The sequence below is a fragment of the Zingiber officinale genome, chromosome 3B, assembly GCF_018446385.1.
Source record: "Zingiber officinale cultivar Zhangliang chromosome 3B, Zo_v1.1, whole genome shotgun sequence".
Lineage (NCBI taxonomy): Eukaryota > Viridiplantae > Streptophyta > Magnoliopsida > Zingiberales > Zingiberaceae > Zingiber > Zingiber officinale.
In genome coordinates this window covers 124595064-124665622 of record NC_055991.1, presented here as the reverse complement: position 1 = coordinate 124665622, position 70559 = coordinate 124595064, and the positions used below count along the sequence as shown (strand labels likewise).

General features: G+C 38.3%; 7 protein-coding genes, 1 long non-coding RNA gene and 1 pseudogene across 9 annotated transcripts in view; 3 read left to right on the top strand and 6 right to left on the bottom strand.

Annotated features, from left to right (window-relative positions):
* Positions 1-1308, top strand: part of LOC122055192 — a 2815-nt pseudogene extending 1507 nt beyond the window's left edge.
* Positions 1309-6229: 4921 nt separating this feature from the next.
* LOC121967582 (ubiquitin-fold modifier-conjugating enzyme 1-like) lies at positions 6230-7291 on the bottom strand. Its single transcript, XM_042517892.1, has 2 exons — positions 6640-7291; positions 6230-6479 (listed from the first exon to the last, which is right to left on the bottom strand). The coding sequence occupies exons 1-2, from the start codon at positions 7032-7034 to the stop codon at positions 6350-6352; spliced, it is 525 nt and encodes a 174-aa protein (XP_042373826.1). The 5' UTR covers positions 7035-7291; the 3' UTR covers positions 6230-6349.
* Positions 7292-7564: 273 nt separating this feature from the next.
* On the bottom strand, positions 7565-9467 carry LOC121967581 (ferredoxin C 2, chloroplastic-like). Its single transcript, XM_042517891.1, has 6 exons — positions 9120-9467; positions 8981-9044; positions 8544-8632; positions 8244-8312; positions 8092-8136; positions 7565-7842 (listed from the first exon to the last, which is right to left on the bottom strand). The coding sequence occupies exons 1-6, from the start codon at positions 9390-9392 to the stop codon at positions 7798-7800; spliced, it is 585 nt and encodes a 194-aa protein (XP_042373825.1). The 5' UTR covers positions 9393-9467; the 3' UTR covers positions 7565-7797.
* Positions 9468-20263: 10796 nt separating this feature from the next.
* LOC121967580 (rhomboid-like protein 14, mitochondrial) lies at positions 20264-24287 on the bottom strand. Its single transcript, XM_042517890.1, has 2 exons — positions 23856-24287; positions 20264-21249 (listed from the first exon to the last, which is right to left on the bottom strand). The coding sequence occupies exons 1-2, from the start codon at positions 24102-24104 to the stop codon at positions 20470-20472; spliced, it is 1029 nt and encodes a 342-aa protein (XP_042373824.1). The 5' UTR covers positions 24105-24287; the 3' UTR covers positions 20264-20469.
* Positions 24288-25267: 980 nt separating this feature from the next.
* On the top strand, positions 25268-40143 carry LOC121967579 (charged multivesicular body protein 7-like). Its single transcript, XM_042517889.1, has 8 exons — positions 25268-25630; positions 26126-26185; positions 36471-36641; positions 36734-36916; positions 37075-37205; positions 38112-38280; positions 38388-38517; positions 39744-40143. Exons 1-8 carry the CDS (start codon positions 25424-25426, stop codon positions 39944-39946), a joined length of 1254 nt encoding a protein of 417 aa, XP_042373823.1. The 5' UTR covers positions 25268-25423; the 3' UTR covers positions 39947-40143.
* A 1032-nt stretch (positions 40144-41175) lies between these two features.
* On the bottom strand, positions 41176-44428 carry LOC121967578 (glutamyl-tRNA reductase 2-like). Of its 2 annotated transcripts, XM_042517887.1 has the most exons (4): positions 44272-44424; positions 43917-44152; positions 42865-43106; positions 41176-42757 (listed from the first exon to the last, which is right to left on the bottom strand). In XM_042517887.1, the coding sequence occupies exons 2-4, from the start codon at positions 44011-44013 to the stop codon at positions 41624-41626; spliced, it is 1473 nt and encodes a 490-aa protein (XP_042373821.1). In that variant the 5' UTR covers positions 44014-44152; positions 44272-44424; the 3' UTR covers positions 41176-41623. The 2 variants fall into 2 exon arrangements, with proteins under 2 accessions (XP_042373821.1, XP_042373820.1); XM_042517886.1 differs by having other exon boundaries at positions 43917-44428.
* A 716-nt stretch (positions 44429-45144) lies between these two features.
* On the bottom strand, positions 45145-45666 carry LOC122055190 (proline-rich receptor-like protein kinase PERK8). Its single transcript, XM_042616570.1, has one exon. It carries the CDS (start codon positions 45664-45666, stop codon positions 45145-45147), a length of 522 nt encoding a protein of 173 aa, XP_042472504.1.
* Positions 45667-53705: 8039 nt separating this feature from the next.
* On the top strand, positions 53706-54428 carry LOC121968583. The gene is made up of 3 exons (XR_006108224.1): positions 53706-53811; positions 53895-53983; positions 54330-54428. It is a non-coding gene; the product is annotated as an uncharacterized LOC121968583 (long non-coding RNA).
* A 14951-nt stretch (positions 54429-69379) lies between these two features.
* Positions 69380-70559, bottom strand: part of LOC121967577 (protein disulfide isomerase-like 1-4) — a 4989-nt gene continuing 3809 nt past the window's right edge. Inside the window, exons 8-12 of the mRNA XM_042517885.1 lie at positions 70524-70559; positions 70355-70435; positions 70146-70280; positions 69908-69964; positions 69380-69799 (exon numbers count right to left, since the gene is read on the bottom strand). The exon at positions 70524-70559 is cut by the window's right edge and continues 33 nt beyond it. Coding sequence (XP_042373819.1) covers positions 69611-69799; positions 69908-69964; positions 70146-70280; positions 70355-70435; positions 70524-70559 — 498 coding nt within the window. The 3' untranslated portion in view covers positions 69380-69610. The remainder of the gene's footprint in view (positions 69800-69907; positions 69965-70145; positions 70281-70354; positions 70436-70523) is intronic.

The window sequence follows — 70559 nt, the reverse complement described above, 5'->3', positions numbered from 1 at the left end:
AAACTTGTGAAGCACCCTGGACCTGGAACTGGTTTCCCTTTTAGAAATAGGCTTAATCTCATTAAACAACCTGCTAATGCAAGTTAACAGGTGGTGTTTGATGCCACAGACCAGGAGAGCTTCAACAATGTGAAGCAGTGCGAGTGATAGTGTAAACAAGCTTCTAGTAGGGAACAAGAGTGATCTTACTGCAAATAAAATTGTATCTTATGAGACAGCCAAGGTAATTTGTCACATGATTGCATCTTAAGCAACAATTAACACAGGGAGCTGGCCCGCTTGACCGTGCCAATTTCTGCTGTAGTCACATTTGCTGATGAAAACAATGTCACTTTAGTTGATAAAAAAATAAGTTACTTGGTGTTGTGTGGTACAGGCTTTTGCCGATGAATTGGTATTCCTTTCATGGAAACTAGTGCGAAAAATGCCACCAATGTGGAGCAGGCGTTCATGGCTATTGACAGATGCCATCAAGAACAGGTATCTCTTTCTGCTACGTCTCCAGTTTTCCATTTTCTGATACTTTAGTAAGTTATGGTACTGACAAGAATATTTGATGTAGGATGGCCAGCCAACCAGCAGCCAACAATGCCAGACCACCTACAGAACAAATCCATGGACAACCCGTTACTCGGAAGAGCACCTGCTGCTCTTCCTGAGCATCTCGACGATTCCATGTCTTCTGATCTTGTCCTGCAGTCTGCATAAATTGGACATAATCAGTTGAATTTGTTCTGATGCATACTTATATTGGCATCATCAATGGAACAGAGCACTCATTACTAATCAAATGTTTTATTTTTGTAGTTGTGTGAGAATTGGAGAATTTAGGTTCATCTATTATACCATGCTGGCCTTTGGGACTTTACACTTTTCATCTACGGTTAGATTTATATCTTATTATGTGAGCGTGAATAATCCTGTGAATAATCCTGTCCGAAAGTTGAAGAGATGGAAAATCAGGAATGTGGCACTCCCGTTGACTGTCCGTTGACTCCTGTTGAATAATCCTGTCCGAAAGTCTATCATAATTATGATTTTCAAGTGGTTATAGCTACTTTGAGGGGTTATGATGATTCAGGGGAATAGACTGTTTGCTTATGTAACATATTTTTCCTCATCTCTACTGTTTTGATCTTAGTCTATCTATTGAGAATCCTAACATAGTTTTCTTCTTTGCGCAAGTGTTGATATTCAAAGCGACACTAGAATGTTACTAGAGTCTTTGCTATTAATGTGCTTAGGCAAGACATACCTTCATGTGACTGAGAAAAATTGGCGGTAGTGATTTGCAGATAGGGGATGTTACTAGAGTCTTCTTCTCAAGGTGAACAATTTTTTTTCCATAATTAATTATTTTATTCACTCCATCTATCACGTCTTCATTACTGTCAATTTAACCACTTCAATTTCTCTTGGCGTCTAGGGGTTCGCCAAACTTGGGGATGGATGAAGATACCTTCCCGGTTAACAAGGAGAGAGTTTTAGACTATCTGAATTGTCTTGATAAGTTATAGGAATCCATGTTTTTTTTATATTGACTAATCTGTCCTCTCGGATGGATCTAGTGGCTAGCGCATGAGGTGTTGTCATCATAAAGCCTGAGGTTCGAATCTCGATAAAGTCGGGGTAAATACCTCCCTTATGTATTAGTCACTATTCCAAAGGCTAGTAGCCGTCCGTGATTTATTTCCTCCGTGTTGGCCATAGGACGGATTGACGGGTATACTAGGGACGAACGTATTCACCTTTTTGCCACCTTGATATTGGCTAATCTATGAATAGATTTTGCAGTACTTGTCCCATTTGAATCATCTATCTTGATCTTTATGTTAAGAAACCACAATGTCTGGAGTGTTTGATTACAGGTTTTTGTGAATGGATCAATTCCTCAACTGGGATCCTGAACATAGGATCAAAGTCAGGATTGTTTCCGCAAGAGCCTACCATTCCCTGTTGATGCATAATATGTCAGTATGAACACCACAAACTGTAATCACAGAGATGTAATTTGAGTATAAAACCTGTGCATAAGCATGCCTTTATGGTTGCAGATGCATTCGTCCTACACAGGAGGAACTAGAAGAACTAGGCACCCCCACAGACTTCACAATATATAATGCAGGGCAGTTCCCATGCAACCGAACTACATGACCTCCACCAGTATCGACCTCAATCCCGCGAGGAAGGAAATGGTAATCCTTGGCACTCTGATACGCCGGTGAGATGAAAAAAGGGTTTATTTAGCGTAATGCACTATTGGATGCCTAAGAAGCAAATTCTCTCCTTGCATTCTGGTTGCAACATGGGCAAAGAAGGGGGCGTCGCACTCTTCTTTGGTTTGTCAGGTAAGGTCACTGATTTACGACCAAAGATCTTTCTGCCAAACAAGTTGAGGTGATTTTAGCCTTGTTTGCATGTATCTATTTTAGGCACAGGAAAAACAACTTTGTCGACTGATCATAACAGATTACTAATTGGAGATGACGAACATTGTTCTGTGTTGAATCAATCCCATAACAATAGTATCAGTACTTGGTTTTGCAGAGAACACTCGGCCGCTTAAAAAAAAAAACCCAATCGAGCTCATTCCAAATGCGAAGATCCGCACCCTATGAATGTTTTTCCCAATGAAAACACAGATCTTTGGTCTGGAGATTCCGAGTGAGATTGAAGGTGTGCCATCGGAGATCCTAGCCCCCGTAAACCTCCTTACATCTGCGTCAGCTATCATACCGAAATGGTTATGGTGTGACAAGTACTCTTATTTGACAAGCAGTGGAAGGACAAGACAGCCCACAAGGAGACTCTGCTGAAGCTGGTTGGTCTTTTTCCGGAAGAACTTCGAAGTGTTTGCACATTACAAGATTGGCAGGGATGGCAAGCTGACTAAGGAGATTCTTGTAGCTGGCCCCAATTTCCGAGAGGGGCTTGTAAAATTTGCTAAATAAACCGTGATATGCAGAGAATCTAGAGTTGTGATTACCAACTTGCACTCCTATTTCGTCATAGTTTGTCGAACTGGAAGGCCAACTAATATGAGCTGATATAAAGCTACTTTATGCCCTACAATGAATAGAGCTTTCGTTTATTCGAGATCTTCATGATGCTTGCTTTGCTTCCCATTTCAAAAATACTTATTCAGATAGAATAAGTTATATTCAACAGCTATTAGTACATGAGTGATAACTATTTCAAAATAATATTGTAAATGAAACTCTTAAAGTCAGTTTCTTGCCTAGTGTAAGGTTTTCCTTCCTCAATCCCCTAACTTGAAGGCCCCTATTATTTTTTGATGTAGCCTCCCTTCCTTTTAACCATTATTTCCCAGTCAGTGGTTCTTCATTCAGACTTTTTGTCTTGTTTCCAAGGGTAAGTAAAAGGAAGGTAACTTTTACCCATGTTTGGGAAGGAGGTGAGGGGTAGGGTTGGGGAATCTTTATCCTCCCTTACTCCTCAAATGACCTATTTCCTTATACTCCAATTTGGGATGCAAGGAAGTTACCCTCTCTTTCCTTTCCTTCCCCTCTCTTCCCTTTTCATTAATGAACCTCCCCTCACCCCCATCCAAATAGAGACTTAAAATAAATCCTAGTTTTCTTTCTATCCTCTCCATAGCATGCCCTTGTCATATGAAGGTGCAATCCTTTCTTCTCGCCTAAGCTGAGATAAAATTTCGACATGCAACCCACCTATCGTTGTTATGTCACTCATGCATGAACTCGTCATTGTCTTACTTCTCATTGTCATGCCACCTGCAACATTCAACTATGGTAGCAAAACAAAACCTTTTCCCTCAGCCCTCAAGCAAAAACCAATAACCTCTTAGGTTGTCAAGCATCAAAAGTCAAATGGATATAAGAGATTTTAGGGTGATGGACACCCTAGTTGCTTCATAATCGAGCATTCCTTATCAAAGGGTGCCTCAATTGCTTCCTCAAGAGGTTGTGAACCCTCTGCCCTCTATTTCCTCCTCTCTAATATAAAAACAGCGCTATCAACATGGTAGTCACATGAAGCACACAACTTATTTGACATGATTTCCAGATGCGAAGGATTTTTATAAAAAAAGGACCCATTTAAACATTTAAGAAAAGGACAATTTTTATATATTTTTAAAAAGATGCTAGAATTAGAAAAAAGGATGGATGGGAAAAGTCTTTCAAAAAAAAAAGGCCCACTTAAAACAAAATAGAGAGGGAAGCATTCAAAAAAATTTCTTCTCCCACCCTTTTTTGTCTCAAAAACAATTACTTTCTATCTCGTCCTTTTCTTCTTGTGTCCATGATTTAAGATAAGTTATAGTCTATAATTTCAAGTACCCATCCCCCTCTTGAAGTAAAATCTTCAACAATTAAATAACATACTAATGTTTCTCCCCTCTAAGCCAATGATTATAACTTTAATCACATTTATTTTTATAATACATTTTCTATGTTAGTAAGTTAGTTACAACTTCAAACAGATAAGATTGGTCTTTTTTCCTCTTCCTCTTTTTTTTTAAAGCAAATGCCTTGTGTGTCTCATCTCTTGGAGTAAGATGGGCCTTCACTTAGTCTCTCACCCACTCTAAATTTCAAGAGTCGATGTTGGAATTTTAATCTATCATTTCACCCTCCAACCTCTCAACAATTCTCATTCTTCCTCATAAACTTGTGAGGTGTCTTTAATCAAAGGGAGAGTGAAAGCAGATTATATGAAGTCCTATGAAGATCTTCACTAGCTTCACTTTTTTGGATGCAAGCCAGCTAAAGCCCTTCAATAATTTTAGTTTTGGAAGATCTATCTTAATAACCACAACCAACCAATAATTCTCAAATCAATCCAGAGCCTCATGTTGTCATCCTACTGCCTAAGTACTGTCTTGATTTTTACTGTTGTTAAGTGTATTAGTCATTTTTTTTTGTGGGATTCTTTCCCAATCCATATAAGTTCGACATAATTGATAGATAGTAATTAGGCTCTAACAAGAGGAGGATCATTAAATAAAAATATTAGATATAGCCTAGTCTAAGGAATACCTTTTTATGGCAAAATGTTAGATAGAATTTGTAATTAGATACATGAGTTGTGTTTAAGGAGTATAGAAAACATAACTCTAATTCAAAACTATACTATCTAAATACAAAATTTTCATCCCTCTCAAATATATTTATTTTCCCCCTACTAATCGCATCCATCAATGCTACTCCTTTCCCTAAAAGTATTCCCACATTCCAAGTTGCTAAACTAAACCTACAATCATAAGTAGTTTCTTTTCTTGCAGTGGCCCATAGCCACAACAACTCTTTTCAATTTTTCATTACATATGGTGATAGTAATTATGCTGATGTGGTGGGTTACTTCTAGGTGAACTTATAAATCACTTTTTGCAAATCGAGCTATTCAAAAGGTAAAGATTCCTCGAGTTAACATCTATGTTGAGCGTGACAACCTAACCTCAACAAATAACAAATACAGTTAGCATCTATGTTAAAAGGTTTAAACACTTAACTTTGGTTGTAAAGGCTAGATGTGCATCTCAATTTTTCTTGTTCATCTAGGCATGGGATGAGCATTGGAAGTTTTTGCAAGTGAATAACAAAAATCTGAAGAAAAAGGTGTAACAAATTATTCATGAATTACTGCAAGATGTAGCCCAAAATGGTACTAATCAATGTGGCTGCAACTTAGGGAATCATGCACATAAACAAGCATGTGATAGCTAACTAAGATTTATTTACAATTTTATTTCAATCCAACAATCAGGTAGAGCTCAGTATATTACTACTGTAGAAGGCAAATACGAGGCTGTTACCTGTGGACTGGTTTATACAATTTATGCTGGCCTGGGCAGTAAAATGAAGATGAGTGAATTCACATGTAAGTTAAGGCTTATGTTTGCTAATCACTGAAATGACAGGACGGTTCAATATGAGTCTTGATCAAATTCTGCTTATTTGTAAATGAAATGACTTACTGGAATAGCTTGGCATAAATACAGAGATTGGCTCCCCTCCAAATTCTACTGAAATAGAATCAACAACTTTGCAACATAAATAGCCCATCAATGAAACTGTTGTTGTAGTCCAAATTTACATTTAGCAGACTGTTTGTCTATGATCAACCTCACTTAGCATAAGACTCAATCATTGCATTGACAACATAAAAACATGTCGTGAAAAAACTTGAACAAAATGAAAGATTTAAGTTTTATTAGTTTCATCAAAAGGACGGTACACACATAATCTGGAACAACACAGCTATTGAAATTCAATTGTTACTGTAACATTAAGCAAACTTATAAATCAGTTTAAGAAATTTATACTTGCTCTAACGCTTAGCTTTAATGGCCATGAGAGACAAACCATCAGGATTCCGATGAGGAAGGCTCGTCATCTTTGTGTTTGACTACGCCAGAGTCGACAAGAATTGGCACCTCAGCAGCGAGCCAAGGCGCGAGGCCCAGGCAAAGGGCGTGAGCAATTCCAAACCTAGGGCTGTAAATTGACAATAAAATGATCAAATTAAGCGTGAAAAGAAATCTTATACAAGAAACAAAACAAGAGAAATATTTTCAGATAACCAAATTAAGGAGGACAACGAAACAGAGAGAGAGAGAGAGAGAAAGGATCCTTCTTTACTGTAGGGATGAAATACCAGTTCTTGGCCCAGAGTGGCTTGAAGTGGACGGTGAGGCAGATCTTGCCACCTCGGTACATCTTGTGGGTCTTTCCGTCGAGCTGCGGTAGCTCCAGCTCTGGGGCGGTGGCGGGATAAGTGACGGGGATGTCGAACTGCAGTTGAAACTCGTAGCGTCGGAGGTTGTGGACGTACCAACAGGTGCCAGTCCAACGCGTGCCCTCGGGATTGGCGGCGGAGATACGGAACCAGTCATTGTCCCGGGACTTGTTCATGGTGGTATAGGCGATCAGTGCGCGATACTCCTCCTTCAGCCGCTGCGTCCAGGCCGCGCCGTCTCGAGGTCCCGCCCTCGTCGAGAGGAGAGGGATCTGCGTCAGCGCCGACTTCGTGCTCGAATCCCACCCCTCCATGGAACCTCCTCCGCTCTTCGATTCGATTTCACGCAGCCTGTCGTGCTCTAAAAGAGGAGATCTCTACCCTTGCGGCTCTTTTGCCCCTCTTCGGCTTCCGCGGGCGTTACTATTACGCAGCATAGCGGATCAAGGTGTGATCCGACCCGCTTGATACATCACGCATCCAAACAATTAGTGACATATTTTATTCTTTATTGATGATGCTATTATTACTTTAATTTACTCTGAATTAAGGTATAAGTTTTAATGTTATATTAAATTTTCAATATTATAAGATTGTGATCATCCCTTCAAATCTACAATATGTAAATACAGGCATTTCATGCCTAAGCTATTTATAATAAAAACCTAAATTTAAAACCTAATTATTATATAAAATTCATAAATATAAAAACCTAAATTAACTTTTACAAGTTAATAAATATTCAGATAATCGACTTAATAAATATTTCTGAGTCTGACACCATCAGAACTCACCTCAATCTGCTACAGGAAGCCGTAAGATTTGAATATAATGTAGCAGCTAGTAGAAAACATATATAACCATCATAACTTTGATATTGAAGGGAATTGTAAGATCTGCAAACAGCTACAAATTATAGATTTCCTAAACGCAATTTTTTTGGGCAAACAAGCGAAGATTGATATTTAATATGAGGATCGAGTAAAGGTACGTGTAATACACACTAGATCAAACACACAACCAGGAAAGAAAAGCTCAGCAGATTATGAGCAATAGTTGATCTTTCCAATTGTCCATTCATTCATCGCCCATAGCCAGCTCCAAGGCATAGTCATCTCTTTCCTGCAGTTTATGAAATAGCAGATTAGAAAGGAAGACTACACTGCTCTGATAAAATGTCACCAGGAAAAAAAAAGAAACAAGGAGGTGAACGACCTCAATCCGCATATATCAATGAAAGGAAGACCCACTAGAATATCAACTTCAAGTTATATTACATAGGCATCAAACCATTTTATTTTTCAGTCTCTAAAGCAAGAAGATAACTAGTGGACAGACTTTGAAGTATCGAGTCAGTGTTCGGAAACTTACAACTGGGCCTCGCGCAAAATACCGCCCGAATTGGAGCCAGTACACCTAAAAAAGAATGAAATTATTACAGAGCAGATGTATTTAAGTTTCCATTACGTGCTCAAGCTATTACATGAGGAGAAAGCTCAATGCAAGATGTTATCTTGTAGTACCTCATCTTCATCTTGAGTTTCAACTTCAATATCAGAAGATGGAAAACCCACACAGAGCAATGCGTAACCCTGAAAAAACAACAATAGAACTACAGCAGTTGAATGCCTACCAGAAAGAAAGAAAGAAAGAAAAGAAAATCTCAACTCTAATCTCCTAATTTTGCAGTGTGGCAATTCACCAGAAGCAAATGAAGCTGATGCCACACTGTCAATGTGCTTCCAAAAGCACTATTATACCAAATCGGAATATGTTCAAGTCACTCTAATTGGCAATAGGAAAATCTCAAAAACATATCCGACCTTATCTTTCAATTCTGCAGATATTCCAAGAGCTTCTGGTTGTCTAATTTGACCGGATTTTACTCGAACAGCACAGCTAGTACAGCAACCTGAACAATACCAAAATAATTTGGAGGATTACCTCCTAAAACATTTTGACAACAAATACATAGCCGATTCAAAGTATGGATTATGTAATCACAATCACTAATATACCCTGTTTGTGTGAAATTTCTAGGATTCAGAAAACAGTAAATGATATTGATCATGCTTGATTAATCTATAGCTTCCAACGTTTAGATTCGAGTAGTTCCAACCTTGAATGCATGGTGAGTAGTTTAAATGTAAGAAATATCCTACACGTAGTTTAATCATTTGGTCGAACAACTTAAAGGCGAGGATGGCATTCACTGAGAGCCAAAATAATTAGGGGTGCGGAAAGGCCACAAGTTGATTACCGTGCCTGCAAGCAAAGGGGAGGGATATGTTCTGCGCCTCCGCCGTGTGCAGTATGTATTGATCCTGATCTCAAAAACAGATGCAATGGCTAATTGGCAGAGGGGAATGGGCGAGAGCAAAGCCAGAGATGAGGGTTACCTCCGGCACAAGGAATTCGTGGACCGCGCCGCGCTGACGGTCGTGAACAGTGACCCGATGAGTCCTTATAGAAGTCGAAGCTGTCGTCGCCGTTGAGGTCTCCGAGGTTTGCAGCTCTCCGCGCGCGGATCTCAATGGCCTCCTAATCTGACGAAAGCAGGGGCGAAAGAGAGGATTTTGAAGTCGTGCTTGGCCCTGGCGGAGGCAGATTGAGGAGGCGGCCGGAGCGAATGGGTGGACCATCGCCGCGACCGGCGTCGCCACCGTGTTCATTCCTCAACGAGGCGGCTTTCGCTTTTCCTACGCCGCCGCTGCCGCTGTCATTAGTACCTTCTTTCTGGCGCTCGGTTGCAGAATGTGGATAAGGGGCCGCATCAATGGCGAATAACAAGGGGCCACATCAGCATCAGTCACGGGACGATCAGGCCACTTGGATTGAATAATGACGGCAAGTAAAATAAAAAAAGAGGCTTAAATACCTTAAACCCCCTTTATTCTCTCTCAAGTAGCATTTAACCCCACTTATTAAAAAAAAAATGACATTTAACACCTTTTTTTAAAAGTCAAATATTAAAAAAAAATTAATAGACAATTCTGCCCTTCTCTTTTGTGATATGATAATTTTAAGAGAAAAAATATATTAAATTGACCATTATGTCCTTGGTAAAAAAAATTAACATATTAAATTGACCGGATGTGAGAAAATTTATAAAAAAGCTTTGACGAGGTATAAAAGAAAATTAACACATTAAATTGACTCGATATGTGAAAATTTGTAAAAGAACGAAAACTGAAACAAATGCATCTAAATAGAAAAAGTTCATATTTGGAACTTTAGTACTATTTTACCCATATTATGTTAGTTGTACCTCACAAAAGAAGACAAACTGCTACAAGTATTTACCTTGATACGAAAAGACAAACCAAAAGTTAATGTATTGAATCTAATATCTAGAAGGTACAACCTTCACAAAAGTATAATCCATAAGCACACATACTACTATTCAAAATTATGAAACTTGCATGTAAAATAACTCAAAGAAACAATAGATTATATATTTTCTCCACTTTCTGGACCAACATCCTTGACAAAATGCATTCCACTTGATGATTATTGAGTGGACAAGAAGTATTCACCACGTGTAGACATATGTGCTTGAAGCTACAAAAATTAAAGTGTATAAACTGTGAACAGATATGATGCTCATAGATCCAAAAAACTATATAACCAAATTGCTAAGTAAATGTGAATAAGAAACATACTCGAGGATTTTCATTAGTCCCTACTAGTTAATTGCTAGTCAAAGCTGATTTCTTTTCAAAATTATTAAAAATATATATTATAAAAAGATAAGGGTATAATTGTCTTTTTATAAATTTTTTAATGTTTGATTTTGATTAAGGGGGTTAAATGTTATTTTTTAAATATAGGGGGACAAAACGCTACTTAATTAAAAATACAGGGAGGTTAAAAGTATTTAAGTCTAAAAAAACGATAAACTGTGTAGATATCGATATTCTTATTTTACATATTAATTCAAATTCCATTTTTATAAATATGTTATTAAAAAATTTAAAATTTGTAAAAGACCCTAAAATGCCTTTTATTTTCTGGAATAGAAATAAATTAGTATAATTGATTATATCACTTCTAAATGTTAAATGTATATGTGTCTTCTAACAATAACATTTATTAATAATTTAATCAATTTTAACTACATTATATTTGTATAACGTTTCAAAATAATATTTATATATTTGGTTAGTGTTTAATTATGATGTTTTAATATTTGATAATATATTTAAGGTAAAAGACAATTTGGATTAATAGTATTACCTTGTTTGTTTAATCATTTTAAAGTAAATACCATTCAAAACTTATTGTATTTTGTTTTTGAATTTGTTTAGGATAATATATTAGTAAAGATAAAAGTTTCAAATTGACTTTCATTGGGAATGTTTCATTTTAGAACTTAATCAAACATAATATTGAGTGGAAAATGGACCTAGAGGATTTATATAGCTTGATCACATATGGCAAATATTTGGGATGATCTGGGCCTTTATTAGGTCAACTTAGACTTTTGAAGGCAAGTCAACCTAGACCTTATAGATTGACCTAAAAATATCTTTTGAAACATAGATTTATCATGACTCCACCTAAGATTGCAATTTTGATGAGCTAACTTGCAAAAATATAACTTGGTTGATCTAGTATTTTAGTAGGTTGAGCTAAATTATCTAAGGTAATCCAAAATTATTACACGTTAAACTAGATTTAAACGTTGGCATTCAACGGTCATAGCTTGAACTGAATTGAGCTTTTATTAGATAGACCTAAGTGAATGTGATGATTGGAAACATAATTTCAAAAGTTTTTTTTTTTTTTTTTTACTTTTGACATCAAATCTCACACAAAAATACTCAATCTGGCATGGAAAGCTCTCTTGACTAATATCTTCTCATCTAGGATTTGATCTTTACTGATAATCTAGATGATATTTATAAGAGAAATCATATTTATTGTTTAGGAAATAGAGTGATTGTTTCTAGAGGGTATTCGAAATTAATTTTATTAACATAGTCAATGGTAAATTGATCTAGTTCGCACCTCGAAAAATCTTACATAGTCAATCCTAATTGACATTTTAAGAGAACGTCTCTTCCAAATGTCGAACTTAAAATTGTTTTGGTGTGGGTTGTTAGGAGACAACAGATATTACTAATTTGACAAATTTAGTGGAGATCAGCACAAGTAGAAGTGTTTTAAAGTTGGCCATTCTAGATTAACTTTAGGGGTGTATTCAATTCAGAGTTTTAACAATTTTTATTGATTTTTTTGTTGATCCCCGGATAGCTTCTGGAGTATGTAAACTGATCGTCGAGGCTAGTGTTCGACACTATCTCCGTAAACGATATTGCTCCGCTACGGTGCTTAACGGATTGTTGCAATTCGTTCCCAAGATACAACGACGAACGTCTCAGAATCGTAGCACTCCGACTTCCGAGACCAGCGAACCTTTTAGTAGACTTCTTGGACTCTTGTATGCACAAGATGAGATGAATGCTTGAGGAAGAGAAGAGAGGATTGAGTGAGTATTCCATCATCTGGAGGGTTCTATTTATACTGAAAGAAGAGGTTAAGTGTCCTTTGGGTGAGTGAATGTGTTCCTTGGGCTGGATCGATCTAGATCATCTATTCTGAAGGGTTGTAACCCTTCACCAAGCACACTTCAATCTCATCCATCAGATCTGAGGAGTTGTGACCCTCAGATCCGCCTATTGTCATCGGCCATCGGATCTGGATCCATTGATTCGATGCTTCAGATCAAGTCTCATCCCAGGCCGTCAGATCGTTACTCTTTGCGATCTAACGCTCTAGATCGCATCACAAGCGATCCATCATACCTATTTGATCAACGTTGATCAACGGTAGCCATCCATTCCCTAAGTCAACTGTCCAGTCATCTCCCTTTGCCCACGAGGATGCCGCGTAGGTATTGCCACGTCAGGTACGAAGCGCCCATTGCGCACGTGCGCACGTGGCGGGTGGCAGGCTCACAGGTGCGAGCACCTGCTCGCCCTGGGCTAAGGGGTCACCTGTCCTTCTATTTTTGTGTTAACTCCATTAACACATCTTCATTAATAAGTAGAGAATACACATCGAGAATTTCCGATGTGGGACTATTCTCCCATGCAATTTATTAATGAATAATAAATGTTATTTTGGGCTGACTTTAAACATTAATTTCTCATTCACCCTTAATCGGTTTTGAGCAAATTAATAGTCTAAATCTATCTACGCGAATCGTAGATTTCAATTTTGAAGTCAATTACGACTTTCAACAATTGATGGCTTCCTTCCTCTAAATCGTTTTGGTCCATTTAAGGCCCCAATATCCAACAATCCCCCACATGAATGGAAATTAATACAATGCGTGTATGCATGCTGACATTTTACAAGAGTCTAATCGATAAGTCACTGCATCGGGAGAGGTAGCTTGTGGCTTTGAACCTTCCGTAGTGAAATGCTATCGAGTATACTAGGCTGCGCAGTGAACGTAATGTCTTGAACTGCTCAGCTGTTGGTGTATACTTAGACAATAACACCCACACAGAGATCTATCTCACCTACTTTAGATTCTCATGGTTGGTTCCGTTTCGGCCATGGATACTATCTTGGATTCATGAGTATTTCATTGAAGCGGCCTGTCTTCACACTCACATAGGTGACACTTCTATCAAGAGTATCCTACCATACTCCACCTTATCAGGTATAGAAGTCACTAAAAGCATAAGCTTAACCTCACTACATGATGTAGGACAGCACAAATTCATCCTAAGATTGGGATAGAGATAAACTATCTAATGTGCTGGACCACAACTTCTGTAACTTCGTTGTCCCATTGAACCAAGATCTTGGGATCTCCAGTCAACAAGGTTGGGTTACCGCTACAGTTGTTTTAGTTGTAGATTTTTAATCACATTCCTCTTGATGAGCAGTATACTTGATCTCGACTCAACCCCTTCGTTAGAGGATCTGCCAAATTATCTTTGGACTTAACATAGTCGATTGCAATCACTCCATTCGAGATCAACTGCCTAATTGTATTATGTCTACGACGTATATGTCGTGACTTCCCATTATACATATTACTCTGCGCCCTTCCAATCGCCGATTGACTATCACAGTGGATTAGTACGGCAGACACAGGTTTCACTCAGCTAGGAATATCTTCCAAGAAATTCCGCAGTCATTCAGCTTCCTCAGCTACTTTGTCTAGTGCTATAAACTCGGATTCCATAGTTGACCGAGCAATGCAAGTCTGCTTAGTGGATTTCCAAGATACTGCTCCCCCACCGATCATGAATACATATCCACTAGTGGATTTGGAGTCTTTTGTATCTGATATCCAATTAGTATCACAATATCCTTCCAACACAGCGGGATATTTTCGATAATGTAATCCATAGTTCATAGTATATTTCAAATATCTGAAAACTCGCATCAATGCTTTCCAATGGGTGTCGTTTGGATTACTCGTAAAACGACTCAGTTTGTTGACCGTACAGGTAATATCCGGACGTGTGCAGTTTATGAGATACATCAAACTGCCTATTATCCGAGAATATTCCAACTGTGATATGGTCTCACCATGGTTTTTCGCTAAGTGTTGACTTAGATCCATAGGTGTTTTCACTGAAGAGAGATCGTACGCATTGAATTTTTCAATACAGATTCTACATAATGGGATTGTGTTAAAACTATCCCTTCTGATGTCCTGAGAATTTTAATTCCCAATATAACATCTGCTTGACCCATATCTTTCATATCAAAATTTCTGGTCAACATTTTCTTTGTAGTCATGATTACATCATGATTACTGCCCATTATTAGCATGTCGTCTACGTATAGACAGACAATTACATAACCTTCAGGTGTGTTTTTGACATAAATACATTTGTCACATTCATTTATTCTGAATTCGTTTGACAGCATTACTTTGTCAAATTTTTTGTGCCATTGTTTAGGCGCTTGCTTAAGTCCGTACAACGACTTAACAAGTTGACACACCTTTTTCTCATTTCCAGGAGCCATGAACCCTTCGGGTTGCTCCATATAAATTTTTTCTTCCAACTCACCATTTAAGAACGCAGTCTTAACATCCATTTGATGTATTTCAAGGTCATACAGTGCTGCAATGGCTATTAGCACTCGTATGGACGTAATTCTTGTCACCAGTGAGTATGTATCGAAGTAATTAAGGCCTTCCTCTTGCTTGTACCCCTTGGCTACAAGTCTGGCCTTATACTTGTCAATTGATCCATCAGTTTTATACTTACGTTTTAGTATCCACTTACAACCTAATGGTTTATTACCAGAAGGAAGGTCTACTAATTCCCAAGTATGATTATTCATGATAGACTCAATTTCACTATTGACAGCTTCTTTCCACATTGGAGCATCGGGTCTAGAGAGAGCTTCACTTAATGTTCTTGGTTCCATTTCTGACATGAAAGTCATGAAATCTGGCCCGAACGATTTCTCAACTCTAGCCCGTTTGCTACGACGTGGCTCTTCACTTTGATTGTCAATAGTCCTTTTATAACAGCTAAGTTCGGTAACGTCATTTTTGTTTGAACTTCCGTTGTTATCACTTTCAGCATTTCCCTTTTTATTTGGGAATACGTTTTCAAAGAATATCGCATTCCGAGATTCTATGGTTGTTCCCACATGTATATAAGGAATGTCTGATTTGTGAACTAGGAAACGATATGCACTACTATTATGGGCATATCCGACAAATATCGCATCGAACGTTTTAGGTCCGATCTTTACTTGCTTTGGTTTAGGTACTTCGACCTTTGCCAAGCACCCCCACACTTTCAGGTATTTGTACGATGGCTCGCGGCCTTTCCATAGTTCATATGGAGTTTTATCATTTTTCTTATGAGGGATTCTGTTGAGAATGTGATTTGCCGATAATATTGCTTCCCCCCACAAGTTTTGAGCTAAGCCTGAATTTATCAACAAGGCATTCATCATTTCTTTTAGTGTCCGATTTTTATGTTCGGCAACACCGTTTGATTGAGGTGAGTAAGACGCCGTTGTTTGATGGATAATGCCAGATTCTGTACAAAATTCATCAAACGGTGCACCATATTCTCCACCTCTATCGCTTCGAATTATTTTAATTCGTTTGTCAAGTTAGTTTTCAACTTCTGTTTTATAGGTTCTGAACGCCTCTAGGGCTTCGTATTTACTTCTTAATAGAAAGACATAACAGAACTTTGTGCAGTCATCGATAAAAGTAATAAAATATTTTTTGCCTCCTCTAGTTTGCACAAATTTCAAGTCACATAGATCACTATGTATTAACTCTAGAGGAGTTGTTGTCCTTTCCACCAAATTAAAAGGTAGTTTCGTCATTTTCGCTTCCACGCACACTTCACATTTGTGTGTTCCGTCAACATTGACGTTTGGTAATAAATTTAATTTGACGAGACGTTTGAGAGTATTATTATTCACATGTCCGAGTCGATCATGCCATAAATTAAAACACTCAACAACATAGCTGAAAGCATTTATTTTATTACCATCAAAATTTCGGAGTACAGGCATTACAACCATTTTGAATAGACCCTTTTCTAGGTACCCCTTTCCTACGAAGACACCATTCTTCGTAAGTACAAAGTTGTCTGACTGGAACACTAGCCTAAATCCGGCCTTGACCAATGCCGCTCCAGAAACTAGGTTCTTACTGATGTCGGGAACATGTAGTACATCAATGAGTGTTAGCTCCTTTCCGGACGTCATCTTCGGAACAATTTTTCCGAGTCCAACAATTGGCGACGTCGTGGAATTACCCATATAGAGCTTCCTGCCATTTATCGGAGTATACTTGGAGAACATCGCTTTATCGGAACAGATATGACGAGTTGCTCTAGTATCAATGAACCACTGCTTCGGGTTGGTATCCACCAAGTTGGCTTCAAATACAACCGCAGTGAGATCCAAGTCCTCAAGAGAGGTTGCGACATGATTCGCAACATCCTTTGGCCCCTTGGTTGGCTTCTTTGGGCGTCTGCAGTCCTTGGATAGGTGTCCTGCCTTTCCACAGTTGTAGCAGGAGCCTTTGAACTTCTTTGCTTGAGCCTTCTTTTTGAACTGCTTCGGCTTTTTAGCGTTCGGCTCGACCAGGTTGGACATTTCGTCTATAGTCCGCTTGGTTCCTCTGGAGTCGGATAACTTTCGATTATCCTCCTCTATTCGTAGCCTCAGGATCAGGTCTTGCAGCCCTATCTCCTTTTGCTTGTGCTTTAGGTAATTCTTGAAATCCTTCCATGACGGAGGGAGCTTCTCAATTACCGCAGCAACTGCGAATGTCTCGTTCAGCTTCATGCCTTCGGCGTCCAGATCATGCAGTATTAATTGCATATCTTGGACTTGAGATGAGACGCTTTTTGAGTCCACCATCTTGAAATCCAGAAATCGACCGACGATGAATTTCTTCAATCCAGCATTTTCGGTCTTGTATTTCTTCTCAAGGGATTCCCACAAGGATTTTGCCGTCTCCAGAGAACAATATACGTTATATAACGTGTTGTCCAAGGCGTTGAGTATATAATTGCGGCACAGAAAATCTCCATGAGACCATGCATCGCTAGCAGCCTTACTACCTTCCGTAGCGGTTGGCGTGTCTTCGTGCAAAAACCGTACAAGGTTTAGCGTTGTTAGATAAAACAACATCTTCTGCTGCCATCTTTTGAAGTCGGTTCCGGTGAATTTCTCCGGCTTTTCTCCGTGCGGAATGGTTGTCGGAATGGCGGTCGGAACGACGGTCGGAATGTCATTGGTAGCCATATCAGTTTGCAGGAATATCATTTACAAAGCGCCCATTGCGCACGTGCGCACGTGGCGGGCTCACAGGTGCGAGCACCTGCTCGCCCTGGGTTAAGGGGTCACCTGTCCTTTTATTTTTGTGTTAACTCCATTAACACATCTTCATTAATAAGTAGAGAATACACATCGAGAATTTTCGATGTGGGACTATTCTCCCATGCAATTTATTAATGAATAATAAATGTTATTTTGGGCTGACTTTAAACATTAATTTCTCATTCACCCTTAATCGGTTTTGATCAAATTAATAGTCTAAATCTATCTACGCGAATCGTAGATTTCAATTTTGAAGTCAATTACGACTTTCAACAATTGATGGCTTCCTTCCTCTAAATCGTTTTGGTCCATTTAAGACCCCAATATCCAACATTTTTTAGTGATAGATTTTTGTAAAGTTATAGATTTTTATTAAATTTTATAGAATTACACAGAATTATGAAAAGAATTTTACGGACTTTAGCTTTTTTTTGTAAGATTTTTATTAAATTTTTTCATGAAAACTTATGAATTTCATAATTTAATAATATCTTATAAGTCATTATTTAACACTTCAGTCAAATATGATTACCAAGAAGAAAAAAATTATTTTCATTTTTTTTTAATTTAAAAATTATAAAAAAATACTTGGAAAAAAGATGAAAGTAGAATTTTTTTATTATTATTTTTATCCTTTTCTTTTTTATTTCACACATTTTAATACTCTTTTAGTCGCATAAACAAATACAAATGAGTCATATTCAATTTATGGAAATCAAATTTTCAATTAAACATAAATAATTAATTAATCAATACATTTTTAATGATACACAATATCAATATCAAATATCCAGATAATAAAAAAATACTGAGCATTTATGATATGTTTTCAATAGTCTTTTACAAAAAAAAATAATATAAGGTTCATTATTGCCAATACGATAATATCCCTGCACATTTGATTCATTATTGTGTCTCTTTCTGTATTGGTATTTGTACGTTGTTGTTCTTGCAATCACCATCATAAACCTGTTCTAGCAACAATAATGAACTTCATTATCTGGTTTAATTGGAAATTCATCAAAACGATACTCTTTATGAAGAAAATTATATAATCTGACACAAATCAAGCTAACTTATGTTGAATATGAAAATGAAGGAATTATTTTGAATATTTTAAATCGTGATTTAAATATTTCAAATGTCCTCTCAATGACGTTCCTTAAGGAGGCATGATGAAGTTTGAACAACTCCTTTTCATTTTCTAGGTGATGACCTTGTCCTGTGAATTCTTGGAAATGATAACATACACCTCAAAATGGAGTCAAAAATTGACGTCTATTTGGATATCTACCATCTACCATCCAATTGACAAAAAAAGGAAATATGAGAAAAGATTAATTTTTATCGTCACACATATAAACAAAATACGCACATACAAATCAACAATCACACAGTAATCAAGGTAGCTGATACTCAGACGAGAGTGGATGCTTCCAATAGCAAATTCCAAAAAAATACAAAGCGCCACGATTTCTTTCGGACGAATCAAAATAAAAAAGTCAAACGATATAATCCCAATAGATATTCATCTGATACTCAGACGAGAGTGGATGCTTCCAATAGCAAATTCCAAAAAAATACAAAGCGCCACGATTTCTTTCGGACGAATCAAAATAAAAAAGTCAAACGATATAATCCCACTAGATATTCATCTGTCTGTGAGAGAGACATCGAAGAAGAACCGAGGAAACAGAATGAGATCACTTGATTAGTAGATGGAGCTTGAATTCAACGTCCGAGAAGGTCGATCTAGGGATAAGGAAGAGTGGAGGAAGGGAAAAGAGAAGCGACGACAACGATAAAAAAGAAAGAGACATGTTGAATTAAAAGTCCATAGAAATTTCAAGAATGAGTAGATGATTTATTTTTTTTTTTTGTAAGTTTACCAAGGATTTAAAGTTTATACCCAAAAATTTTTAAAAGAATCCATAAAAATTTAGATGCTAAAAAATTTTCATAAAATTTTAAAAAAGTCAAATTTTAATGCCATATGACTTTTTAAAACTCAATAAAAATCAAATTTAGATATCATTAAATTTCTATATAGTTTATAAAAATATGAGACTTTTAAAATTTATAAAAATTATTGAAAGTAATTTAAAATGGAAGATTCAATACGCACTCCTTAGTTCAGTTCGGTCTATAATAGTTGAGCCCATAGCAAAAATGAGATGGATCGGTGTGGTGTGGATTATGTTTCAGCTCAAGGTAGTAGAGCCAAGAGGTTTATGCAACTCACCCGAGGTGGCTTGGGTCTTGCCTCGATGTTTTAGACTTTTATAGAGGTGCTTGTTCGAAAAAAGAAGAAAGGAAACTTGCCTCAATGTTCCCTTAAAGCAAAGGATTGGACACCATTAAGAGAAAAAGGGGTATGACCTTATAACTTGGCAAATCAAGAGGCATAGAGATCAATAAACTGAAAACAGACTTGTCCTGAAAAAAGTTTCGTAACTAGCCCTGCAATGACAATCAATATCTGATTACAGAGAATAAAAAGAAACTCACTAGATGTTATGAACTCGTTATTCATTTTTGGCCGTGCCCCAGTTATCACTAGATGATAAAGTGGCAAAAGAAGCTTACGAAATGAACCGGGTTGATATATGCAATTATACACCTTCTAAACAGGGTCTACATCCATTTCCTACAAGATACGCCTGCAAATTTAGAATATCAACTATGGAAACATGTACGAATCGAATCACATCAAATTATTTCGTGTAATATATCCATTTATAAAGTCAGGAACTCTTTATATACTTCTGAATTGGAAACAAGACAAAAAATTGATATCTAAAAAATGTCTTGGGATCTCAATCAAGGTACCAAGGCCTGTAAACAAGCCTATTCACCTAATAGGATAGCACAACCTGGATTTCTCCTACGGTTGTGAGAAATTATGAATCATCAACCAAATCTTTCAAGCCTGCGAAGACGGAGCTCCTCTACCGATAGGTTGTTGTTTGATGGATTTGACTGTCTGACCTGGCGGAATCCATTGCCCCAACGAGGTGTGCTGCACATCTCGCATACATCATCGTGCATTGAGTTATCATACGTGCATGTATCACATCTCCAAACACCAGACTGGAACCTTGGTTGTGTGCTTCCAACTCTTCCTCCACCCGATATGCGACGGCGTTGTAAGTTGAAAATATTCTTGACAAACCTTAAAGGCCAGCTTACAACACCAAATGCTTTTCTTATGAGTGCAGACAGTGGATCCAGCCCTCTATATGAACTTCTCAGTTTAAGATACAGAAGACCAGCTAATATCCCACCCAAGTGACCCATAAAAGACACGCCTGGTACTAAAACTTGGATAAGGATCAATTCTGCCCATGCAGCATACCGTGTTGGGATTACCATACTATGTACATAAGTGTACTCATCAGAATATGCATTCAGTACGACCTTCAGGGCAAATAGAACACCAGAAAACCCAACAGAAAACTCATTGTAGTATGCTCTCTCATAGCCAAAGAAAATAAGCAAACCTCTAGCCATAAGTAAAGTAATGCCCTGTGACATCCCAAGCAATATTGCAACCATGGATACAAACTCCATACTATCCATTGATGTCTCGAGCTGGATACCCTTCCACAATAGAGACGTCATATTGTAGAAGAGATGTGCATCATCCAGATGATAAAATGGTGATAAGAAAAAACGCTTCAGATCACCATACTGCATTATAAGAAAACTGGAAATAGTAAGAGATTCTCCTATTTTACTAAAAAAAAAATCAAAGGTATGGAAGCAGGAAGAAGACAAGTCAGTCAAAAGTTGAGAGTAAAAAGACCCAATATCAGAATGAGAATTATAAACTCGAGAGTGTGAGTTCACAAACCACACTGCCAGTTGTGCTTTTTCCATAACAATAAAGTGCATTGAAACTCTTTGCAAGAACACTAAGACCAAAAGAAACTATACGCTGGAGAATCATAATATGTGCCATTAGCTGTTCATTCAATATTACATCTACATGTCCATTGGCACAAAATGATATTTTATAGTTAGATGAATTGGATAAGTTAGAGTTAAATATGTCAGCAATAGAACAAGACAACGAAAACTATAGTTAATGAAAAAAAGTTATTTAAATATTACAAGTACCCAAAGTTAAATAGAAGGATAAGCTCAAATAGTCAAGGCATATAGTGATGGTGATGATGATGATGATGAAAAAGAAAATAACACGGACAATTGGGATAAAGAGAGATTGGATATTTGTTGACATCATGAACTTCTTACATTTATAGAAAATAAATATGATTATATAATTCAACTGATGGCCGTCATATTATTAATCAGGGTTTACCAATAAAAAAAAGTGACTTAGACAAGTATAATTGAAGAAATAAAAAAATGTACAAGGATTGTATGGATTATGCAGAAAGATATGCTAAGAATGCTGAGACATTGCACCTTTAGCTCCATCAAACTAGGATGCAAATGGTGGAGGGTTGGATTAAGTCCACAGAACTATGCCTATAATTGCATGACCATGGATTCTAATCATATTTGGTTCAAGGTGAGAATGAGATGTCATCACCACCAGAGTGATAGTTTGGACTAACTATTTGTTGTTGTTGTTCTTGTCAACAATGCATTTCTGATGCATGTATGAATTGGAACAGGAATACGTTATTATATAGCACAATTGTGAAATTAGTGGTTAGTTCCTAGATGATGGGTATTTTCTGTCTAACGCCTATATAAGGAAGTAAATTTCTTGTATTTGATTATCTTATGCCAAACTGAACGCCTCATGGATCCCCTTTTATTATCCTCTCTCCATTTCTCTTCTTCTCGCCATGGTATTAGAGCCAAGTTTGATCCATCAATTTATAATCATTATTGCTGCTTGTATCAATACAGTGGAACACACTTAAATTTAGGTTTGTCCATTTTTATGTCTACCTTGGCATAGGATTATCTCATATTAGGACGGAAATTATTAAAGAATCATCATGTCCATAATAGCAATAAGCAACATTATAGAAGATGACAATATCTATTCTCCAAAACAATGATAATACTGTGATTTGAGAGAATTAAAATGGAGACAGAAATGAATTAACTGAGAACACATTAAGAAGTTTGGTAATATAGTTGCACAAATATGCAAGTTAAAGAACTTCATTTATTATTAAATGTATCTTGCACAACCTGGTATCCCATTAACTCTATCAACCCTTCCCCTCTGGGTAGATGACCAAATACACATGTTGTGCAACCTGGCATCCATATTGTGCAGATGGATTGGATCTCCTGTTCAAATTTTTTTGGTTTGATTTCTCTTTGGCATGGGGAAGTGATGCAATAGAAACTAGAATAGGCAGTCAATCTGTTGTTCTGATTTGAATTCAACTAAATCTCCTCTTTGATCCCCTATTATTCGCTCTCCTATCCTCATATTATCCTCTCAATGCAGTCACGCAAAATGTTTTCATTCTGAGTTTTCTGATTGATGCAATATGAAAGATGATAAAATGAGAGAAAGAGGTTAAGGTGGCATGGACAAGTTGGCAGAAAATTTGCAGATTTTATGGTTACGAAAGCCTATCAACAAGACACCAGGGGGGTGAGGAAAAGCAATAAAGGGAGAGAGAGAAAACGATGTGAATCTAAATTACATATGTAGTGCGGAGCCTATGACTTCACATGTATATATGCAGGATAATATCCTTGCAACAATCCAGCACATTTGATTCTTGTTCTGTTGGTTCCACTTTACCATCCCTTGCAAAGACTCTTTATATTATTGAGAATTTTTTTTTTTACAGAGATTAATTTTCGCACCATATTTTCTTATGGCAAACAAGAAAAACCACATGCAATCTACAATTAGTAATTAAGAGTATTAACGAACGTGTATACCCTCATTGAATTGCATATCAGAGTTGCAAAACAAAATAAATACTCAAAAAGATTAGGAAAGGTTAGGAAATAAGTTAGCTTAAAATATTTAAGCTTACTAATAAAGAGCTCGATTGCAAGCAAAAAGATTAATCATTATAGAATTTAAACACGATGGAAGTGGCATGACTATAGAAACTGAGATAATTAGCACTTCACGAAAGCAACGATGAATAATTGCACAAGAAAAAGCGTATTGATGACTAGAGAACTCATTGAGTGGTTGGAATTGAGTCCCAAAAAAAGGGAATAATTTTTATGACTGAAAAGGTAAGAATCCGTGCAGAAAACAGACTAATGACAGAAATCCGGTAACGTCACAAAAATCACGTGAAATTTTGTATTGATGCTATCGAAGAGAGCAGGTTTACCTTTATGATGAAATGGGGATTGAAGGAGACTTCATGTAAAGTAGGGAGCAGGCGGTCGAGGAACGAGGGACGGACGTAGACAATGGTGTTGGCGAGTAGGAGGCCGGCGGTGACTGGGGGCTTGTGGCCGAGGCGGTGGAACTCGGACGCCACTTGCAGCGCAAGCAGTGGCAGCATCCCCCTTGTCATCCGGCCCCATGCCCCACCGTCTCTGTTGTGATTTCTGCTTCTGAAGTAGTACCAAGACATGGATTCGTTGCTCCGCTCCCCGCTCCTTGCTCTTCTCTGATCTTGATCGAGGCGATCGCAGTCGTTGCCTCTTTCACATGGAAGAGGGAAGGAATCGCGTGCCCTTCTTTTCTTGGACGCCAAGAAATAGCAGGCGGATAGTCGCAGGGATGGAAATGAGAGACCGAGATAAATCTCGAAGCATCGGGCGCGACCCAAGTCTACATCGAAATTAAATACATGACAAAACAGGAAAATAAAATAATAAAAAAAAGCGCTTTATTTTTTTAATTCGGTAATTTACTAAAGGAGGCATATATAGAGATCTAAATTTACCAATAGATGTACTCTACTTTGATATTTACCCAAGAACGTATCTTTTTAAAAGTATTTCCTATTTTACCCTCCTGACAATTTGACTTTTTTACCTTTTTCTTTTCTACATTATTTTCTCTCTCTTCTCTCTCATCTCTTTTTTGACATATGAATAATATTAGTTAATCTTTTAATAACATTTTAATACATTTGAAGGAAAAAAAAATAATGAATAGCATATTTGAACTCTTTATAATTTCAGAAATCTATCGGAACTAAAATGAGTGTAATCGAAGTTCTCTAGGTCGATTAGTGGGTTTCGATCAAAACCCACTGATGGACCTAGAGAACTCCGATTACATCCATTTCAATTTCTATGAATTTTTGAAATTGCAAGAAGTTCAAATATGGTGTCCATTATTTATTTTGGCTTTTCATAGATATTAACATACAAAATCAAAGAATCGGCAAAAAAGCCCACGTTGGGCCTGATATGATTCCATATCAAGCTCAACATGGACATGATATGACTCCATATCAGACCCAACATGGCCTGTTTTTGTCGATTCTTTAATTTTATATATAAACATCTATAAAAAAATCAAAATAAATAATAAACACCATATTTAAACTTCTTGTAATATCAAAAATTCACATAAATTAAAATGGATATAATCAGATTTCTTTATGTTCAGTCAGTTTTAATTTAAATAAACAAAATTTGACTAAGAAATTGTTCAAAATTAGCCTTTCTGTCGCATCTGGTTGGATTTAGATTTAGTCTCTGTTTACTTGAAAGTCTGTTTACTTGGGAGGAGCACGGAGGAGCCCGGCCCGATTGCACTAGATGTAAATGCAAGCGCTTGATCTACCTCTTCGCCTTTCTCGAACCTTCCTAAATTTTGCCTCTCGTCTCCGGGTACTGGACACCCGCACGACCTCGCCCCTCCGGAATCCTACAGAGTTTCCAAAATTCAATTTCTCCCCTCAAGAAATGAATAAGATTTAGCATTGTATTGATCTCGATGAGTCGGGTCATCGCTTCTTCTTCGACGGTAGAGGAGCTCGTAAGGAGTGAGGTGCCGGATTGGGACGACGAGGTCACCGCGGTAGCCCGCTTCAAAGCCTTCAGCGGGCAGCGGACGGATTGGGAGTCGAAATTTGTCTTCTGGCGGGATCTCATCATCAGAGTCGCTCGCCATCTGGGCGTCTGCACCCTGAGAGTCTCCGAGGTCTGTGATTTGGGTGCATTTAGCTTATCACTGGAGTGAGAGGAGGATAGTTGAGTTCTTTCTGCTACATGGATAATTTGATACTTCAGTTGGTCTAATTCACCCACTGCTCTAAATGATAATTTTAGTGACCATTTTTCTTTGTTTATACTTAAAATTCATTGACTAGTGTAACTTCAACAAATAATAATACTAGTTTTCCTGATTTATTTTATAGAATTATTATATTTTATCCTTGAAAGATGGCAATTACTGTTGTATATTTGCTCATTTTGAAGCCTAAGTTAATAGCAGCCATTTGGCCATGAAATATGTTATGTTTATGCAGCTTGATGTTTGTCTCCTTTTTTTCCCTCCATAACATCCTGCTTATCATATATGGTTTTGACAAATGACCATATTATCTATTAACCACTTTGGTGATCGATTTAGCTATGTGGTATTCTAATAATCTATGAGTTATGATTATACCGACTTTTATGCTCTACAATGTAGGTGAAGAATACATGGTTTTCTAGAGGAGGATTGACTCCCTTGTGTCTTGACAGGGTCCTGGTAAGCTTAATTAATCATTAGTTCTTTGGATTTGTATTCACATTTATTCTATGTCAAGACATTATGTTTTGCTAGTCTAAGCCTACCATCATATATGTAGTTGAACATTGCCAGCTTCTTTCCAACATAAACTTGATATTGCATGAGAATGATGTATATACATATCATTTCGTCTAGTATCTAGAAAGACTTTTTTTTTTTTTGCTAGCATTGATACTTGTGGGAGAGCTAATGTTTCTCATAAAAGATATCTTTTGTGAGTGCAGAAGTTTTTTCTTACATCAGAAATCCTATATTAGTTTGTGTATAATTTATTATTTAATTAGTCCATCTTCTCTCCATTTGTTTTCTTTTCCTTGCTGTCTAAACTTGGTATTTGATTAATAGCAATGCTATTTTCGCATCTCTCTGAGCTATGCCTTGGATTTAAGTGTTGAATACACAGGGTTACTAGCCTGCTGACAGGGTTTTGGTAGCTGAGAGAGAGAGAGAGAGCAAAAGAAGGATGGTTTTATTAATAGTTACATCTAAACCTTGTTGTCCCATTTAGTTGCCCATTCCTGATTCTTTCCAAGATCAGGTGCCAACTGGCCATGTTTGCATCCTGCTCTTTTTTCTCTCGTATTTTGGAGTACAATTTTAAAAAATATTTAGTCGCATTGCATCTAGATTTTTATGATTTTTTTCAACTTATAATACCTAAAGTAATATTTGGACTTGTGCGGGTAATTTAAACAGGTTGAAGAGTCTCTCTCTCACTGGAGACATCAAAATTAAGAAACTCAAACTCATTTATTAATGCTTAATGAGACTGTAGATCTCCTAACTCCTAACTTATTGGAAATAGATGGTTGAGATTAGTAAATCAAGTCTGTATGCCGATAGAAGGCTGAAGGCTACAGAATTTGATGGATCGAAAGCGCTAGAGGGGGGGGGGGGGGGGGGGGAATAACGCTCGTGGCTATTTCGTTTTTCAAAATCCGTAAATCGTACGTGAAACTAATAGAGTAATAAGCAGCGGAATAAAGACAGTCAAACACAGAGACACAGGGAATTACTTCGTTCGGAGCCTAAGGCGACTCCTACTCGAAGGCCCGCGATCCTTGATCGCTTCCGGTGGACAACAATTATAATATCGTGAATAAGTACAACTGGAATTGAAACAATACCGACAACAAAATAATAACTGAAGCTTTAGGTCGTCGGCGACTGTAACAGCACTTTAGAGTCGTTTCTTGAGCAGCACACAGCAGAAGGAGAGCTTGTCGAATCGTTGTTTTTGAAGCTGCACCTCAACCCTCCTTTTATATGAGGTTCAGGGCGCCTGGATCCTTTCCGGGCGCCTGGAGTGTGACGTGGCCAACCAACCAGGATGCTCCACGTGGCGAAGTCGCGCAGGGGATAAAAGTTGGTCCCGGGCGCCCGGACCACCTTCTTCCAGCAGGTTCCTCACCTGCAAACAAAGGTTAGTCCGAGCAAAATACCCTGCAAGACAGTGTTAGAATCTGATAAAACACAGTAAGTAATAACTGACAGTCTTCGGACTGTCCGAGTCTGACTTCGGATTTCCAACCGGAAACCCTAGGTCGACCCGACGCCTACTGTTCCCTCTACGGGGAACGCGTCCTCAGGAGAGATTACCTGATGCCAGTCCGGTCCTCTAGACCGACTGGACTTTTCACCTAGGGTTACCACCCCCTAGGACCTAGGGTTACCGCCCCCTAGGGTTTTTCTCCACCTAGGGTTACCACCCCCTAAGACCTAAGGTTACCGCCCCTAGGACCTAAGGTTACCACCCCTTAGGGTTTTTCACCTGCCTAACCACAGCTAGGACTTTCCTGAAACACTCATTCAAACATGTTAGATCACACACTAACTTAACTTTGAATCCTTTGCCATTATCAAAACTAAGGTTCGATCGTCGGATGCTTCCTGCACCAACAATCTCCCCCTTTTTGATAATGGCAACCGAAATTCAATGTTAAGTAAAAAAAAATATGCAGTTATATATAAGCACAAGACACAAGATAAGCGTGATAGCAAGATAAGCATAAACATAGCTCCCCCTTAATACAAGCTCCCAAATAATTTCTCTACTCTTTCTTTGAATTTGAATTTCTATTTTTATTTCTTTCTTTGAATTTTTCTACTCTCCCCCTTTGCCATATATAAAAAATAAGCTAGTTTTGAAAAAAAAACTAAATTTTTCAAGACAGAAATTAGCAGAAAACGTTTTAACTTAGTCAAGGAGCAAGTGAAAGGCAACACCTTAAAATAGCAATAGTTTTCAAAATTTTATCAATTGAGAAATTTTTAACTTCAAAAATTTTCAACCAAAATTTTCAACTTGAGAAATTTTCAACCAAAATTTTCAACTTTAAAAATTTTCAAACAAGATTTTCAACTTAAAAAAAAATTTCAATTTTAGCAATTTTTCAAACAAAATTTTTCAATTTCAGCAAATTTTCAATTTCAGCAAATTTTCAAACAACATTTTCAGCTTCAGAAATTTCCTAACAAAATTTTCATCTTCAAAAATATTCAGGTGTTTTAAGGAAAATTTCCAAAAAAAATTTTTAACTTAAAAATTTCAAAGTTTTAATTAATACTGCTTTAAAAGAAATTTTTAACTTAAATTTTTTTTTTAAAAGTTTTAAAGAAAATAATACTTAAAAACTTTAAAGTTTTAGAGAACACTTGAAAGTTTTAAACTTAGAGAGAGTTTTTTGAGAAAGCTGCTTAAGACATGTTTTTGAAATGTATTTCAAGAATAGTTAAGGCAAAGGAGAAGGGATGACCTTATTTTTAAATAGCTTGCCCTTTGTTTTAGTAAGGTATCAGAGCCCTAAAGTCAAAGCATGAGTCAAGATTTTTTTTTTTATCAGATCTTTTAAGTACAGACATGCTTAAACTTCTTATTTCCTTCACCAACTGTCTAACCGTTTAGCTACTTGCTGATTGCCTAGAGGGCAACAGTGTTCACTTAGTTAGTCAAGTCAAGTCAATTGATCCAGTTAGATTTGACTAAGGCTGGAAGACTTGATTTGATTACTGTTAATCATGTATTTAACGCCCAGACTCATATTGATGCACAGAAATAAGCATTCTCGAGTCCAGGCTGTACCCTATGCATCTCACACCGTTCTATGTTTTACAAACACAATCAAGGTAAACTTAGGTGTTTGTGAGATGCTCTGACTGAGTCCTGGGAGAACATGATTTCTAGGGGAAATCCTAGGCTAAATCCAACTTTTGAAAGTCTAGTAAAGTAGGGATTTTGAAAAATCAGTTTTGCCTAGAAGTTATAAATCTGAAACAAAAGGACTGGATTGAAAGTATCTATTCTACCCAGCACATTCCTATTTGTCTTCTAAGTGTACTGAACTCAAGTTCAGGTAAGGGTTTTGTAAAGATGTCAACTAAGTTTGATTTTGACTCAACATAATTGAGTACAATGTCACCCTTAGCTACATGATCTCTTACAAAGTGGTGTTTTACTTCTATATGTTTCGTCCTTGAGTGATGAATTGGGTTTTTTGTTAGATTTATAGAACTTATGTTATCGATTGAGATTTTTGTTTTTTGATATTCAAGTTGATAGTCTTTAAGGGTATGCATCATCCATAGTAATTGAGATGTGCATTCACCTAGTGCTATATATTCAGCTTCAGTGGTAGATAAGGCAACACAGTGTTGTTTTCTACTTGACCAACTCACTAAGCAGTGCCCTAAAAATTGACAACGGCCACTTGTGCTTTTTCTATCTAGCTTGCACCCGGCATAGTCAGAGTCAGAGTAGTCGGTTAAATCAAGGGTGCAAGATCTAGGGTACCAAAGTCCTACGTTTAGGGTTCCTTTAACATACCTAAGGATTCTTTTTACTAATGTTAAGTGAGACTCTCTTGCACAAGATTGGTATCTTGCACACATACCTACTGCAAAGATGATGTCTGGTCGACTTGCAATTAGGTATAGTAGACTTCCTATCGCACTTCGATAGTATTTCAAGTCTACTGGTTTTTCTTCTAAGTTCGAGTCAATTTTAACATTAGTAGCCATTGGTGTATTAATGATTTTAGAATTTTCCATTCCAAATTTATTAATTAATTCCTTAGCATATTTAGTTTGATAAATATAAATTCCGTCCTTGGTTTGCTTAATTTGTAAACCTAAAAAGAAATTGAGTTCACCTACTAGACTCATTTCAAATTCATTTTCCGTTAGTTTGGTAAATTCTTTTAAAATTTTTGAGTTGGTTGATCCAAAAATGATATCGTCGACGTAAATTTGTGCTATAAAGATGTCGTTTTCAAAGGTTTTTACAAAAAGGGTTGGGTCTATTTGACCTTGGTTGAACTCTTTTGATATTAGATAGTTGGACAGTCGTTCATACCAAGCCCTAGGTGCTTGTTTTAGTCCATACAGGGCCTTTTTTAATTTGAAGACATAATTTGGATGTTCTATGTCCTCAAATCCTGGGGGTTGACCTACGTATACTTCTTCTTTAATAAATCCGTTTAAGAATGCAGATTTTACATCCATTTGAAATAGCTTGAATCCTTTGTGTGCTGCATAGGCCAATGGATTCAAGTCTTGCTACAGGAGCATAGGTTTCATCATAGTCTAGCCCTTCTATTTGATTGAACCCTTTGGCTACTAACCTGGCTTTATTTCTTACTATTTCACCTTGATCATTTAATTTGTTTCTAAAAACCCATTTAGTGTCAATTATGGTTTTGTCTATGGGTTTAGGCATTAATTCCCATACCTGATTTCTTTCAAATTGGGCCAGTTCTTCTTGCATTGCTATAGTCCAATCTGGGTGTAAGGCCTCTTCTATGGTTTTGGGTTCAATTTTTGAAATTAGGGCTATTTGACTCTGGTTTCTATAGGATGACCTAGTTCTTACTCCTACAGTTGGATCACCCAATATTTGGTCAGATGGGTGATTTGTGCTTGTTCTGGTTGGTCGTATGTCATTTGAATTAGTGATTTGTTCTTCAGATTCAATAGGTTCAGGTTGAGTTTCGTCATCTTCTCTGTTTATTGGATTAACATTTTCTGTATCTTCAGTTTCATTTATAGTGTCTTCATCAAATTTTATATTTGTTGTTTCTTCTACTTTTAGAGTATTCTTGTTATATACTCTATATGCTCTACTAGTGGTTGAGTACCCTAAAAATATTCCTGGGGTTGTTTTTGATGTAAATTTTCCTAAGTAATCTTTAGTGTTTAAAATAAAGACTTTACACCCAAATACTTTTAAATAGTTTAAGTTAGGAATTTTATTATAATAAATTTCATAGGGGGTTTTATTTTGAAATTTGTTAATTAAGATCCTATTTTGAATATAGCATGCTGTACTAATTGCTTCAGCCCAGAATTGATCCTAGTTTAACATGGTTCTAGCAGCTTCTTGTAAGTTCTGTTTTTACGTTCTACTAAACCATTTTGTTGGGGGGGTTCTAGGGCAGGAGAATTCATGTTTGTACCCATTTATCTCACATAATTCAGTGAAGTTGTGATTCTCAAATTCTCCTCCATGATCACTTCTTATCCTTTTAATTTTAGTATCTTTTTCATTTTCTGTTAATTTGCAGAAATTACTAAATATTTTCAAGGTTTCATCTTTTGTTTTTAGAAATCTTACCCAGGTGAACCTGGAGTAGTCATCAATTATGACTAAGCAATATTGGTTCTTGCTTAGTGACTTGGCTCCATGTGAATCAAATAGATCTAGGTGAAGGAGCTCAAGTAGATGGGTAGTTCTAACCGTATTGGTTGACTTGTGGGTGAACTTGGTTTGTTTTCCTTGTTGACATGCATTACAGATTGAGTTTTCAATAACTTTTAATTTGGGCAACCCTCTAACTAGTCCATTTTGACTCATTTTTGAAATGAGTCTTGTGTGAGTGTGACCGAGTCGTCTGTGCCATAACTCAGTTTCCTCTTGTTGTGTTAGAAAACATTTTATTGAGGACGACGGTAGATGAATGGTGTAAACATTATCTTTCCTAGTGCCCTTAAGTGTGATTTTTGGATTATCGACATGTTTAACTATACATTCAGACTTGGTAAAATTGACTGAATAACCAGTATCGCATAGTTGACTTATACTTAATAAATTAAAATTAAAATTCTCAACTAACAGTACTTTTCGAATAATAAAATCAGAATTAAGCTCGATATTACCTTTTCCGATTACTTTCAGTTTTCCATCGTTGCCTAGGTCTTTTAGTTTTAGCTTAGTGAACTTCAACCTATCTCCAGTCATATGTCTGGAGCATCCACTGTCCAACATCCATTGATCCAATTCCTACACATAAAGTAGTTAATGGATCAAAAGACAGTTTGATTGAAGTAGGTCCCTAATTTAGTATCTTACCTAATCTGAGTTTATTTGGTGATTTGATGTTTAATTGAGAATTATTAATTCAAATTTTGAAATTGTTTAAGTTAATTTTGAAAATGTTTAACTTCACTTAAGTAAGATTTAAAATTTGCTTAGTCATTTCACCCGATGTATGTTTTCAATCAGGGATCCTATTTTTCTGTGAGATGAATTTGTTCAATTTATAGGATTTTGTTTAACTTTATGTTAGATTCGGGTTTAGCTTTGGGTCCAACAAGTAAGCGTTCTTTGGATAAACTTCTGGGCTATGGTGAGTCACAAGGAGCTCATTAAAGTAACCATGCCTTCGAGGTTTCCCAAATAGTCCTACCCATTGAGCTTTAATACTAAACCTTGGTCTAACTAGTTAGGATCCATTTAAGGGTAGCTTCGGTTAGTTCCACTTGGCCAAATGCACCAGGTCGAAGCCATATCTTCCTAGACATGCGATGCCCAAGTTTTCCCAACGTACTATCACCCAAAAATTTCACCAGTACTGTGCTTCAAGTTAAAATTTAACCCTTTTTAATCTATCCCTATTTACCCATCCGGGTGATCTACTCTTGTTTACCCATTTCGGGTAGATTAAGTTCGGTTACCCTGTCGGGTAAATAGATTTCGGAGTTGCCAGCTATTCTGGACCCTCCTTTTATTTGATTTTTGAATTTTAAATTTTAATTACGAATTTTGAGTTTTGAATTAATTTTGAATTTTTAATTTTTAATTCCGAATTTGAGTTTTGAATTAATTTTGAATTTTGAATTTTTAATTCCGAACTTGAGTTTTAGATTAATTTCGATTTTTTTTTTTAATCTTTAAGTTTTAGATTAATTTCGATTTTTTTTTTAATTTTTAATTTTTAGATTAATTTCGAATTTTTTAAATTTGAGTTTTTAGATTAATTTCAAACTTTTAAATTTGAGTTTTTAGATTAATTTCGAATTTTTAAATTTGAGTTTTAGATTAATTTCGAATTTTTAAATTTTAGATTAATTTCGAATTTTTAAATTTGAGTTTTGGATTAATTTCGAATTTTTAAATTTGAGTTTTTAGATTAATTTTGAATTTTTATTGTTTTAGCTCCCCCTGGATCATAGCCTCGATAATGTTTATTAAGGTAATGTATTTGATCCTTAGGAACCCAATAATATCCAAGTCCAACTTGATTGATCAGGTTGGATTTGACAACCCATGCTTGGACCACTTTTCTATTTGGTTTGTTTATTAAGGATAGGTAAGATTTATATTTCTTTTTATATCCTGACTTGATTAGTTAAGGATTCGTTGTTTGACGTTTCTTTAAGGAGTGTTACTTCCTTCAGAAGCGCTTTGATTCGAATCTTGGACTTAGCTACTTTATGCATTAAATAATTAATTAAACTGTATAAACGACTTTTACTTACAGAGGGGTTCGGCCCTTCGGAAACGGATGCGGATTCGTGGCTTCTCTCGGACTCGGCTTCCGATTCGTCCTCACTTCCGGATCCGTCGGTGAAGTCCCGGGCTGTCAAGGCAAGAAAGTTCGTCTGTTCTTGTTCTTCGTCGTCGGATTCCTCGGAAGAAGACTCGTCCCATGTTGCCTTCAATGCCTTCTTTCTTTTGGGTTTCTTTGAATCCTTCTGGTTCGGGCAATTTGCCTTGATGTGACCCTTCTGATTGCACCCATAGCAAGTCACTTCGAATTTAACCTTCGAGCTTGGTTGGGCTTCTTTAGACTGGATGACCTTTCTGAGATCCTTTTTGTTGAAGCCCTTCTTTTTGCAGAGCTTCTTAACTAAGTTGACTATCTCGGTTGTAAGTTCATCGTCGTCTTCTGAATCTGGTTCTTCTTCTGATTCTTGATTCGCGCGATCTCCTGCCTGCAACCAAAGCCAACCCTTTCTCGGTTAGGCGTGCATTAAAATAGTTCATCTAATTTAATGGTGGATAAGTCCTTGGAGACCTTGGCATCTATCATGGATGCCCACAAGGTGTTCCTGGAAAAGCGTTTAGAGAATACCTTATTATGTCCCGGTTGGTAGCCTATCGCATGAAGTCCATTGAGAGATCTTGAATCCGGGCATGGAGTTGTGCAGCTGTTTCTTCCTGCAATTTGATGTTAAATAATTTATTAAAATTAAGTCTCTTTTACTTACTTTGTTGTCGGATGTCCTTCGTGAAGTTCAATTAGCTTCTCCCACAATTCTTTTGCAGGGGCCGATGCGGTTGAGTTCTTCTTTTGATAGGCCACACTGGAGGGTGCAGTTGCCTTGGCATTAGCTTCCACTTTCTTGATTAAGGATGCATCCCAGTCCTCGTAGTGGTTTCCGGTGGTGTCGGTTGGCAGTTTGAATCCGGTTTTGACAATCATCCGGACTTCAGTGAGTCCGGAGATATGCCTCCATCCGACCCTTCCAGACCAAGTCGTCTCCGGTGAATAGCGGAGGCTACTGTAGCCTTTTAGATTTACCTAAAGCGAAAAACAACCACAAAATGTCCCGGGACTTGGTCCCGGCTTAGTAGTGCGGAAGGAAAAAATGGATCACGAACTCGGGTGGTGTTGCACCAATTCCGAGAAAAACCGATTCGAGGGAAAAGAATTAGAATATAGCTATGAGGCTAAATTCTAATCGACTCCAAAATAAAAAAATACCACGAAAAAATTATTTTGAATGGTGGTTGCACCGATTCAAAATGTCCCCGTCCGATACCAATTGATGGATCGAAAGCGCTAGAGGGGGTGAATAGCGTGGCTATTTCATTTTCAAATCAGTAAATCGTCGTGAAACTAATAGAGTAATAAGCAGCGAATAAAAACACAGAAACACACAGAGAATTACTTCGAGCCTAAGGCGACTCTACTCGAAGGCCCGCGATCCTTTCGGTGGCAACAACTATAATATCGTGAATAAGTACAAGGAAATAAGTACAACTGGAATTGAAACAATAACAACAAAATAATAATAATATTTTAGGTCGACTGTAACAACACTTTAGAGTCGTTTCTTGAGCAGCACATGAGAAGGAAAGCTTGTCGAATCGTTGTTTTTGAAGCTGCATCTCAACCCTCCTTTATATGAGGTTCCGGGCGCTTCCGGGCGCCTGGAGTGACGTGGCCAACCAACCGGGATGCTCCACGTGGCGGTCAGGGATAAAGTTGGTTACAGGCGCGGACTGCGGCGCCGGATCCATCCGGCGCCCGGACCACCTTCTTCCAGCAGGTGCAAACAAAGGTTAGTCCGAGCAAAATACCTGCAAGCAGTGTTAGAATCGATAAAACATGATAGTAATAGCGGCGGTCTTGACCGTCTCGACTTTCAACCGGAAACCCTAGGTCGACCGGACGACGGGGAACGCGTCCTCACCTACTCCCCTCAGGAGAGATTACCTGATGCCAGTCCAGTCCTCCAGACCGACTGGACTTTTCACCTAGGGTTACCACCCCCTAGGACCTAGGGTTACCGCCCACTAGGGTTTTTCTCCACCTAGGGTTACCGCCCCCTAGGACCTAAGGTTACCGCCCCTTAGGGTTTTCCTCCACCTAGGGTTACCGCCCCCTAGGACCTAAGGTTACCACCCCTTAGGGTTTTTCACCTGCCTAACCACAACGAGGACTTTCCTGAAACACTCATTCAAACATGTTAGATCACACACTAACTTTGAATCTTTTGCCATTATCAAAACTAAGGTTCGATCGTCGGATGCTTCCTGCACCAACAGAATTTAGAGTCATGGTCAGTTGCAGGAGTGACTGTTAAATACTTTGGTTGTCTTAGTTTTGAAGTAAACTCAATGTTGTCTGGAAGTTACACCTTTACCTGAAACAAATTTCTTGTTTGAGAATTGTTCTTTTAATTGTAGTGTTAAGATTCTTGCTTGTAATTCTAGACTTACCTTACTCAATGTTTACTTCAGCAAGAAATGTATTGCAATGGTGATGTTTTATCGAGACAAGATCTAATTGATCCGTCCCGTGGCCATATCTATCGGTTGCTTAGAAGAGCAGGGCAACTTGTTGGTGCATTTAGATCATCATCTTTAATAGACAGTGTTGAAGAGTGTCTTGTCCTTAAGCCACTGCTCCAAGTAAGTAGCAAAGTTTGTTTTATCAATTTGTTCAAACTCATAAATGTTATGTTTTAAAATAAAAGATCGGTTTGTTCCATTGACTATTGCAGGAATATTCTTCTAATGTTATTAAAAATCTTTCTGAAAAGCATTGGACTTCTACTTGTGTTGTCACAATGGATGAGTTCAAGACTGCCTGTAAAGGTTCTGGTGAAGCTTCTTTGATCTTAAGTTATCTTTGTGAGAATGGAAAAGCACAATATCTCTCAATAAGGAAGGAAGAGATTATTGAGGTAAATAATCTGTGCATCATTTAAATATTATAACTGTCACACCCTCACTGTCATGTTTTAGCACTTTCAGCGTCCTAAGTTGTGTTAGTATGCACGCCAAAAATCATTCTCATGCAATGTGATAATTTTCGTTTATCCACTTTGGCTGCTTCCTCTAGGGCGTGAAAGTGTCCTTGGTGCCAGTTCCTGTACCAAGTGTCTCCAGCCTGGATTTTGACGCTTTACATTTAGTATGGACAGCAGAAAAGTTGCAGCGGCAAATTAATGTGATTGATAGCCGTTGGGAGCTGTAATTTTTCTCTTCCTCCTTAGTTCTATTACATCAGAGATAGAATATTAATCTAGAATAAAGTACTTAATGAATACTAATCTGGAGAGGTAGAATCCCATAGTTTAAGCTTCTCTGGTGCTGTGCTAACAAAGAAAATTCAGCTGGTGTATATTGTTGAATATTGATCTTGTGGCATTACTAGTGTAGACTGCAATGTTGTACTATGTTTATTTGCTAGCAAACTTGATTTGGCGGCTCTATGATTCCAATAACATTTTCACATGGCCTGGTGTGTTACTTTCATACATCTTACTTTCCGTACATTTATTTCTTATCTGGATGCCAATTATTGATGCTGGTTTAACACAATAGGCATTTTTCAGTGACCAAGTTATATCCCTATAATTACCCATTTGACACAATAGGAATTGTCATACTAAGTTATATTCCTTATTCCTACAATTACCCATTACCTTTGTGGTCTACCTGAACTTGTAACTCAATGGCCTACATTTTAGCTTTGTGTAATATTTAAGACGACTGCAAGTATGAAATGGTAATTGATGATGCCTGTGTTACTGTTTTTACCCATGGTTGTTTCATTCCTCATGCACCGAGTCACTTTAAGTATTTTTTTTGCATTTTTCATTCTCTTAGAAAGTTGCTATTGCAACTTCAATTATTAGAACACCTGAGGAAGCAAATTCCAAATAGGACAATTGTATATAGAAAACTATGTGATTCTCTAGTTTCCAAAAAAAATGGAGAGAGGGAAAAAACAGCTCTCAAGGATATCTGCAGATTTACATTATGATTATTTGGAAGAGAAACCTATGGATCTTTTTTAGAACATGAAGTACATTTTTCTGTTCTAACAACCTGCAAAAAAATGATCTCAGCATTATTTGCCTGTGCTTTCTACAGTTCTAGAAAAATGGCATTGACATCCTTTAAGTCGGGAAACAAACAAGCTGCATACAGGCACATACGACAGTCCAAATTGTTGTCAGAAACCAGATCAAAACACACTTCCTTTTTGGAACGGGTGGAGGAAGTTCTCAGTGTCATTGCTGATGCTGAATCTACTAAAAAGGTTACTTTCAAGGGGAAATGACTGGTTGATAATGTATCTATTCACTCACTCACTCGTTGAAGATATCTCTAATCAATGATTGGTTCTCTTCCACCTTGAACTATCAGGTTTCTGAAGCTATCCAGGTAGGTGTTCAAGCAATAAAGGAATGTAATATTAACGTGGAGGAAGTGCTGGACCAACTCCAAGAACTCGATGAACATATTAAAGCACAAAAGGAAGTCGCTGAAGTCTTAGGTAATGCCTCATATCTTTTCAACAGGACAAAGCAAGAAGGGTTTATAGTCATTACCATTCCTGGCCATTTAGGCTCGTCTTTCTGTTGGGGAAATATTTCCCAATTTTGGCCAAAAGCATTCACCCAAATCGTACAGAAAATGTTGATTTGGGTGGAATGCATCAATTTTATCTAGATAAAGAATTCAAAATGAATTTTTGTGTTTTACTAATTTGTTATTTTTTAGTGTTTTCACAAATTTAACATCTCTTCCTCCTTTCCCCTGAAGGAAACATGGGAAAGATATCTCTCCTAGTTTCTTTCCTCCAAGATATCCTTTCCCTATAAATTCATTTCTATGCTCTTCACTCCCTTACATTTTCCCTCTTTCGTAGGAAAACTGTCCATCTTAGCCCCATTAGACAAACTGTCATCCCCAACCCACCCATTAATTCTGCCTGGCCACTACGCTCATATTTCTTAGGGAGTGGAAAAAAGAATAGAAGAGAATAATGTAACAGCAAGGTGGGTATTAGTTTTGCTTTATTTTTCAAATAATGCAAACAAATAAAGAGAACATTTATAAAGTTCAATATGAGTATATGACAATCAAGCAAACTATATTTGAGATGATGTTTGAAAATGAGAAAAAAAAAAGATGGAGGAAAGATTTAGTAGAGCATATGGAAAGATAGGAAATTTTATATCATGGAAACAAATTCAAAAATTTTGAAAGGATTTGACATAGATGAAATATATTATATATAATTTAGATAATATGACATTTTGGTATCTTGGGTAGGACGTGTGGACACAGAATACCTAATCTACCCTAAGCATTCTTCAGTTTGTGAAATTCAAAATGAAACTGCCCCAAAGGTCCAGTATCTGCTATAATCAAGCACGGACTGCAACTGAGTTGGTGTTCTATCAATATTGTCATCCTCACTTATATTTACTGTATGAATCATCATTCGTTTGAGCAAACAAGATAGTATATGGTCGATATTTCTAGGTTCTATTTGCTTGCCTATGTATATGCAGTGAAGTTCCTGAAGTTAGAATTACAATTGTTCAAAATGAATATAATATCATGATAATCTAGTGAAATATAGGATTTGCTTGATCAATTTCTCAACTGCAGGAAAAAAGTGGTTCATGATTCACAAGATATAATTGCCGACTTATTTTTGGGGCTTGGATTTATATATTTAGTAATGGAGATTCCTTTTTTTTTCCCTTGCAGAATCCACACCCTTACAGACACTGGACATGGGTGACGAAGACATTGAAGAAGAATTCAGGAAGCTGGAGCTTGAAATCTCGGGTGAGATTCACCCACCCAAGCTCCAGGAGCCTGTTGACCAAGATGTTAATGGAGCAAGTTCACAAGTGTTCTCCGAGATATTGACCCAGGACCTGTCTAAACTCAACCTTGAGGCGGCTTAAGTTTGTTTAACATTATCAGCTGCATCTATTGATCTTGAAAACTTGAAAGATCAGAGAGGAAACTCTGCATATCTGTATATAGAAACACTGTAAAAGTACCAGATAATTCTATAAATATATATTCAGTTATGCATTTTTTTTATGTAACCTTGCAAAGTCCATCTAGTAATTTTTCTGTTCCAATTGTATTGTGATTATGATCATCCCGACGCTTCTCACAGCCTTTTAATCTATGATTCCTGATTATATTGTAGTCAGTCCTCAATCCCTTTAATCTATGATTTTTTTTTTATTTATTTTTTGTGCCAAAAGCAATGAGTTTGCCTGGCAAGTTTGTCTTGTGATTTAATTTTTCCAGGATGTAAAAGAGTTGCATCTCATGCTTCGGATGAAATCAACGAGTTGAACTTCACTTCTCACACTGGTGATGAAATCGAGCTGAGTCAAAATGTATCCAAATTGGATTAGGTCTGATTGTGTAGCATGTTATAGCAATGTTTATGGACGAGAATTGCATGTCATGTTGAGAATTGCATCTCTAATTTTAATTAAAAATTCAATATAAACTATTGTAAATATATCATAATTTTCGTTTTTATACTAACTTTATCCGAAAGCACATATCATTTAATAAACTTTTAATCATGTCTCTATAAAAACCCACGCATTAAATGGATTATTGGCTAATTTTGAAATAATTGGGACCCAAAATCTAACAAAAATAGTATGTTGTGTTTCTCCCCAACTCTATCTCAAACTTCCAAATGAACAACAAAGTTTTATTTTATCTCCCATAATTTACATTATATATATACACACCAACATTTTTATAATTGCCATTTTAAACCCTCCCAACTTTAAAATTATTGTCAAAATAACTTCTTTATCACTAATTAATAGTGATCTTAGTTTTTTTTTTTTTTGACTAATCCGCCTACACTTCAAGTGATTTACAAATTAACTTATGCTTTAAAAATAGAAGGGTAAAAGATGAAGCATTCCCTAGATAAACATAAGTTATGCGAATTCTAACGACGCACTAATTTAAAATTTATTTTATTCACTTTGAGCTTACAACTAAATAGATACATATCAAATTATTACCTAAAAATTTATTTTAATGAAGAAATTATTACAAGTGAAACATAATTAAATATACAAAATAATATTCTACGTGTGAAACATCAATGTACAATAAATATTGTTATAACAATTTTAGCTAAAAGCAGTTTAAGGTGTAATAATTTTAAGCAATATAACAATTTTAATTAAAACTATTACAATAATATTCAACCAGTTAGATAAACAAAAATAATAATAATTTGAAAAAGAAAAGTTAGGGTTCAACACCTGTTTTTTCAACATAGATGCTTTTTTTCACAATAATGAAAAAAAAAAGCACCCCTTTTATTTGTTTTCCCCATAATTTTAACTATAAGCTATCGCATAAATGGTCTTGCCTCTTTAGATGCCTGCAACTTGAAGCATCTACCATCTCTCTAGGGAAATAATTTGGAAAGGATAAGACTCCAATATTAGGCGAATCCGAGATTAGATTAGAGGAAATTCTCTTATTGAAGCATGTGAATTGTAGGATGAGCAGACTGACAAAAAGAATTTCTGGAAACGAGCAGATAATATCAAAGTTCACTTTCTCCAAAAGTTTCAAAAATCAGCTTAACTTTGGGTTTTCTCCACTTTGTTCTTGATCTTCTGCTCTATGATTGCTTTTTCAGTATCTAGACTGAACATTCTGTTAAGTGCATGCATATTTTCTAGGGTCTCGTCAAGAGTTCTGCCGTCATTGCCATCGCATCGCAAGTGCTGTAGCGGACCATGAAGCAGCTTATTCACAATACCGGTGCTAAGATCCTCAATGGCTCTTTTCATATTCTTTGTCAAAGCATCATTACCAATCTTCTGTAAACATCTCTCAAGCTCTGAAGCACGAATTCTATCTGCATGTGACCTTAGCTTCTTGATGGTTGGCACAGTCTCCAAAGAGTCTCTCCACGCCTCAAACCGTTTCAATTCTTGAGAGATTATTGACTGAGCTTCCATTGCCTTCCTCAATCGATCTTCTTTGTTGGCTTCCACCACCTCCGTGAGGTCATCCACATTATAGACTCGAACATGCTCAAGATCTGCGACACAAGATCCTATATTTCTAGGAACAGCAATGTCCACAAAAAGTCTAACTCCACCGACTACCTTGTCCACGGGTGGAAGAGCTTCGGCGTGTTCTTTCAAGAAAAGCGGTGTTGCAGAAGCAGTGCTCGTGAAAACAACGTCTGCTTCTGCAGCTGCATCGAACATTTCAGAGAAAGGTTTGTAGATGATTTCAGCATCTTTTATTTCCTCACGAATAGCATTAACTCTCTCCTCTGATCTGTTCACAACCACGATACTTTTGGACCCTTTTGCAGCTAAATGTTTGATGACAAGTTTCCCCATCTTACCAGCCCCAATCACCAGCATTCTTGCAGATGTTGAATGTGACTTTGGAAGCTTCATAAGAGCCAACTCCACCGCAGCTGAACTCACAGAAACTGCACCAGATGAAATGTTGGTTTCATTGCGAACTCGTTTTCCAGTTGTGATTGCATCTTTGAACATCCTGTCAATATTCTTTCCCAATACTCCACTGCCTTGCCCAACTCTTACAACTTGTTTAACTTGAGCAAGAATCTGACCTTCTCCCAATACAAGAGAGTCAAGCCCTGCAGCAACTTCAAACAGGTGCTTGGTGGCATCAGTATCACGGAGCATAAAAAGATGCTCTCGAAGCTCTGTTACTGGAATCCCACTTGTCTACACACATTGCAAAAGGAAATACGCATCGATCAAGATGAAAAAGTTGGACGGAATCACAATGCAGACATCTGTAAGTACTTGTTAAAAATGATAAAATTAAATACCTTTGCCATCCAATCGATAACTTCTCTGATTCCTCGGTTCCAAGATAAGGCAACCACATATATTTCTATTCGGTTGCAGGTACTGAGGACTGCAGCTTCTTCTATATGATTCAAACTGCACAATTCTCCAATAGCACGAGTCCATTGTGCCTCTGGAACAGCAAGTTTTTCACGCATCTCAACAGGTGCTGTATGAACACTAAGACCTATAACACCTATGCTGCTCCTTTCATTCATGTAACCTGCAAATCAAGAGTCAAAATAAGTTGAGAATTATGTGGAATAAACATCTTAATCACTGTTTTCAAATCATGCTCAAGTTGTAAACTAGCATTGGTTAGAATTATGAGGAAATTCATACGAAGAAAATTCTCCTCACACGATGAGTAGTATATATAGTAGTGCAGCTCAAGGATAATATGTACAGTGAGATAATTTGGATGCCGAACCAACTAGAATGATATTACTTATTGGAGATAAACAAACTGCTTCACCATAGTCTAACCCAAGCGTGTAAGAGTTTTGAAGCTTTCGAGGATGCACCATCATCCTTAGAACTGTACGCGACTAATATGGTCAGATTAACCTACCTAGATCATACAAAAAAATTCCAGTTACATACTTAGAACAGAGAGCGGTGCTGCGTTTCTGGAAAGTAGGGAAGGCTAAACTTAAGAAAGGAAGACAAAGAACTGAAAATAGATCAACATCAAAATCCCTATTTTAACTCCGGAATAGGGTTAATGTAGATAGGAATCGCGACTAAACTAGGAACTTCGGAAGTATTACTTTCGTTTTTAAACAAATTTGTTAATCTCACAAGTCCAAACAGACTAAACTCCTCAACTACCAAAACTGATAAACCCAGATCGTTTACACACATCTGGCAGCATAAAGTTCAACCCACGGCAAAAGGGGCAAAAGAACGTTTTCCTACCAGTAAACTTCTAGCTTTGACAGATAGATCTTCATTCGAAGAATTAAGTCATAGATTTCTAACGTGAAAAATGGGGGGAATAAAAAAGGACAAAGCGAAGTGAATTGCTACTTACGATCGGCGGAGATCTTGAACTGCTCGAGCGCCGAGGCGCTAGCTCCCGCGGATTGCTTCTCCTCGAGATCCACCCCGGCGTCGGAACGCGGGCTCATCCGGAGAGCCAGCTTCCGCCAAGGTCCTCTCGTGCCGACGCGATAAAAGGCACCGGAACTCCTCGGAAAGGAGAATGCCCTGGTGGAAGAGCTGCTTCGAAGGAAAGGCCCCGTCCCTGCAAGGGTTGTCGGAACGCCACTGGAAGCCGCCATAGACAACAAATCTTAGCAGGAGTAGGAAACCCTAACTCAGAATCAAAGACCCAAAGGAAAAAATAAAACAAAAATCTGGCAATCGATTTGCGGAACGAGAGAGACAAATTAAACCAAAGAATGCGATCGGAAGAGAGAGGAGACGATGGGAATCATCTCTCTGAAATCGTCTCGCTCTCTCTTCCTCTCCAGCTCTCCTCTTTAGGGTAATGTGCGTGTGGAGTTGGTCGTCGTAGGCAGCGCGACGAAGAAGAAGACGGAAAGAAAATAATAGAAATTAATAAATAAAAAAGGCAATTTCCTTAATTTAAAAATTGGGAAGGTGGCGGTACGTGGGGCACGTCGACCCAGTAGTAAAATAAATTCACGTACTCGTTTTCCTTACACCTCTCCGCTACTATCATCGTTGAACGCCTGTTATCCAAATTACTGACCAATGAAATCACGGCAACTCCTTGGGTTCGTACATACAAAAGATAGGAACTAATTTAATTTTTGGATGGGGGTGGTTGGGGCGAGTGGAAAATAAAGAAGATCTGAGATACCCGATCTCTGATTAGCCAGCCTTGGTGCGTGTTCTGTCCACGCTCCTTCATCAGCTATCCTGTTCTCCCCCAATTCCACTATTACGTATCCTATTTCTTTTTCTCAAAAAAGAAGAAAAAAATATTTTTGGATAAGGAAACGACGAGGAGATATTTACGCATAGTTGGCGAGGTTTTATTTTATTTTTAAAATAATAGCTTAAAAATATGGCAGCAATATTTGAACTTTTAAAACTCGAGAAGTAAAATTCATCTTCTGTCGACGATTTCTTAATTATCTGCGCGTAGTTTTCAATCATACTGTAAACTATATTCTGGATTCGAGCAAGAAAATGAGAAATGGGATGAATCTTTCTTCTTCGATAAAAATTAATTTCCAACAGCAAAATTAATTTCCGTTTAGTTATGTCCGCGAATCGAATTGGCCGGAGCCTCAGAAGATCTCGTAGAGACCGGTGGAGGTGTACGCCGACCGCCGTTCGTTGCGTCGCCGCTTCAAGCACACCACGACGAGCGTTGCGGCAGCTGCCGCCGCCGCTAGTACCCCGATCGCGATGCCCGCCTTCATGCCCCCGCTCATTCGGCCTCTTCCTCCTCTTGCTCCATTCGTCGTGTCTTGGCCGCTTATGAGGTCGTCGGCCGCCGCGGGCTCAGGGGAGAATGCCGACGGCGGAGTCGGAGGCATGACGGGGCTGCCTGGGGACGACGGAGGCGGAGATGAGGAGGGGAGAGGAGGCGAAGACTTTGGCGTTGGAGCAGGGGACTCTGGCGGCGGAGGCTGAGAAGAAAGCAGCACTGAGAGTGAGAGGGAGGGCGCGAGGGAGATGTGGCTGGAATGTGGTTGCGCGTCCGGCGGCAGAGGAGAGGAGGTGACCGTGAGGTGAAGGAAGAAGAGCATCACGAAAGGAAGCAATGCAGGGGGTGCTCCTGCTCCGGGCGGCGACGCCATGACCATGGTAGTAACCGGAATGGCAAATTGAGGTGGTGAAGTTGAAGTGAGATTGAAGAACAAATCAGATGAAGGAATTGAATCATTTAATCAATAGCAAGGGATGATCCAAAGTGGGAGTCGACGTGCATTCGGATCCAAAGTGGGAGTCACGTCCGCTTTCAACTGGTTTTAGTCGAATTCTTTATGACAAACAATTTAGGAGGCATTTGGTTAAATGATGGAATTACTTATCATCATGTTTGGAATCCTATGGAATTGAATTTCTATGTAATTGGAATTCAATTTTATAGTTTGGAATGAATTTTTGAGATGAATTTAATATGAAATTCAATTCCAATTCTATTCAAAACGTGAACAGTAAATCAGACCTCAAATGATCAGATTTGGATAGGAATTTACCATGAACAACTAAAATTACTTAATTGTCCTTTTAACTTAAAACCTTTTTTTCCATCTGCCGACTCTCTTGTTTTCTCCTGCCTTTCTCCCGTGTGCCGTTTCTTCTTGTGTCGAAAACTTCTCCTTGTACCATTTGTCCCGTGCGCCACCTTCTTCATACTGCTGTCTTAACTGTGCGATCCTTTTTTCTTATTCTCTAATACTTAACTTGATTATTAAATGATTAGTTATGAGAATAAAATGGTAAATGTATAAGAATGGAATTCTAGATTCCAAATTAAAGAATTCAATTCAATTCTATTATTCACTAATCCATTCCAAACATAATAATTGAATTCAATTCTTGCCCGAATTCAATTCCTAATGGAATTCAATTTAATTCCTTTACTTAAGTTGTTTCCAAACAAGGTGTATGGGTATGAGTTTGATAGTAAGGTGAAATGAGAATAGGAATGGAAATGAAACCCATCAAGTTATATGAGTTCGGTTGATTCCCATAAATCTAGTAATTAATCATTCCCAAAATGTCATTCCTAAATTTACAATCCAAACACTATTTTTTACTATCATTCCATTCCCTCATTCCTAAATTCATCAACTAAACACCCTTCGTTTATTATTATTATTTTAATTTAGAGCAAAAGAAGGAAATTCATACATCTCTTCTGTGTCCCCGTATCTTTTTACTATGGTTAAATCACATCTCAAAAATATGTAGTATGTCATGATTATTCGACAAGATAAGACACCTCATTTTTAGGACAAAAAATCTCAACGATTTTCCGGAAAGTATTTTTCATTTCATAGAATTAAGGTCTGATCCTATCATATGCTCTAAATTAATTTTAAAATATTTTAATTTACATACATTCAGTGGAAGCGAGATTTTATATACTAATCTTTCAATTTTAATTAAAATTATTTAACCAGTCAATTTGTTTTCTATACTTATAGTTATTTTCCAAAAAAACTAATAACTATATATATATATTTTTTAGAAAAACTAAACCAATCAGATAAAATGGTAATAACATAGATAAATTAACATGACAATAATTTGATTAAATTTAAATTATTTAATTTTAAAAATTATAATTTATAAAACTTGATCCTTCTCCGAGATTCTACCAAGAGGACTTGCTGGCTATTTTACTAGGAGTTAATTCAAATGGTCAATATGTAGGTTTATCAAGAATTAGAGAAAAGAAAAATAATGTCTCCTTCTTTTTTTATTATCATCTTTCTATACATTATTCTCTTCAACATTTTCTTAATCAAAAGATGCTGAACTTCTGGACTGGCCGTCGTGTGCACTTTCCAATTTACCTTGGTGGTCAGTAAAAAACTTCCGGGACCGAGCCGACCACCCAGGGATAGTCAATGAGTCTAACTGGGATTATCATTTTTTTTTTCTCTTCAACCTTTCCTCTTCCTCATTAATGAGGTGATATGTATTTATTATGAAAGAGAAATGAACCAATAATTGGTTCATAAATTATAAGAGCATTAATTATGAGAGACCTTTCATCTCCAAACTTTAAATGAGGTTATGATTGATGATAACACAATGAACACACATGATTAACAATTTAACTTTTCCGCATGTTCCCCTTTCTCCCGTATCTATGATCTCATCATAAAGGAATACTGAAAATAAGCGGCGTTTAGGCATTTAATACATGTCATAATAACACACAGAGTTAATGCAAAGAGTATCCCGAACGGTGACTCGGGATTAGCCTCCCGAGTTAGTAGAATGCCCGAGCTATTACTCAGTTTCTAAAACCTAAAAAAGGGTACCGGAGCACTAAGTGTAACTCTATGTTAGACCGCTCGGTAAGGCTTAGAAACACTAAAAGCTTTTCTGGTGAATAACTTATCCACACTCGATTAGCTTGATCATTGCCCGAGCGGGGTATCTTCGCTCTTTGACATTGACTTTGACTGCCACCTCACTTGGTATGTTGACTCCTTGATGCCACATGACATCTCATGTGGATTGCCACATCATAAGTCCCCTCCTTAGTACAGTCGAAGAAAGCGTATGACTGATTGACTGGAGATGTGACTTGGATATATATAAGTTGATTATCGCTACCACATGGAGAGAGAGAGAGAGAGATCATCTGCCTTTATTTATTGCAAGTGAATTCGAGAGATTTGTTCATTTATGAGTCATGATGCACATTAATGAGGCATGTCATGATTGGTGATGTGCCATCCTTAGCAAACCAATAACCGCACGTTCAGGTCGCCATTACTGAAATGAGGTTATATCGTAGTCACGCTCACATGAAGTGATGTGATTATTGGTAGTTCCAAAGTACTAACGCAAGCGAGTATACTCTGCACGCTTCTCAATGTTTATACCACATCTGATGACGTCAAATAAATCCTGTCCCTGTAGCAACTTTTGATCCTACGGTCCTCGTTGAGGAATCCTTGCTATATTAGGGTTTTTAATCATTTCATCTTCTTCATCGCCCCTGCCCGAATCTTCGATAGCCATCGCCTCTATCTGAATCTTTGACGGTTCTCTTCCTTGTTTAAACGTCTTTCTCTTCTGTAAGCCCTCACTCCCCTTTGTTTGTTAATTTTTTCTTCTTTGCCTCTGTAAGTCCTGGGAGCCAATGGCCTTCACCCCATGGTATGAAACCATGCAATCCTCTATGACCAACGAGTTAAGAAGGGAACTTATATTAGATTATCGCATCTCTCAAGATTATGCGATTCGAGTGCTTAGAGGAGACCAAGTTCTCTCTATGCCTTCATCTGATTTTACCATATTTTTTTATAGCCAAGTAGAGAGCGACCTTCGCTTCCCTGTCCCTGAGTTTTTTTAGTGATGTATGTAGGTATTTTGGGGTTTCTCTTCATCAATTGGCACCGAATGCTATTAGAATTCTATGTGGGGGTGAGTGTGATTTTTCGATTATATAACATCTCGCTCACCTCTACTTTCTTCCACTACTTCTTTCATCTGAAGTAAGTTAAGTTGGGAGCTTTTCATTTTATGTCCCGAGCGGGATGTAAGTTTTTATAAGGCAACCCCTTGTCTTACAAAGGCTAGAAAAATAAATTTGTCTATTTGAAACTGCTGACCCCTTTCAAGACCGGTTGGAGAGGAGATCGAGATCTCCCAGAACCACCACCACTTGAAAAGTATACGAAGAATCCCGAGTATCAACGAGCGTTAGAGACACTAGTCGGTATGTGCTTCAACTGCACCACTATCATTCACAATGAAGGTCTTCTTTACCGGGCTCCTTTAAGTCCTAACACAGTCGATCTGGAGAAATCGCTCCGTAAGTGGTTCCTAGTCTTCATCTTCTATGAGGACTAACTTACTTTCCTTATTGATATACAGAGGCTACAATGTTGGGTGCATTAATGAGCAAGCTCTTTAAGGCCAACCGAGCAGACTTTTAAGCTCTAGCTACTCCCGAAGTTTCATTAGACACTGCTGATGCTGCTTCAAGCGAGGCTGATCTGCCTCCCTCTCTCGAGAACCCTTAAGTACGAGCGTTGAGATTGCCTCATCGAGTCGGGAAGCTACCATCTCTGAGACAGATTCCGAAGCCCAGTAGCCTATGACCAACCGAGCAGAAGATATTATTCATTTTATCTCTTAGCAAATTGTAGACTCAGCTCCTCCCTCTATTGTTAAAGTGGCCCTTTCCTCAATCGACGAGGAGATCGAAGCACCGGCTCCCCCTTTGAGAATTAGGAGGGGCAATCACCCCAAGCCTCCAAACCAAGCGGCAAACCTACCCGAGAGACCTTCCTCTCAACCGAGAACAAGCATTACAATCAAGGAGCTTTTTGGAGAGCCTTTAATTAGTCCTCCTATCACCAGCTCTGTGCCTTCTGTATTTGTGACGTCGTCGATCTTTCCAATAAGCCTGAGAGGAAGTGACCTCACACCCCGGCTAAAAATGTCTTCGAGCCCAGTCTTCGCACTGATTCCTCCACAAGTCCAAGCCGATCGGAGGAGATAGCTGGCCAAATCTGTATGCTACATTTGCTGAAGACTGGTGATTACGCCAAGTCTTTAGACAAAATGGATCTGCTAGAAGTTAGCCGCCGAACGAATGGTACCATGCTTACGGTATACATCCTACACTCGTTGCCTCTACTGCTTTACATAATCCATTAATGTAGATGGAAGTTCTGTGTGTAGTTATAGTCAAAACACATGTACATCCATAGCCACATTCCCACGCTAATTAAGCAGATCGATTAACTACTACAATAAATCACCGATCTGGAAACATGTATTGAAGCACCAACCTGAGCGATCGAAGAGGCTAAAGTAGAAGCCACTCAGGCATAAGTGTTTTCTAGGGCATAAGTGTTTTCCCTCCAAGCCAATCTAGATGATGCAATTCAGAGGGAAAAATCCTCGCAGTCTCAAGTTATCATGCTAGAGGCTGGCTGGGTCGAGCTTTCTTCTCGACTCATCAAACAGGAGATCTGGCTGGTTGTCTTGGAGAAACAAGTAATTGATCTGCAAGGCCAACTAACACAGGCTGATGGGGAAGCTGCTAACCTTCTTGAGCAGACGGCTAACGCCATTTAGAGTGAGGTGAAGGTAGTGACTCTTCTAGAGGACGCTCAATCAAAGTTGGATTCTTACAAAGCTCAAGAAGAAGAAAGCCGAACAACTTTCAAAGCAGATTTTTTGAAAGTCTGAGGAATATTATGATCTGTTAGCCGCTCAGATTTTGAAGAGACTAAAGCAAGACTTTGATGGAGCTTCCCAACAATTCTTGAAGGTAGGAGTAGTTCCCCCAGGCACCAAGTTAGATTTGCTAGATTTAGAAAAAGTGTGGGAGTTACTTGAGTATGAAAATACTCTGTGAGTAGAATAATTTGTAGCTTAGTTAATCTGTACACAACTTTCGAACTCTTGAAGTCCTTCGAATTTTAAGTCTTTAGAATTTATAAAAATCCTTGCCTTACTCAATTTGTAATTATATAGGCTAGTGTCCCTTAGCTTCTGTATGTCCATTGTTTAATCAGGGAGAGAATACCGCGTTTCACAAATAGATTGCGATTGTCTTCCCGGGAGTATAACACTTAGAAAATTTTGCATTCTGCAACTCTAGCTTTCGTTCGGGAAGGTTGAACCCTCATTTAGAGGATAATGTTGGTTAGCTTCCACTTGGGAAGGTTGAACCCTCATTTAGAGAATGACTTTGGTTAGCTTCCACTCGGAAAGATTGAACCCTTGTTTAGAGGATGATTTTGATTAGCTTCCGCTTGGGATGGTTGAACTCTCATTTAGAGGATGACTTTGGTTAGCTTCTGCTCGAGAAGGTTGAACCTTGTTTAGAAGATGACTTTGGTTAGCTTCCGTTCGGGAAGGTTGAACTCTCGTTTAGAAGATTACTTAATTGGATTTCGTTTTGGAAGGTTGAACCCTCATTTAGAGGATGACGTTGGTTAGCTTCTGCTCGGGAAGGTTGAACCCTCATTTAGAGGATGACTTTGGTTAGCTTCAGCTCGAGAAGGTTAGACCCTCATTTAGAAGATGACTTTAGTTAGTTTCCGCTAGGGAAGGTTGGACCCTCGCTTAGAGAATGCCAAGACACTATTGCTTAAAGGTTGTGCCGTAATGAATTTTTATTTCTAAGAAAGAAGCATTCAATTTTGTTTTCACTAAAAAAGAAACATAAAGGATATAAGCTTCATTGGCTCATATAAAACTGCAAATGGTTGGACTCCAAGGTCGGGGTAGTTTTTTCCCATTCAATTCTTCCAAATAGTAACTTCCTGAGCTTAATTTAGCGATTACCTGATAAGAGACTTTCTATTGTGGGTCAAGTTTGCTGACATCTCCAACCGGCATGACTTTTCGCCATACTAGATCTCCAACATGAAATGAGCGAGGAATTACTTTCTTGTCATACGCTTGCTTTATTCTTTGTTTGTATGCGACGAGCCGAGCAGTAGCTTTTTCTCTTACCTTAGTCACTAAGTCAAGATCAATGAGCCCCTGTTTGGCATTTTCCTCTTCATCATAATTTTGCCGCTGAACTGACTCTTCCCCTATCTCTACAGGTACCATTGTTTTTGCACCATAAACCAGATGACATTACAAAAAAATTAGGCATTAGGACCGAAATATTAGCAACGGTTGATGAAGCGGTTGTAAAAGCAGACCCAATAGAATCGGTCAAGTGTAACCGCTCTTAAAACCGCTTCAATTGAGTTTTTTTGAAGCGGTAAACCGGTGCTATTGGACACATATAGAACCGGTTATTAGAACCGTTCCTATAAGTTTGTTTTAGAAGCAGTTCGAAACTACTTCTAAAGGTTACATACGACCGCTTCTAAATGGTACATACGAGATTAATTAAAAGACATGCTCATATCTCATATTATTTTCACAATTCCAGCAAACCTTTCTATTTCAGCGACTCTCTTTGTTCCAGCGACCTTCTCTTTTCTATCGACCATCTATGTTCCAGCAATCCTCTCTATTCTAGCGACCCATCAGATTAATTGCACCCTAGCATCAACCTTCGACATCCACATCATAAAGCGTCTTTGATTTTGTTTCTCGAGGTAATTTCTTGGTTTAGTTTTCGTATGGTGACAATATTTTTATATGTTAATGGTGCAGGAGTTGGTGCAGTAGAAGAGATCAATTTATGCGATGAAGAAACTGACACATTTGAGTGTGAAATAAATGAACATGCTGAATTTCACAAAGATGAAGAATATGTCAGAGAGGAAACAAAGAAATCTAAGATGGAAACTCAAGATTCAGTTTGTCCATCAAACAACAAGGCAACCATTAGAAAGAAAAAAAAGGAAGTCTGATGATGTTCTAGATGACTTGGTAGGAGAGATTAACAAGTATGTCACTATTATTATAGAGGCGAATGAGGAGATGAAGGGAATTTCCACCTATTTCAAGAAACAAACTGAGAACAGTGATAGAAAAATGAGGATATATGATGAGTTAATGGAACTTGCTGATTTTTCTCAACAAGAAATTATGGATGTCGAGGGATGACCACAAAGTTGATAACTTCTTTGCATTGCCAAAGGCATTTAGGAGAGAATATGTGATGAAGCAGCTCTCCAAGATCAACCCATAACTTCTTTATTTTTATTTATTAAAATTTATTTTTAGTTTTGTTGTAAATTCATTTTAATTTTTATCTTTATTTTTATAATATTATATTTTATAAATAGACAATTAATTCGATAATAAATTCATTTTTTATTTACATAAGTTTGAAATAAATTTTATTTCCATAAAAAATTATCTCTAATTTATATTCATTTAAAACAGTTTTCTTTCCATTTTAAGTTTTTTTTATTAAATTTTATATAAAATTTTTGACAAAAATTATATCGTTTTAGATTTTCTTTGTAATCCGTTCCGTATTTATTTCTATTTATAAAAATTTATCCGGAGTTAGGTCTCAAATTCACCTTGTTTAAAGATCGGCTCCTCACATCTCGATCCCTCCTTTTCTCCTCCGTGTCGTTCTGCTGTGAGACCAAATCTATCGACGCGACCGTTGTTGTGAGGAAGACCGTTCCGCTATGAGCATGGGCGACCGGAGATCTTCCCGTTCCGATGTGAGCATGGGTGACCGGAGATCTTCCCGGCGCCATGACCGAAGCTATCGACGCAGCCGCCGCTGTGAGGAAGACCGAGGTAAAAGGGCCAAGCGGGATATAAAAGAGGAAGAAATCATGGATTACATGGTGAAGTAGGCGCAGAAGAAGGTATTGTCTAAATTTCTTTTGTGGACGTTTATTAGGGTTTGTGGATGTTTTCGGTTGGGTAAATTGTTGGTTGCTTCTTTTAGGCTCTGAAGGTCGCTAAGAAACTCAAAGCAAACGAGGCTGGATATTCTAACGATTCTAATCCTTTTGGAGACTCTAATTTGACTGAGAAGTAATATTCTTTTTCCAAATACATTATATTTTTTCTCACTTTGCTTTACTCAATCACAAGAAAAAAATTAATTATTTACTTGTATGATTGTAACTATGATACTGCACGAAAGATATCGAAGAGTATTTGTAATTTGCAAGGAATTATACCACTAATCATTTGAATGTATCAAATATCAGGACATAGTTGTATTTGGATATAAAATTTTTCTTTTTATCTTAAGTATTCATTCCCTTATTTCTACAAAAAAATAAAAAAAAAAACATCTATCCTTGCGTTACATGTTAGTTCATGTAGAAACATGATATCACTTTGTACTTTACTTTATTCATTTACATATTGGTAGGTTTGTATGGAGGAAAAAGATAGAACGTGATATTATGCAAGGTGTACCTCTTGATATATCCGTGAAGGCTGAAAAGAAGAGGGAAAGAGAAAAAAATGGTATGTAATTATCATAGATAGTGGTATAATTTGTATTAGTTAGATTTTTTTAATATTGTATATTTCATTTTGCTTGGATTGATCAAGGAAGATCGCATGATCTCATGAGTGTTAGTTTCTTCATCGCATAAATTGATCTCTTCTACGCCTTTAATTAGTTTTAGTTCATTCATCTTACTTGTTTACTTCTGGCAGAGGTGCAACTTAATTTGTCATGTTATTGTGTTCACAAATAAAATTATGAATGCAATTCTTGTTGTACACTTCAAAGTTCATTCATATTTCTATATTGTGTTATGTAGGTAACTTTCGAAAATGGCAAACAAAAGAATGTGAAAGTTAATCCAAAATAGCCAAAGATGATCTAGGAGAGAATAATCAAGTAACAGAGGAGTTGATGATGAAAATGAATCATAATACACAACATCCCATTCACCATTGGAGATACAAAATGAGGAGGTTAATGAGCAAGGTGAAAAATATTTTTGGATATGAACAGTATATTATTTTTGCAACACTAAGTGCAGATTACTTTTTTCAATTGAAATTAAGATCATGTCTTCATCCCAAAGTCAGCAAAGAAAACGTGGCAAGACTATCATGAGAAATATTCATGCATTACATCCCGATCATGTGCTTGTAGTTGAATTCAATGAAAGGGGACAACCTTACAACCTTTCTGTAAAGGTATGAACCTATTAATTAATTTGCCAATATTGTATACTTTCTTAGTACTAGTACAATTTTCAATTTCCTCTACAAGTAAGGATGTCATGTCCACATTCATGTCCTCAAAATTAATTGCAATTGACAGTGACTTTTTTGCGAATTTGGTAAGATCAACACAATTACTTGTCTTCTTGCTTAACTTGTCTCTTACAATGTGTTGAATGAAGCTAGAACCTTGAGAACAGAGGACACCATAACTGCCATCTACTTAGATTTTGATGTTTTGAGAACAGAATTTTGTACCATTGAAGTGTGATCATACAAGTTCCACAATTCCGCTATTTCTTCAGCATTTCTTGTCTAGTTGACAATTTCATAACTTTCGATAAGCAGTTAAGATGCTTCAATTGTGTTGGTTGAACTCAGAACATGCTATTTTCTTTGATGGGGTTCATTTCCTTTTATTCTGTGTAAGTTGTGGGCTGGTGTTGTAGGTGGGGAGGAGCACCTTTTAATTCAACCATTTTAATTTGGTACAAGTTTTTGTTAAATATTTTTTTCACTAAATATATTGAAATATGTTGATAAAATATAATTTGGTGGTTCTATTGAAGGTTGATATTGAAGGTTGAAGCAAATATCTTTTGTCGCTTGAAGCAAATGCCTTTTGTCGTTTGGAGCACATGCCTTTTGTCGTTTGGAGCACATGCCTTTTGATGTTTTTTTGGTGGAGAAAATTTGTTATTGAAGGTTGTATATATTTTGGAGATTGAAAAAAATATTGTGTTTGTGTTATAGTATGGAGTTAAATGTTATATGTTATGAATATTTTGAAATACAAATTGTATGTGATGATTTGGTAATCCAATTTATATTTATGTGTTATGGAAATAAATTAGGTTTGTGAAATGAAATATGAATATTGTCAGTTGATTTAATTTTAGCATTTGATTTGGAAGTCTACAGGTATAATAGAAAATAGGATTTTTTTTTGTAAAATTGGTAATTCAATAATAGCAGCTGTTTTAACCGTTCATATAACTAGACCTCTAGTACTGGTTATAACCGCTTCTAAAGGACAGTTTTCTAGATTGGAAAATTCTATAGAGGTGGTCATTAATCGCTTCTATAGGTATCCATTAGGATCGGTCATTAACCGCTTCTATAGGTGTCCATCAAGATCGGTCATTAACCGCTTCTATAGGTATCCATCAGGATCGGTCATTAACCGCTTCTATATGTATCCATCAGAATCGGCTCTTAGTCATGAACCACCAGTCAGCTTTACCACTTCTATAGGTATCCATCAGAATCGGCTCTTAGTCATGAACCACCAGTCAGCTTTACCGCTTCTATAGGTATCCATCAGAATCGGCTCTTAGTCATGAACCATCGGTCAGCTTTCTCTAGGAATTGTTCGATGATCCCACAAGATACTTGGTAGTTCTTCAAACCAACTGACTTTCACACGATCCAGCTTGATCTTGATGCCTCGAATAATTTTCTGGTTAACTACTTCTACTTTCCCATTACTATGAGGATAAGTTATAGAGGTGAAGGTTTGTTGAATACCTAGTCCTTCACACCATTATCGCAGCTTACGTCCTTGAAATTGTTGACCATTATCAGATACTATTTTGTGAGGAATTTCATATTGGCAAATAATGTTTTGCCATAACACTTTCATAACTTTGAGGCTTCACCCACTTGAAAAAATAGGCCACAATAACCAATAGAAATTTTTTCTGCCTTGGGCTGGTCGGGAAAGAACCTACTATGTCCATTCCTCATTGATCAAATGGATATGATACGGTAGAGGTTTTAAGCTGCTCGGTTGGGTAATGTGACAAAGGCTGATGCCTTTGGCAATGCTCACAAGAGGCTATAAATTTAATTGTGTTCGCCTGCAGTGTGGACCAATAATATCCCACCAATAACACCTTCCGAGTCATAAATTTTCATCCTATGTGGTTTCCACAAATGCCTTCATGAATTTTCCTCATGACATAATATATTTTATTGGGTCCCAAGCATTTAAGTAAAGGATAGGTAAAGGCTCGACAATATAATTTTTCCCCGATTAAGGTAAACTGAGGAGCTCTTCTCTTAAGTAGCTGAGCTTTAGCTGAGTTAGTTGGTAATGTCTTATTATGGAGGAAAGAAATCATCAGAATTCGTCAATCTTTATCCTGGTCGGCAACATTGCTCAGTTGAGCTATGCATAAAGTATGAGAGATCGGGTTATCTAACGTCTGTTAGGACCTTCGGATAGCGACTAGAGAGGGGGGGTGTGAATACCCGACCCCAAATTCTCGTTTCTTCCTACAATTTGAGTTAGCGCAGCGGAAATAAAAGATAGAAACGAAACGGGAGAATATCAAACCTCAAACGCGACGATATAACGAGGTTCGGAGATGATACTCCTACTCCTCGGCGTGTCCGTAAGGTGGACGAATCCTATCAATCCGTCGATGGATGAGACCCCGAAAAACCGGCTAATAAAAACTCCTTCTGGGTGGAGAAACCTCGCCACAATCTCTCTTGCAACAGCAAGATCAGTGTACAAGAAATACAGCAAGAAGCCAAGAACAATATGAATGTAAAAACACTAGTTTGCTTGCCTTCTCGTCGACTGGTGATGAAGCAACCACTTCACGCCAACAACAGCAGCAACTGATCAGTTGGAGTCCAGCCGAGGGAAGCTCACACGAAGCTTCAGTAATGGAGAGCTCAGCAAAGCTCTGATCGTAGGGAACAAGAAGGAGCAAGAGCAACAACCAAGAAGAAGATCAGCTTCCCTGTAGTGGCCTTCTTATATGAACCTGCGAAGAAGACAAAGAAGAAATCTAGCCGTTGTGACTCAACGGCTAGACCTGGACCGATCAGGCTCCACCCTGATCGGTCCAGGGTGGATTTGATCGGTCAGGGGACCGATCAGGCCCTACGCTGATCGGTCCCCAGACCGATCCCAACTCTCACAGAGAGTTGGTTGCGATCCCTGATCGGTCTGTGGACCGATCAGCCTTCTTACTGATCGGTCACCAGACCGTTCAGATTACTCACAGAAAGTTTCTGTGTGGATACTGATCGGTCCACAGACCGATCAGATAACCCAGTGTTTCACTGGATCGGTCAGCAGACCGATCTAATTTCCCAGCCTTAAACCTAAAGCCTTCCTGATCTAGAGAATGAGCTACCGAGCCCTTTTTGACCTAGTCCGGAGAACGAGCTACCGAACCCTCTCCGACTTCCACGTCCGGTCCAGAGAACGAGCTACCGAGCCCTCTCCAACTTCGTCCGGTCCAGAGAACGAGCTACCGAGCCCTCTCTGACCTAGTCCGGAGAACGAGCTACCGAGCCCTCTACAACTTCGTCCGGTCCAGAGAACGAGCTACCGAGCCTTCTCTGACCTAGTCCAGAGAACGAGCTACCGAGCCCTCTCCAACTTCGCCCGGTCCAGAGAACGAGCTACCGAGCCCTCTCTGACCTAGTCCGGAGAACGAGCTACTGAGCCCTCTCCGACTCCATCCAGTTCAGAGAACGAGCTACCGAGCCCTCTCCGACCTCCCATGCCAAGCTTCCATACTTGGACTTTTCCCCGTGCCAAGCTCCCTGCTTGGACTTTTCCCGTGCCAAGCTCCCTGCTTGGACTTTTCTGTGCCAAGTCTCCATACTTGGACTTTTCCCGTGCCAAGCTCCCTGCTTGGACTTTTCCCGTGCCAAGTCTCCATACTTGGATTTTTCCGTGTCAAGTCTCCATACTTGGACTTTTTCCGTGCCAAACTCCCTGCTTGGACCTTTCTGTGCCAAGTCTCCATATTTGGACTTTTCTCGAATCAGGTCAACACAAGTCGGGTCAACCAGGTCAACCTTGACCAAAGGTTGCACCCACAATCCCCCAAGTTCCTATTCTTGTCAACCATCAAAATATAACTTCTCTATTCTTGTCAAACATCAAAATATACCTCGAGTCAGGTTAACTCGAGTCGGGTCACCCAGGTCAACCTTGACCTAAGGTTGCACCAACAATCTCCCTTTTTTTGATATTTGACAAAAAGCATAATCAAGTTAGGTTAAACCGATAACCTAACTTGGGTTTTCCAATAGTTCTCCAATGTTCTTCCTTGAACATTCTCTGAACATTATCTCCAAACTCCAATGTTCTTCCTTGAACATTCTCTGGACATTCTCCCCCTTTTTGACACACATCAAAAAGAGTGAATCAAGGTCAAGAGTTTCTTCCTAATGAAAGTCCCATACCTTTCATTGAAACCCTTAATTTCCCCCTTGATACTAAAATCAACAATCAGCTTAGTAATAATCCCATATCACTCATCCTCAGAAATCTTGACGAGTAAAAAACTCCCCCTAAAAGTCAACTCCCCCTTGACCAATAGGTAAAACTCCCCCTAAAGGTCAACTCCTCCTTGACCATTGCACCAACAATATCTTGGAGAGTTTCAACCCTTTAGAAATCTAAAGCACCAACTTCCATAGCTAAAATTTCAGACAATAGTCGAAAATCAGTATTTTGGCACGCTCTGATCGGTCACCAGACCGATCAGGACTCCACTAGATCGGTCACCAGACCGATCCACACTGCCCTGGATCGGTCCAGTGACCGATCCAGAATTCCCTGGACCGATCAGACTCTTCTCTGATCGGTCCACAACTCTCTGATAAGAATTTCTGATTTTTCTCCCGAAATTCAGAAACCCCTAAAAAATTCCAGAAAATTATAAAAATTGTAAAATTTTGAGGATACATTCCTCATAACATATATTATCATGGAAAAATAGTTTTCTATGAAAATAACTCCCATTTTTAAATCTTGATACAAAGTTCGAAAGACTTTGAAATAGCTCAAGGTTAATCCATCTTTGTATCAACTTGCTCAATGATGAATGCTATCACTAGAAAAACTTCATCAAGGTTTTTCAAATCGATTTTGAAATGATTTTAAACCATTCAATTTAGGACCACAATCTTAGGACTAAATGTACATGACTTGTACACAAGTTTTCCCTATGATCCTCAATTTCGAATTAGGCTCATCTAGGTACAAGAACTATGCACCTTGATCCTAACTCATCATCCTAATATCTCACACACATCTAAGGTGTATCAAACACATCCAAGTCAATTTTGATGTGAGATATGAGTTTAGGTCATCTTAAGCTAAGTTCTCATGCATTTTCTAAACAATAATTAGATTTCCATATCAAATTATGTTTTTATCCTTAAATCAATTTAATTGATCATGAATGCAAGAGATGATGACATGGCATAAAATAATATCATAAGTGGAAACATGTGTCAATGTCATGATGTCATGTCATCAAGTATGAAACTTAAATAAGGCATGACATATAACTAAACTAAGCATTATCATGACATTTCAAATGATAATAAAATAAATATGATGTCATGACATGGCATATGACAAACAATGTATGACAAATAACATATAAAGGTATAGAAAATACCTAATTCTAGCCTTAGTTGTCATTTTTGATAATTTTGATCATTTTACCATGAAATTCTATATTCCTAAATGTAATAGACCTAAAATCATATACTAAAGATTTTTAGATCACTATGTGCCAATTAGATTGACCCTAGAAAACTCCTCAAATGTGGTTGGCACATCCTAATCACCTTGTGAAGAATTTTAAATTTCATTTTCAAGGCTTGATTACACCTTGAAAATTCCTAAAATGCCACCTTTTGCCATGAGTAGGTTAACTACCTATCCAATTAAGGTTGACATACCCTAAACCATCTAGCGTGAAGGAATCACGATCCTAGGAACCCAATACCTATTTGAGCTCATTGGGTTCACTAAATATTCACTAGGGATGACTTCCCTAGCAACCCTCCTAATGACCCTCCTAGGCTTTATAGCCTTGGTCATTTGGGATTCATCAAGATCAACTCTAGGGGTGACTCCCCTTGTGACCTTGGTGATGGTCTTCTTAGCCCTAGGTCTTGTTCCATAATCGAATGGAACATTATGATAAGAGGGCTTGACCACTTGAGACTTAGGTTTGTGACCCAAACCTCTCATGTCCTTGGGCTTTGATTTTTGACCCTTAGACCCTAGAGTTGACTTCTCCAAATTCTTAAGAGCCTTTTCTAAAGTGTCAAGTCTTGACCTCAAGACTTGATTTTTCTTCTTTAATACCTCAAGTTTTAATTTTCCATTTTTCTTTGAGGTATTCCTAGGCATATGTCTAGTTGTTTTGGGATTCCTATCTAGGTTTTCCTTAACCTTAGATGAGTTAACTCTAGGGTTGACATTTCTAGCATTGTCCTTATCTAGGCTAACATGTTTGGCACCTAAGCACATGTATCGGTTTCTATGGTTCTCATGCTTATCATTATTGACAATTGCAATAAAACTACTAGCATGTGTCTTATTAGAATTGCAAGAATGTGCCTTAAAGGATACCTTAGGGTTTGCCTTAGCTCCCCCCATAGATGTGCTTGGTCTCTTGTCCTTGTGAGGTTGCCTCCCCCTTGGACATTGACTCCTATAATGTCCCCTTTGCTTGCATTGGAAGCACACCACGTGCTCCTTGCCCTTGCGTATCGGGACTCCGGCTTCCTTGACTTTTGGTGCCGGTGGAGTCTTCCTAATCCTCTTTGGACATTTACTTTTGTAATGCCCATATTCCCTACACTCAAAGCACATTATATGTAATTTACTTGAAGTTAAGTTGCTTGAGTTACCTAGGGTTGAGGATGGATGTAAGCTCTCTCCTTCATCCCTTCCGGAGGTAGAGGCTTCTTCTTCTTGCTCCAATCTTGAAGAAGAACTCTCCTCCTCTTCTTCCTTAGATGTTGAGTAGCCCTCAACTTCTAATTCCATACCTCCATGATGTGAGCTACTTGGCTCACTTGACTCCTCTTCATGACTTGAATTGGAGCTCTCCTCATGGAACTTAGCCAAGTTGTTCCATAACTCTTTGGCATTGTTGTATCTACCTATCTTACACAAGATATCATTAGGTAATGAAAATTCAAAGATTTTCGTTACCTCGTCGTTGATTATGGATTGGTGGATTTGTTCCTTCGTCCACTTCTTCTTCTCGAGAGGTTCTCCTTCTTTATCCACCGGATGAATAAAACCTACTTGTACACAATTCCAATTTACTAGGTTAGTCATAAGAAAATACTTCATTCTTACCTTCCAAAACGCGAAGTCGTCGCGATCGTAGAAGGGTGGAATCGTGACGTTTTCTCCAAGTTGATCCATTCTCTAACTCGTGCTCCCCCGGGTGTTAATCCGACGAAGAGTGACCTTGCTCTGATACCACTTGTTAGGACCTTCGGATAGTGGCTAGAGAGGTGGGGTGTGAATACCCGACCCCAAATTCTCGTTTCTTCCTACAATTTGAGTTAGCGTAGCGGAAATAAAAGATAGAAACGAAACGGGAGAATATCAAACCTCAAACGAGACGATATAACGAGGTTCGGAGATGATACTCCTACTCCTCGGCGTGTCTGTAAGATGGACGAATCCTATCAATCCGTCGGTGGATGAGACCCCGGAAAACCGGCTAATAAAAACTCCTTCTGGGTGGAGAAACCTCGCCACAATCTCTCTTGCAATAGCAAGATCAGTGTACAAGAAATACAGCAAGAAGCCAAGAACAATATGAATGTAAAAACACTAGTTTGCTTGCCTTCTCGTCGACTGGTGATGAAGCAACCACTTCACGCCAACAACAGCAGCAACTGATCAGTTGGAGTCCAGCCGAGGGAAGCTCACACGAAGCTTCAGTAATGGAGAGCTCAGCAAAGCTCTGATCGTAGGGAACAAGAAGGAGCAAGAGCAACAACCAAGAAGAAGATCAGCTTCCCTGTAGTGGCCTTCTTATATGAACCTGCGAAGAAGACAAAGAAGAAATCTAGCCGTTGTGACTCAACGGCTAGACCTGGACCGATCAGGCTCCACCCTAATCGGTCCAGGGTGGATCTGATCGGTCAGGGGACCGATCAGGCCCTACGCTGATCGGTCCCCAGACCGATCCCAACTCTCACAGAGAGTTGGTTGCGATCCCTGATCGGTCTGTGGACCGATCAACCTTCTTATTGATCGGTCACCAGACCGATCAGATTACTCACAGAAAGTTTCTGTGTGGATACTGATCAGTCCACAGACCGATCAGATAACCCAGTGTTTCACTGGATCGGTCAGCAGACCGATCTAATTTCCCAGCCTTAAACCTAAAGCCTTCCTGATCTAGAGAATGAGCTACCGAGCCCTCTTTGACCTAGTCCGGAGAACGAGCTACCGAGCCCTCTCCGAGTTCCACGTCCGGTCCAGAGAACGAGCTACCGAGCCCTCTCTGACCTAGTCCAGAGAACGAGCTACCGAGCTCTCTCCAACTTCGTCCGGTCCAGAGAACGAGCTACCGAGCCCTCTCTGACATAGTCTGGAGAACGAGCTACCGAGCCCTCTCCAACTTCGTCCGGTCCAGAGAACGAGCTACCGAGCCTTCTCTGACCTAGTCCAGAGAACGAGCTACCGAGCCCTCTCCAACTTCGTCCGGTCCAGAGAACGAGTTACCGAGCCCTCTCTGACCTAGTCCGGAGAACGAGCTACCGAGCCCTCTCCGACCTCCCATGCCAAGCTTCCATACTTGGACTTTTCCCCGTGCCAAGCTCCCTGCTTGGACTTTTCCCGTGCCAAGCTCCCTACTTAGACTTTTCCGTGCCAAGTCTCCATACTTGGACTTTTCCCGTGCCAAGCTCCCTGCTTGGACTTTTCCCGTGCCAAGTCTCCATACTTGGATTTTTCCGTGCCAAGTCTCCATACTTGGACTTTTCCCGTGCCAAGCTCCCTGCTTGGACCTTTCCGTGCCAAGTCTCCATACTTGGACTTTTCCCGAATCAGGTCAACACAAGTCGGGTCAACCAGGTCAACCTTGACCAAATGTTGCACCCACAATCCCCCAAGTTCCTATTCTTGTCAACCATCAAAATATAACTTCTCTATTCTTGTCAAACATCAAAATATACCTCGAGTCAGGTCAACTCGAGTCGGGTCACCCAGGTCAACCTTGACCTAAGGTTGCACCAACAACGTCCACGAGGCTAAAGCACTTGCCATTTTTGCTAGTTTATATGCTTTCATATTCTCCGCTTGGGATATCTTTTGAAGGCTCACTTCTTGGAAGTTAGTCTTTAATTGTTGAGACGCCTCCATATATCTTTTCAACTGCTCATTTTGGATTTCAAAGGTATCGTTCAACTGTTGTGCCACGAGCTGTGAGTCAGAATAAATAACTACTTGGGTGGCTTCTACTCTTATTGCTGACTGAAGGCCAGATAATAGAGCCTCATATTCAGCCTCATTATTAAATGCTCGAAAATTGAGCCGAACAGCTAACTGTATGACCTCTCCCAAGATGAAATTAATAAGACTCCTACTCTATTGGCCCACCGATTGGAAGAACCATTCACATATACTTTCCAAGTTTCATCATAACTTGAATTGGATACCTCTACTATAAAGTCCGCTAATGCTTGAGCTTTAATTGTCGTACGAGGTTGATATTGGATGTCATATTCTTCAAGCTCCATTGTCCATTTTACAAGCCGCCCAGAAACTTCAAGATTAATAAGAACTTGGCCAAGCTGGCTGTTTGTAAGAACAATAATAGGGTGTGCTAAGAAGTATGGTCTTAACTGCCGAGCTTTTAAGACCAATCCTAATGTCAATTTCTCCAATACGGAATATCTTGTTTCTATATTTTTCAATAAATGATTGAAAATATATGAAGTATTGAATAATACCTTCCTCTCGTAACAGAACTGAGCCAACTGCTTACTCAGTCGCAGATAAATATAGAAACAATGTTTCGCCTGCCACTAGTTTGGATAGCATGGGTAATCAAGTAAGATATTCCTTGAGTTTGTTGAAATCTGAAACTTTGAAGCCTTATGAAAGATTTTGAAGAAAGATAAACTTCGATCGGCCATCCGAGAAATGGACCTTAACAGAGCGGTCACTCGACCCAATAACCTTTGATGTCCTGTAGGTTTCGAGGAGAAGTCATACCTTGCAAAGTCTCTACTTTGTCTGGGCTGACCTCGATCCCTTGCTCTGTCACCATATATCCCCAAAAATGCATGCTCTTCAATCTAAAGACGCACTTTTTCGAGTTCAATTTAAGCCTGTGCCTTCTCAAAGTGTTACAAGTTTTTTGAATATCAGTGATCAAGTCTTGTCCCCGAATTGTCTTAATAAGTATGTCATCCACATAAACTTCCAGATTTTGCCTGATCTGATGTTTAAATACTCGATCTATCATCCTCTGATAAGTGACTCCTGTATTTTTGAGATCGAATGACATAACAATATAATAAAATGTTCCATCGGCAATGACGAAACTTACTTTTTTTTTAATCATTTGGATCCAATCGGACTTGATGATATCCCTGAAAGGCATCCAACATACAAACATACTTGCATCCAGTGGTTGAATCTACCATCTGATCTATTCAAGGAAGAGGATAACAATCTTTTGGAGATGCTTTATTAAAGTTTTGAAAATTAATACAGACTCACCACTTGCCTCCCGACTTTGGCACTAATACTACATTTATGAGTCAGGTCAGGAATTGCACCTCTCTTACATATCCCGCCTCTAGGAATTGATCAACATTTAGTCGGATAATTTGATTATGCTTTGTACTGAAATGCCTCCTCTATTTGACTAGTCGAGAATCTGACAATATATTTAACTTATGCACTATCAGCTCGGGAGAAACCTCTTTGACCTCCTGTGATGACTAGGCGAAGACTTCATAATTTTTCTTCAAATAGTCTATCAGTTGTTGCTTCAACCCTGTCTCTAGATTAGCGAATATTCTTGTAACCCCGTTCCCTCGCTCGGGATGTATACAAATATCCTCTTGTTCTCCTTCTGGGCGGTGTGACTTTTCTTCCTCATCTAGTCGAAATAATGAAAACTCCTGAGCTATTTGTAAAGTCTTTATGGTTCTTCGAGCCTTTTGTGACTCATGCCAAATAGCATCTATGTAGCATTTCCGAGATGCTAGTTGATTTCCTTTTACTTCACCTACCTGATCTTATGCACTATCAGCTTCGGAGAAACCTCTTTGACCTCTTGTGGTGACCAGGCGAAGACATCATAATTTTTATTTAAATAGTCTATCAGTTGCCGTTTCAACCCTAGTTCCAGATTAACAAATATTCTTGTAATCCCGTTCTCCTGCTCGGGATGTATACAAATATCCTCTTGTTTTCCTTAAGGGAGGTGTGACTTTTCTTCCTCATCTATTGGAAGTAATGGAAACTCCTAAGCTATTTGTAAAGTTTCTATGGTTCTTCGAGCTTTCTGTGACTCATGCCAAATAATATCTATGTAGCATTTTCGAGATGCTAGTTCATCTCCTCTTACTTCACCTACCCGATCATCGATTAGAAACTTGATCTTCTGGTGATAAATGGAGACGATGACTTGGAAAGCACTCAGTGCTAGCCTCCCTAAGAATAAGATAACATTATATTGTACAAGGAGGCGATGTCGACTACCATGAATGGCATTCTTCTGGTCCTTTCCAGATCTCGAGCAACATTCCTGAGCGATAAAGGAAGAGAGATCATCCCGAGCGGTTGGACTTGATGTCCCATAAACCCGATCAGCGGTGTAGTCAACGACATTAGTTCTTCATCATTAATTTGCATCTGGTCGATAACTTTTTTGAAAACGATATTCACAGAGCTTCCTAATCCATAAATACCCTTTTGACAGTATAATTTGCAATTAAAATTTCTATTACCAGAGCATCCTCATGCGGCGCCTCGATTCTTTCTAAATCTTCTGGCCTAAAGTTGATAGAAGGGTCGACTCTCCATTCACAACTAGTCCCCACCACATGGATCTCTAGCCATCGAGCATAGGCTTTTCTAGCTCGGTTTGAATCATGATCAGTTGGCCCACTTGAGATGATACCCATAAGGCTTTTCAAGGGTTCACGAGCGATTGCTTTCCCTTTTTCTTACCTCCTCCGTTCATCTTTAGATGATAGAGAAGCTTCTCTTGGTCCTTTTGACGACTCCTGCCCTAATTGCTCTCTTTGCGCTGATCAGCTCTCATTCCGACTGGGTTGGGTAGACCAGGAGGTAACATGCCAGGCATTCCTCTGTCATGTCCGAGCGATCGCTCATTTCTACTGGCTCTTATAAGTGTACTAGTCTTAGTGGTATGACTACGAGACTGATGATAAGTGTAGAAATGTTCTTGTCTTGGAGCTGGAGGAGTTGCCTTTATATTCTGAATGACTCCTCTTGCTCGATGATCCTTTGGTTTAAACGAGTAATCTTCTTTGTCCTTCAATGGGAGAGGAGGTGCCTTTCACTCTAGCTAGTCATCTTGTTGATTCGGTGCTCCAGGATCTTTCCTTTGAGCCAATTGAACTTCCTCCATGTTCACATATTTGACAGAGCGATCAAGTAGATTATCAAAATTGGTTGCAGGCTTTCTCACGAGGGGACTAAAAAAATCTCCTTCCATTAGATCCTGTGAGAAGACACTCATCAATATTTATGAGGTGGTTGAAGGAACATCCTACGCCATCCTATGAAACCTATGAACATAATATTTCAGCATCTCCTTCGGTTTCTATTTTAATGTAAAGGGATTCATGGAGGTTTTGTGATACCATCTATTGTTGGCAAAGTGATGTAAAAATATAGTATGAAATTCTTCAAACGAGTGAATAGAATTTGGTGGGAATTGAGAGAACTATCTTTGTGCTGGTCCTGTAAGAGTAGTTAAGAATACTCTACATTTTACCTCATCTGAATACTAGTGCAGCTACGATATGTTTTCGAACTTATAGATATGATCTTCTGGATCTGTAGTCCCCTGGTATTCCCCAGTAGTAGGCGGTCGATAATGACGAGGCAAAGAATCTTCTAGGATATCGCGGTTGAAAAGTGAAACAACTGAGTTTCCTTGTTGACCTTTCATTTGAGCCTTTGGTCGGGCGGCGTTGCTCAATGGAGTGTTCTCGACAGACAATTCTGTCGATTGGACACCCCCAATCTGCCCAACTCTTGATCCCCCGTTCAGCGTTGGTGTCGGTCGGGATAAGTGGGATTGTCCCATTTGTATGGGAGGTATAGTCAGAGGAAGTTGTTCCTGAGGTGTAGTTGCTTGCAGTTGTGACATTTGATTTACATGCTGTTGTTGTACTTGATTTACTTGATGTTGCTCTAAGGCATCTTTCACAACATCCGCTACAATTTTTGCTAACTCCGTTTTCATTAGAGTAACATGTCCAGTGTCCTCCATGAGCATCTCAGTTCAGGTATGAAAGTTCCTACAAATGGTACCAATTTAATCGTGCTTTGAGATTCTACTAGGAGGACTCGCTGGCGACTTTGTTAGAGAGTTAACTTGAAGGAGTAATGAGCAATATGTAGGTTCATCAAGAATTAGAGAGAAGAAAAATAATGCCTTTTTCCTTTTTTATTACCATCCTTTTATACATTCCTCTCTTATTTTTCCTCTTCCTCGTTAATGAGGTGATATGTATTTATTAAGAAAGAGTAATGAACCAATAGTTGATTATTAATTATAAGACCATTAATCATGAGAGACTTTTACCTCCAAACTTTAAATGAGACTATGATTGATGAAGACATAATGAATGCACATGATTAATAATTTGATTTTTTCACTTATTCCCCTTCTCCCATATCTATAATCTCATCATAAAGAAATACTAAAAAAAAGCGGTGTTTAGACATTTAATACAGGTCATAATAACGTACAAAGTTAATATAGAGAGTATCCCGAATAACAACTCAAGATTAACCTCCCGAGTTGATAGGATGCTCGAGTTATTACTCGATTTCTAAAACCTAAAAAGGGTACTGAGCGGTAAGGCTTAGAAATACTAAAAGTTTTTCTGATAAATAAATTGCGATCACTGCCTGAGCGGGATATCTTCACTCTTCAATATTGACTTTGACTTGCCACCTCACTTGATAGGGTGACTTTTTGATGCTACATGGCACCTCGTTGGGATCACCACATCAAAACTAATTGCTTATATATGTCATAATGCAACGTAAAGGACTAAAGACATACGACTAATCTAAAACAAAAGCACAGCTACAGAGATGAGGGAAAATGTAGTGTAGAACAACAAGAGAACGAAGAGAAATTTGTTTAGCACTGCATTCTCTACTTGATGTCAACCTTTCATACCAAAAAAAAAAAGGTCAAAAAATTGCAGGAGTGCTTTAATAAACGGACAAATATATAAATTAAAGCCAAAATTAGTTGGGCAGAAAGAGAAAATTAGTTCTGATGAATCATCCTATTTCTCTGGAGTGCATCCAGACTTGTTTATTCCTCTGATCAAAAAGATTACTTTTACAAGTACATGTTTAACCCAAGACCAGGAAACTGCAGGTATGTTACTAAGGTGGGACTGCTGCGGCATCGATGTTACACCTTGAGAGATTTATAATTCATCTTTCACGTCAGCACTGGCACTTCCTTCGCTAGCTGACACGGAGGATTCCTTTTCGATGGTTGATGATGAGTTTTCTTTTTCAGCTGATGCTGGCCTCTGGAGCTTGAACGGGATTGTTGCATGCTTCTTGATGAACTTGTAGAATGCCGTGACTGTTCTATCTGTGTCAACTGTGATCTGCGAGAATGAACAATAGGTCATTGTCATGCTTCGAGTGATACGAGGCTCATGAAGAAATGGAAGAGAGGAGAGAGAAGAAATCTACAACATCAAGTTAGAACTTACAGGTTCAAAGCTCTTGTTTCCAGCTGGGAAGAAGAGAAGTGTTGGGAAACCATCACTCTGCAACCAGTTAAAATAGATTAAGTTAGCTTCCATATTTAGTGAGCTCACATGTTGGACATACCTTAGCCAAGCCAAAAATCCACATTGAAACTCATGCACTTACCAGGCACTTGAAAATTAAAACTAATTTAGAAATTTGACTTTGAAGGGATTACTAAGCACAAGTTGAATTCAAGACCTTGGCCCGAGGGTGCTCATTTGTGGTACCATCCATCTTTGCTATCACTAGGGATTCGATCTCTCGAAGATGCTTGGCAAGCTTGTTATATGTTGGTTCTAGTGCTTGGCAATGTCCACACCATGGTGCATAGATCTGCATAAGATGTGAATCAATAAGAAAAAACAAATGATAATGGCTTACATCCCTCAGATAGATGAATTATTTACCTCGAGAAGTACATCCTTGGACTCATCCAATACAATCTCATCAAAGTTCTTACCAACAACAATTTTCACATCTCCGTCATTCTGTGCAAATCATTAAAAATTTATTTTCTTGTATATGAAACATTCGCAAAGAAAAACACAACTTGAAGTGGAAAACTGCAGAGCTTACAGTCTGGGGGATTGGGTCGGACCTATAGAAGGGCTT

Bases quoted from the DNA above. Each gene is read 5' to 3' on its own strand.
- LOC121967582 (XM_042517892.1), bottom strand. From the start codon at position 7,034: ATGGAGGGGTGGGATTCGAGCACGAAGTCGGCGCTGACGCAGATCCCT. The intron at 6,480-6,639 runs GTATTTCATCCC...GTCAATTTACAG, and splicing joins CCACTCTGGGCCAAGAACTG to CCCTAGGTTTGGAATTGCTC.
- LOC121967580 (XM_042517890.1), bottom strand. From the start codon at position 24,104: ATGTCTTGGTACTACTTCAGAAGCAGAAATCACAACAGAGACGGTGGG. The intron at 21,250-23,855 runs GTAAACCTGCTC...CTTATAATGCAG, and splicing joins ATCCCCATTTCATCATAAAG to TATGGTGATCTGAAGCGTTT.
- LOC122055190 (XM_042616570.1), bottom strand. From the start codon at position 45,666: ATGGTCATGGCGTCGCCGCCCGGAGCAGGAGCACCCCCTGCATTGCTT.
- LOC121967581 (XM_042517891.1), bottom strand. From the start codon at position 9,392: ATGAACACGGTGGCGACGCCGGTCGCGGCGATGGTCCACCCATTCGCT. The intron at 8,633-8,980 runs GTAATCAACTTG...GGTATTGTTCAG, and splicing joins CCCCTTTGCTTGCAGGCACG to GTTGCTGTACTAGCTGTGCT. The intron at 8,313-8,543 runs GTCGGATATGTT...TTGTTTTTTCAG, and splicing joins CTGCAGAATTGAAAGATAAG to GGTTACGCATTGCTCTGTGT.
- LOC121967578 (XM_042517886.1), bottom strand. From the start codon at position 44,166: ATGGCGGCTTCCAGTGGCGTTCCGACAACCCTTGCAGGGACGGGGCCT. The intron at 43,107-43,916 runs GTAAGTAGCAAT...CTTGATTTGCAG, and splicing joins GTTCAAGATCTCCGCCGATC to GTTACATGAATGAAAGGAGC. The intron at 42,758-42,864 runs GTATTTAATTTT...CAATGTGTGTAG, and splicing joins TTATCGATTGGATGGCAAAG to ACAAGTGGGATTCCAGTAAC.
- LOC121967579 (XM_042517889.1), top strand. From the start codon at position 25,424: ATGAGTCGGGTCATCGCTTCTTCTTCGACGGTAGAGGAGCTCGTAAGG. The intron at 36,642-36,733 runs GTAAGTAGCAAA...TGACTATTGCAG, and splicing joins TCCTTAAGCCACTGCTCCAA to GAATATTCTTCTAATGTTAT. The intron at 36,917-37,074 runs GTAAATAATCTG...TGCTTCCTCTAG, and splicing joins GGAAGGAAGAGATTATTGAG to GGCGTGAAAGTGTCCTTGGT.